This window comes from Rhamphochromis sp. 'chilingali' (genome assembly GCF_963969265.1).
Source record: "Rhamphochromis sp. 'chilingali' genome assembly, chromosome: 15".
In the NCBI taxonomy this organism is placed as follows: Eukaryota; Metazoa; Chordata; class Actinopteri; order Cichliformes; family Cichlidae; genus Rhamphochromis; species Rhamphochromis sp. 'chilingali'.
Genome location: NC_137942.1, coordinates 13449006 through 13513757, shown reverse-complemented (window position 1 = coordinate 13513757; position 64752 = coordinate 13449006). Strand labels below are relative to the sequence as shown.

The 64752-nt window shown below is 39.5% G+C and overlaps 2 protein-coding genes across 3 annotated transcripts; both read right to left on the bottom strand.

Moving 5' to 3' along the window:
* Positions 1-37395: 37395 nt before the first annotated feature.
* LOC308411868 (transmembrane protein 235) lies at positions 37396-43843 on the bottom strand. Of its 2 annotated transcripts, XM_080905907.1 has the most exons (5): positions 43478-43843; positions 43346-43393; positions 42369-42446; positions 41770-41907; positions 37397-38787 (listed from the first exon to the last, which is right to left on the bottom strand). In XM_080905907.1, exons 1-5 carry the CDS (start codon positions 43527-43529, stop codon positions 38543-38545), a joined length of 561 nt encoding a protein of 186 aa, XP_080762033.1. In that variant the 5' UTR covers positions 43530-43843; the 3' UTR covers positions 37397-38542. The 2 variants fall into 2 exon arrangements, with proteins under 2 accessions (XP_080762032.1, XP_080762033.1); XM_080905906.1 differs by having other exon boundaries at positions 37396-38787; positions 43346-43843.
* Positions 43844-50832: 6989 nt separating this feature from the next.
* fscn2a (fascin actin-bundling protein 2a, retinal) lies at positions 50833-59899 on the bottom strand. Its single transcript, XM_080906348.1, has 5 exons — positions 58838-59899; positions 55252-55408; positions 53493-53614; positions 53245-53412; positions 50833-53140 (listed from the first exon to the last, which is right to left on the bottom strand). Exons 1-5 carry the CDS (start codon positions 59658-59660, stop codon positions 52935-52937), a joined length of 1476 nt encoding a protein of 491 aa, XP_080762474.1. The 5' UTR covers positions 59661-59899; the 3' UTR covers positions 50833-52934.
* Positions 59900-64752: the final 4853 nt, after the last annotated feature.

Here is a 64752-nt window from a genome sequence, read left to right as displayed (position 1 = left end):
CAGATGCCTGCAGGCTTTCAGGCTGCCAGCTGGACTGAAGACTTGAGTTCTCCTTGGCAGGTCATAGCACAATTACCTCTATCCCTGTAAATGGCACGTCAAAAAGCCACAAGCATTAAAAATTAAGTTCTGCATTCAATTAAAAACTATGTGAACCTTTCACCTTTGGCACAACAATGGTCTTACAGGAAGCCAGTGTTGGCAGGTCTGGTAGTCAAATTGAATTATTGGGTTATTAAATCAATACACTCATAACAGTTAATGTAAAAATGCGTAACAGATGTTTACGTTATCCTGATTCCAAGCCATGCAGAAAACATATATAGTTAATAGCAGATATTTACCATGTTTGCACAACTTCGCCCCACTGAACAAATAGCCTATTTGCACAGCCCTATACAGCAGTTTTGCTGTGTGTGTTTCCTATGTATTGTGCTCGAGGCAGGTATAGTGTGTCTTCCAGATCATTTTGGACACACACAGCTCTTCCTCTGTTTGTTATTGGATGTAGAACAGAATTTAGATTAGAAACATCTCCTGATCGCCATTAATTACACAAGAAAATTGTAGCTGATTGATGGTCAGTCTCATCCTTGTCTTCCAACTCATTGTCAAATTCTGAACGGACAGTCTGAAGTCACTGAAAATTTGTTTTATTTTATGTGTTGTTCAGAGAGATAAGCTAAACGTGAGCTAAAGTGATGAATGACGTTGAAATGGCAATAAAATTCATAATTATTATTTTGGAAACCATTAAAAAGTGGGCCGGTGTTCTGACAAAACACCCTACCTATCAAGCTAACCTACTTATTGTTACTGCGCATGCGCACAACTCAAAAAGGCCATGGTTTCGGTGTTAATAGTACATATTATTTGATCCTACCCCGATGAAAAAAGGTTAGTATTATATGTTTTACTTCTTTATTATAGTTGACAATTGTTTTTGTTAAGCTGTTGTCAATTTGTTAACTTTTCAAGCTAACGTGTGTTTTGTTTTATGTGCAAAAATACTCCAATTTGGAGTCTCAATTGAAGTCATATTTCAAGTCTTGATTTAGTACTTCTAAACTTCTGTAAACTGGCATTCAGCGTAAACCTTGTCAATTAATTTTAGTCCTCCTGCAGTTAGTGGACACCACGCTCTGTTGTTATGTCGAAGACAGTAATATTGCTCTACATACTTGTGTATACATACTGAGCGATAACGTTGTTTAACCTTGACATTGGTCGTTTTATTTACTGTATGTGCGTTGCGTCTTACCTAATGTGTAAAAACAATGTGTGCTGGAGGCATGTTTTGATAGTGTGATTTGGCCATCAGAACGTCCTACCTATAGATATGTACGATGGAGGCATAAACCACGTAAGGTAGTACATTCTGATAAGGTAACACGGATTGATAGACATGACTATAAATTTACGCCATGGTAGGATGTTTTGACAAAGTAGGGCGTTTTGTCCGGCACGCCCAAATATCACACAATGGGTAACAGTTCTATGTAAGTGTAAAGTTCTATTGTATTAAATACAGTCCTGTGAAAAAGTATTCACGTCTTATTTTTTGCTCATCTGTTACACTCATGTTTCAGATTATGCTCCCTAAACGTAATAACTGGTTGTGCCACCCTTGGCAGCAAGAACTGTTCCGGTTTATAGCGGTTAACATTAAAAAAACAAAAAAAAAAAAAGTTTTTTGAAAGCAGCTAATTATATGTTAAAAATTAGCTGGAAGTTCTACTATTTACTCTGAATCTGCACACATGGGCAATATTTTTATAAAAACAGAACAAAAACAACCAACACTAATGCTCAGTCAGGTGGAATCAGCAGGATTTTCCTGTAACAGATGTTATCAGGGGAATGGTGATGACCCTGCATGACCCCACACAGTGCTGGGAAACAGTGCTGGACCAGCTAATTTTAAATGCAGCAGCAAAGCTTCGATTTATAAATATATCATCATCAGAATTATTATTCAGTATTTAAACAAGTGTGTGCTGCTTTCCATCACCGAGGCATGGTGCATGAGTCGAACAGATAGCGTAAAATAGCACACTGTAACTAAAAGGAACCTCACGAATTGAACAATGGTAAACCATGAACATACTGTGGACCACATGCGTGTGTTTTTTTCCATTGAAAGCTCTTAGCTAAGCGTTGTAGTTTGTGATGCTAAGACATCAGTTCAGAGCAGCAGACACCAATCACTGGCCAATAATAAATCCTATAAGAGCAAAGGAGAAATGTGCTTGAAAGTAACATACACGGGACATGCTGGCAGTGATGTGTTCATCATCCTGGGTGGATATAAAAGAAAATAACCCAATGATGTGAGGTAAAAGTGCTAACCACCTTCCTGCACTGTTAATTACTGTCTGTGTACCGTAGCTCCAAACTTAGTGAATGAAAATAAATGTTATGTCTGTAACTTCTGTTCCCTGAAGAAGGCGACTGGGGCACAATAGATATATAGCATGCGATGTCATACTCCTGTGTGTACTGGTTAAAGAGACCTTTATCCAGGTCATTGACATTTGTGAAACCTCAGTTACACATATCTACCCCGATTAACACAGTCACCTGTCAGATTGTTAACTGAAAAGCAGCACAAGGTATTTATAGGACACCATCTAATGCAGAATTGAGTAACTGCCTTAGTAGTAACTGTGGTGTGTATGTGTGTGTGTGTACTTGTACAAGACCATGACCATGTGTCAAACTGTTAGCATTTTGAAGTTATGCAGATATTTAACAGTTTTGTCTAACACGCCCTCCCCCACACTTCTTCAGAACAACAAACAGGCCAACAGTTATTGTCTCCGACGCGGGGGCCACTCACACTGCTTTTTTCTCAGTATTTTTTTTTCTCAGTATTTTTTCCCTCACTACTGCTGCTGCCTCATCTAGTACGTCAGTGTTTACTACTGAGAGGAAATGGGGTGGTCTGAGCAGGAACTGTAACCACTTTGACTTACACCTGATGGTTGTACACAGAAGCTGTCTGCTATATTTCACATCACCTAATTCAAGTCACCAGATCGGGCCTCTCCACTGTGCCTTTTCTTTTCTTTCTTTTTTTCTCGTCTTTTTTAAGACCCAAACTCTTCCACGGCATGCATTTTTAATTTCTCTTTGATATTTGGGCTGATTGGGACCTGATGAATGTAAAAATAAAGAATTATCAGATTTTATTTTATTTTTTACCTAATTTTTGTTTCTAAGAAAAATGAGAGCAACATATGAGGATATTCGTTTAAAAATTCAGTAGAACAGTAGCAGTATAATGTCCTCGTAAGTGGATATCAGGCCCTTGTAGAGCAAAATTTAGTATTTTGGTCTAAATAACCCAAAATGTGATGTCCACATATGTGGACACCAGGTCCTAGGAGGTTTAAGATTGAAATTTAATGATAAATAAATTCCAGTGCCGCACAATTTATTGACTAGTGGTTTGTGCTCCCGTTTGGTTAAGTCAGTTATTGTAATTTATTTGTATCTTACTTTGAACTAAATTGTGTCTAAGTCTTGAATTAGACACAAATTAGTTCACCTACAGTCTATGCCTGCAACTTTTAAACTATCACGCAGCACTCCAATTCAAATGATGCCACTGACATTATATTATGGCAGTCTATGGCTTGCCATTATCCTAGAAAGCTATGGTTTTGGGTATCCTGTTGTTATATCAAGTTCATGGTACTTAAAGGCTGGATAGTTCTGCTGTTCTCTACCAGATTGGGCCTCTTTGATATCTGTTTGTTCTTTCCTGAGGACTTTTGCAAATGCAAGCTAGACAATCTTATCTGAACCAGCCAGGTGATCTCTCCAACTATAATGGAAAGCTGATTTTGATTTCCATCTGCCTACTGCTGATCACTACAGAGCACCCGGATAAAAAACAAACAACACCCAACTCCATATCTCCTCTCTGGCAGTGCTTCTACTTGTATTTTTCATCAAAAACTGCTGCCAGCTTGTTGAGTATATGCCTATCCATATGTGTGTGTGTAAGCTTTATTGAAATTAAGCTTTTTATTTTTGGGGGCACTCTCACAGCTGTGTTTCTGTCAAAAAACAAGCATGTTCCATTAAAAGGAACAATGGATATCCTGTGTCATGGAGGACATTAGTTAGAACTGATTCATTCCCTGCTTTAGCCTGTGGTTAGCTTTTAAACGGCACTGAAATGTAGTAAGCCTAAGAGAACACACAAAAACAAAATAAAAAAATACACCCCCGCCCCAGAAAACAACAACAACAAAGAAAGGATTTTGTGCAAATGCATCCTGAGTGAGCCTGAGTGTGGTTTATTTTCAGACTGCTGCTTTATAGGGTGTGGATTATGAATTTTGCTTTCAATCCCCTGTCATGTGTTTAATGGCAGGTCCTAACTTGTATATTTTCTTCAAAACTCTGTGCAACTCTGGAGTTCTCTGAAGAAGCATTGACGCTACAAATCAAAACTCTCTTTTGTGTTTTGAGTCACAAAAATTTCTGTAGCACCATAGGTCATCGTACTATGAGACAGGATTACAAGTGAGCCAAAAGTCACATCAGAGACATCTGCACATGAAACCCCATTTCATAGAAGAGAAAAGGGAAAAAATACAGTGGTGTTAGATTTCTAATTCTATTGGAAGATCCAACAGAAGAGGGGGGCAGGGTGTTGACAGAACCCCATTCACTCTACTTGTACAGTCATGGACATATAGACTTGAGACAGACCTTTCATATCAGAGAACAACACACTGCTCAGAAAATTCTCCAGAAACGGCTCTTAGCAGTTCCATGAAAATGGCAGTAGCAAAAACAAGCCTAGAAGAATTAATCGCTGTGCTGTTTGAGGCTTTTCCACAGGCCTCCCAAAGCCCACACACAAACTTCAAAGGAAGCTTTTTTTGTTTACTGGCTCTCCCCACGCAACCTTGGACGTCACGGCAATAACAGTCACTATTAACAATCTCACTGACCTGTTAATTTTTCAGGCCATGTTTTAGGTTCTACAGTTTTGGTTACGGGAAAAATCAACGGTAAATGTGCTCAGAGTCTTTTGAGTTTCATAGTTGCTGTTGGTGACTTTAATTCAGTGTGTTTGACATTGAGGGGCCAAGAAGAATCAGCTTTTAGTTAAGTTTTACGAGTAAATTGTGCATCTAAGCTTCTTTGAACATTTAAGTCTGACGTGAGTTTTGCGCAGTACAGTGACAGGGGTTAATTAAACCTTGTGCTAGAAGCGCTTTGTAAAACAACCTCCCTTTGGCAAGACAGGAAATGTGTACAAGATTATGTTAGATCTTCTTTAACTTTAAATGTTGGTCAAAGGGTAGTTTTTTTTCTTTTATTCTGTTAACCCGAAGAACAAAAAGTGAAAGGAATGGTTACACTTGATCAGCAATGTAGAATTTAGCATCTGTTGCAACATGCAACGGCTCACTTTGATATAAACACAAACACTAGGAAAAGTCTCGGCAGGTGTCAGGTTCAGTTTTCAGGGGAAATGCTTCAGAAAGTGTTTTTGTGCTGTCAACTATATAGAAAAAAATGAAAAATGAATGATTATGAATGACCCAGATTTGGCTGTGATTAATTAAACAGTGACAGCAAATAGCCACAATGTCACCACCTGTAAAGTAATCTGTTATTTTTTTTCTTTTTTGTGCCAGTTGACTTTGAAATTGCACAAAACTCTGGCAAAGGAAAGCGATTTCTACAAGTGTGGAGAGACTGGGTGTGTCCACTCACTCTTACCATTGGCCTCCATTTACTTACAGTGGGGCAAAAAAGTATTTAGTCAGCCACCGATTGTGCAAGTTCCCCCACTTAAAATGATGACAGAGGTCAGTAATTTGCACCAGAGGTACACTTCAACTGTGAGAGACAGAATGTGAAAAAAAAAATCCATGAATTCACATGGTAGGATTTGTAAAGAATTTATTCGTAAATGAGGGTGGAAGATACGTATTTGGTCACCTCAAACAAGGAAAATCTCTGGCTCTCACAGACCTGTAACGTCTTCTGTAAGAAGCTTTTCTGTCCCCCACTCGTTACCTGTATGAATGGCACCTGTTTGAACTCATCATCTGTATAAAAGACACCTGTCCACAGCCTCAAACAGTCAGACTCCAAACTCCGCCGTGGCCAAGACCAAAGAGCTTTCGAAGGACACCAGGAAAAGTATTGTAGACCTGCACCAGACTGGGAAGAGTGAATCTACAATAGGCAAGCAGCTTGGTGTGAAAAAATCAACTGTGGGAGCAATCATCAGAAAATGGAAGACATACAAGACCACTGATAATCTCCCTCGATCTGGGGCTCCACGCAAGATCTCATCCCGTGGGGTCAAAATGATCATGAGAACGGTGAGCAAAGATCCCAGAACCACACGGGGGGACCTGGTGAATGACCTGCAGAGAGCTGGGACCAAAGTAACAAAGGTCACCATCAGTAACACACTACAACGGCAGGGAATCAAATCCCGCAGTGCCAGACGTGTTCCGCTGCTGAAGCCAGTGCATGTCCAGGCCCGTCTGAAGTTTGCCAGAGAGCACATGGATGATACAGCAGAGGATTGGGAGAATGTCATGTGGTCAGATGAAACCAAAGTAGAACTTTTTGGTATAAACTCAACTCGTCGTGTTTGGAGGAAGAAGAATACTGAGTTGCATCCCAAGAACACCATACCTACTGTGAAGCATGGGGGTGGAAACATCATGCTATGGGGCTGTTTTTCTGCCAAGGGGACAGGACGACTGATCCGTGTTAAGGACAGAATGAATGGGGCCATGTATCGTGAGATTTTGAGCCAAAACCTCCTTCCATCAGTGAGAACTTTGAAGATGAAACGAGGCTGGGTCTTCCAACATGACAATGATCCAAAACACACCGCCCGGGCAACAAAGAAGCATTTGAAAGTCCTGGAGTGGCCTAGCCAGTCTCCAGACCTCAACCCCATAGAAAATCTGTGGCGGGAGTTGAAAGTCCGTGTTGCTCGGCGACAGCCCCAAAACATCACTGCTCTCGAGAAGATCTGCATGGAGGAATGGGCCAAAATACCAGCTACTGTGTGTGCAAACCTGGTAAAGACCTATAGTAAACGTTTGACCTCTGTTATTGCCAACAAAGGTTATGTTACAAAGTATTGAGTTGTATTTTTGTTATTGACCAAATACTTATTTTCCACCCTGATTTACGAATAAATTCTTTACAAATCCTACCATGTGAATTCATGGATTTTTTTTTTCACATTCTGTCTCTCACAGTTGAAGTGTACCTCTGGTGCAAATTACTGACCTCTGTCATCATTTTAAGTGGGGGAACTTGCACAATCGGTGGCTGACTAAATACTTTTTTGCCCCACTGTAAGCAGCCACGACTGCAGAAGTCGATGACACATATGTAACAAGCCTTTTGATGCAACTCTCACTTAAAAAAAAATAATGATATGATTTTTGTTTTGTTTTTTTAAGGCCCAGTCTTGAGGTGTGGCATGTGAAGGTCTGCCTCTCACCCAAACCATGAAGCACATGAGACTGTTCTGGCAGATGCTTTGAGCTCTTTATGCAAACCTTCCACATCATGCCTGAGAAAATAGCCCACAATTCAGGCATGTGACGGTTTCCTTTTCCTTACTGTATCGTTTATCATCTTCCTTCCTTTATCCCTAACCGTTTGCACAGATGGCTGCCCCTCCCTGACGTTTCTTCCTGTATAAAGGGAGTTTTTCCTTCCCACCGCCGCTTACTTCTCTGACTGCACTGCGCCAAGTGTGTGTTGAAGGTGTCAGGTTTGGTGGAGGGGGGGCTATGGTGTGAGGATGTTTTTCAGGAGCTGGACTCTGCCCCTTAGTTCCAGTGAAAGAAACTCTTAATGTTTCAGCATACCAAGATATTTTGGACAATTTCATGCTCCCAACTTCGTGAGAACAGTTTGGGGATGGGCCCTTCCTGTTCCGACATGACGGCATGCCAGTACACAAAGCAAGGTCCATTAAGATAAGGATGAATGGATTTGGCATGGGAGAATGGGCTGACCTGAATCCAATAGAGCCCCTTTGTGATGAACTGGAGCGGAGACTTTGAGCCAGGCTTTCTCGTTTAAATTGGTATCCGACCTCACAAATCGTCCAAAATTCCCACAAACAAACTCCCTAACCTTGTGGAAAGCCTTCTCCCAAGAGTTGAAGCTGTTATAGCTGTAAAGGGTGGGTTGACTTCATATTAAACCCTATGGATTAAGAATGGGATGTCACTCGAGTTCATATGTTTGTGAAGACAGACAAGGGAATATTTTTAAGAAATATAATGTATCAAGTCAGCTTATTGGTTCCTTAACTTACTTAAGGTTTGTTTTTTTTAAAGTGCCAAACCCACAATACTATTAGAGACATGTTTTAGCATCACCAAGGTACTGAAATAAGATATGTGAAAAAGTGCTGACTCATTTCTGTCCATATCCTTCCAAGCCCTTACGAACTCATGCAATCAACACTACTGCTGTGAGCAGAGGTGATAGTTTCACTACTTAGGTCTTTGGGTGGACATTGGGGCTTATGAATCAGGTGCAGTTGTGCTATTAAAATCTATTCACATGGGACCAAAAAGTGGTTTTGGAAAAAAAGAAAGAGAAAGTCAGCTAAGAAGCTAACAGTTGCTAGATATAATGCCACAGTAGTCTGCCAACAGGCTTTGCTGTTGTTTGAGTTAGGTGAACAGATGGGCAGCCATGGCACCACAGATTACTTCGCCACTGGCCTAACCCTGACCTTGTGGCTGAGGTGGAAAACAGGCAATTTGCAGCTTCACTGAGCTATTCAAATGAAATTTGTGAGTGAGGATGAGCAAGCTTTTGCAAAACTATTTTGGAGCCACATCGATTGTAAGCTCTCAGGAATTTACTGTGTTCTTAATGGCAAAGCAGGCTTCCCAAAAACTGGGCCTGTAATTTAATTACTAAGACCTGAGTTGCTACATATCCTAGTAAGCGATGCCGTGTGTATTCACAAAGCAAAGACGGCGTCTAGATGCGGATGCTCCTCCTCCGACTCGTCTTGCAAAACAGCAGCATTCATAGTTAAACTGAAGTGACTCACGGGTTTGGAAACGGCAGGGTCCTGCAAAAGTACAAAATGTTGCTAAGTAACAAACTGAGATGCGCTTCAGTGATATGTTTCAAATATTTAAACTTTGCTAAATGGTCTTTCCACATCTGTGATGGTAAGTAACTTTTGAAAAAATGAGCTAATGGGTCAGAAGAGGACAGGAAACATCCAGGCTGGCTCATTTTTGCTGGGCTGACTCATGTGTTTAATACATGAGAGGTGGAAAGCTGGAGTCACCCCTCCCCTATATCTCACTTGATCGTTTCTTTTTTTCCAACCATCATTTTCAGCGCACGGATCATCTGCAGTTACGACACGACTTTCTAATTAAATAATTACTGTTATTGTATTTCTGATCTTTGTTGATTGTTCCAGTTGAACTGCAGCACAAGTAGGTCACAAAGATAAAGAACAAAATCGCTTTTTTGCCTTTCAGCAGCTTGGGAATCAACGTAGAGTATGCTAAGTAAGTAAACATACAAGAATGCCTTATCGAGGTTCTTAATAGATCTGTGGGTATATCTGGCCCAAGTGATTTTCTACCACAGTGTGAGAAAAGTCTAAAGCAGAGCGCTGAGATATCTCATAAAAGCGTTGAGTGAACAAGGCTGATTATTAGTCTGTTCCTGCAGGTTGAGTCACAAAGTACACACAGTGACTGATCACTCTTCCCATCATTTACACACACACACACACACACACACACACACACACACACACACACACACACACACACACACACACACACACACACACACACACCCATAGGCACACATCCTGGCAGAAAAATGTTTAATCTCAAAAGGATTCTTCAAATTAGTTTGTCTCTATGCACAAATGCAACTTCGTGGTTCTCTAGCGACCGCGGTCTCTTATCATTTCTAAGAAAGGCCTTTTGGCTACAAGAACCATCTATTTCTAAATGCAACTCCAGAAGGGCAGGAAATAATGTAATAACTGTAACACTGGCCAGAAAAAGGAAAAAAAAAAAGAAAAGACATTGCTTCACACAGTCGCAGTAGTTATCCCGTCAGAAAGACGCCATGACGTGCAGCACACACTTTCAAAATACATGTAACCAGAAATACACTTGCTCAATTTACATACGAGGAAGTATAGGTGTCTTTATTATGTATGAAAAATGTGTGAGCGGCTGATTGTACAGTTAAAACGTTAAAAAAGGATGCTCGTGACGTTGAGAGCTCAACAGCTGTTGGCATACTGTACTGAGAAATGCAGCTGCAGCAGGGCCTGTTGTCTTTTTTTAAAATTTCTGGGAACTTCGTTATCACTAAACGTGCGTTTGAACGCGCGTGTGTGGCCGCGAGGTTTACTTGGCATTTTTGAAACTTTTCGACACCCAACAGAGGAAGTGGATCTGTTTTCCAGTTGATGTGGTGAAAGAAGGCAAAAATATTCCACAATGGTCACCCGCTGCCTTGTGTGGCTGTAATACACTGGAAACGGACAAATTGTGTTATGATGAACTTACAGTGCATCATTTCCACTCTGATGAAATGGAGTGATTTTGGCAATGTGAATGGTGTGGTTCTCAGATGATTTCTTGTGAAGTAATGTGTGTTTCTCAGTGTTGTTCTAGAGAATTGTGATTCTTTGAATGATGGCATCTATATAACTATAATCTCACAGCATTACACCATAGTTCATGAGGGTATAATGGCCGTTATCACACTCCAACTTGTTGGAGCTCATTTTATATTAAATATAGGAATGAATCAGAAAGGACTAGAAACCTGTGAAAACTTTCTTTCTTCCTTGAATGGTCAGTCCTTATCAGAACAGTCTAATTCACTTCATGTGAATGAGAAAATGACTGGAACAGATGAATAGGAGGAGAAAAGGGAGGGAAGATGAAGGGGGGGGGGGGGGGGGGTTGCTCTCTTAGTAACAATTCAAGGAATTGATTGCGGCCTCTGAGAAGTATGACTCACCCTGTTGCGTATCAGGAAACCCTTCAGATGTTGGTCATAAGCTGTGTGCCTTAAGCAAATGTGACCACACTTTATGCAAAGCGATCACACTCCTTTTAACCCCTCTCTCGTTCTCTTTAAAAAGAAGAAAAAAACTCTTTCACATTCTCAAAACTCACACAGGCCAGGTGCGTGGGTAGGGCAGCCCCCACTTTCTGCCCCCGCGCAGTCTCCCCCGCTGCAGTTTTACTCTAAAACCTCAAGCAGGTTATCGACACGTTTGTGATTGGAAGTGGCAACACAGAAACAGAAGCAAAACTTCACATGCCACATCAGATGAGTTAACTTCCCCACTTCCCATAACAGGGGCAAACAGAGCAGTCGGGCCGAGTTACCGGCTGCACATTAGTTGAAACAACAGCAAAGAAAAAAGACAGATTTGTCTATGTAAATCCCACCAGAAAACTTTTACAGCATTTACATGTTTTTTTTTCCTTTTCTGAAAATTAGGCAAATGTTATTCCTAACACATGTGGCTATTTCTAATAAAACAGCAGTGTTGAAAGGCTGTGAAACCCTTGCTTTGCTCCCACTCTCTCATGGTATGTGACATCAGGCCAAGAGCCCTCCCCCGCTCGCTTTTTTTGTTTTTTACCCACAGCAGTGATAGGAAGTGATACTGCTGGGACCCCCGTGCTTCAGCTGCGGTGATGATAACACATGAAGCCCACTCCCAGATGATTTGTTTCCTCTAAACTCTGTGTCTTTTATCACAAATGTGCGAGTGTCGTGTTTAGTCAGATAAAGTTAAATGTGATATCCAGTCAGAGTGAATGATTCCATTGCTTTGGTTTCTGGGTGGGCAAACTGAATATATGAGTCCGGTGGTGTTTAATGAACACAGGAACTGAGCTTAAAAGAAGCCCCCTCAGATACAGTTTGACTAATTTTGGATTTTTTTGTTATAAATACAGAGTCTTTCCATGACTAACTACATCACTAAATATAGAAAAGCATATGTACTGACAACACATTGGTAACCTTTTTGGAAGCACTACATTTTGCTTCATTTCTCATCACCTTATTTGTAATCTTTTCTTGTGATCGTGTCTAATCTGATGTTCTGTATTACACAGTTAAGGATTCTGTCACGCATAAACAATGAAGAGACATCAATGCATGTGTTGTGAACCCTAAAAGGAAAATGATCTGCATTGGAACAAAACCCATGCTTGACTGGATTTAGAATTTCTTTTTAAATCTCTTTTGTTGTTGTTGCTTTTAATTAAAGAAAGACAGCACTTGCTCTTTTCTCATGCGCGTTTCTTCTTCATCCGGTGTGTGTGTGTGTTTGCGTGCCTGTTTGGTAAAGGGAGGCACAGAAGAGTGAAACGCCACAAAGGAGACGCCAAGAGAGATACAGCAAGATAAACTGCCGTGCACTGCAAATTGTGGGAGGTGAGAGTGAAACATTTGAGGCTTTGGACATCAAAGGTGTAAACCTCATAGCTTTATGCTAATCTGACTCAGGTGAGCTTTGTCAAAGAAGCCCTGTCCCTGCTTCCTGGAAGAGCCGATCACAAAAAACTAAAACTTTTTTTTCTTCTTTTACACATCAGATAACCAGAAAGTACAAGCTTCCCATAAACAGGTTTGCAATGTCACAAAACGACTTACCTTTCATGAAAAGAAACAAGGCACAGATTTAAAAAAAATAGTTGTAGAGAAAGGTTTCTTTTTGCTGGAAATAGACTAATTAATTTGTTGTATTTGAATAGCCTAAAATTACTTTAGGCCACATTTTATGTTCCTTGTGTGGCCTTCCTGGAAATCAAATGGATGGCCTTATTTGGAAGCCAAATGACACAGGTGCCATTCAAATGTCCATTTATTACAGTAACTCAGATATGACACAGGGAAATGCCTCATTATACTCCACTGCACATGATACGAGCGTACTTGCATTCACTAGTTCCTGTCATCAGTTTGTCCGTCACTGACTTATCTCTCACTCGATCATCCTTTTCAAAAAATAAAATTTGATATTTTATTATTATGTTTTTTCCGTACATCAGATTAATTCGTCGCCCACATTAGAATATGAATCGTGGATGCATCATGTAGGTGGGAATGGTGCTATCCAATGCTACGTAACGCACAGGGGTCAGCGAGTTCTCGCTTTTATCTGCATAAACACATTCCAGTCGTACATTTCTAAACGTCTAGAGAGCGCATCCATGCACATCTGCAAAAGCACAGCAGCAAGACATCTGCACCCCTGTGCGCAAATTTGTCTCTTTTGATTTATGAATGTGAGGGGAGGCCAGATTAAATTTATAGTGTGCACATGTCTGTAGCTTGTTTGGAAATTTACCTCTGAATGTTCTTGATTGAGAACAGATCCAAGTTGCCTGTTTTAGAGTAATGAATTATGGAGAAGCGCCAGAAAATTCCCTCACAAGATGACGACTGGACTCGTGTTGTAAGAAAACCTGCACAGCATGAGCATTCTTTAAAAAGAATTAAATTTGCTGAATGTCTTGAAAATTAGAGAACTGAAAAACTTAGGGAAGGAGAAGGATATATGATGAATGATGATAAAACAGCTGAAGCATCTTTGGCTGTTTGCATATCATAGCAAGTTTCCATTAGCCTGAAGTGTGACGTCACATGGTGATAACACAGAATATATAAAAGCAGCTGCCAGTGCATTACAAAGCTATCATGAGGATTTTATTTTGCATTAAGTGATGTGTTGACTATTTGCCTTTTAATTTATTACAAGCACTAGTATGTCATTCTCTGGCAGCACGGTTGGATTTAGATAAATACATATCTTTTTTTCAGAAGGATTTCATCTAATTAAGGACAGCTAGCCCAGCCCAGCTCAGAAGTTATTTGGCCAGTATTCGTGATATAAAAGCTCATGCACGCAAACATTACATGTGTGCACTGGCTTTCACTTCATTATCATAAATCTCATCTTCTGTGGAACATAGAGTGTAGTGGCCAGTACTGTTTACTTGAGATTGTCTGTTATGAGGAACCTCTTATTACTGAGAAGTCGTAGTTGTTATCAGTTCCTTTGAAGTTTATTTGCTCGAGCTCAAAGTATTACTTCATGGTAAATGATAAGGCAGCAAAACAGGGTGGCTATGAGTTTTCTGATAAGGAAGTAAATGATCAGTATGCTAGTGTCTAAAAGAGAGACAAAAAAGTACATTTCACTTATCGGCAGACGAGTGAAAGCTTTATAGCGCATCTCAAAGTTCCATAAAAGGTACACTTTCTTCTTTTTCCACGTAAGCCTCACAGAAGTGTGAGGTATACAGATCATCAGGAAACAGATGTCACATGTGTAGACCTACCAAAAAGATCAACTGGCAAACTGTCACTTCAGTCTGTTAGGACAGCTTGTAGTCAAATTACTGCATAGAAATAAAAGTAAAATAGATGAATAGATGTGGAGAATAGAAGCACAAGGTAGACAAACTGCGACTGCGAGAGAAAACAGACAAAGAAGACAAAGCACATCAAGAGATTATTCTCAGCCAAACCCTCTAGGGCTTTTTTTGTTTTTTCTAATGCAGGATATGGATCTGCTGTTTCGCTCTTTACAGGAAAGAATGGCTACACCGTTGCCATAGCAACCAGGTGACATGGCATGCGGATTATCTGCTGAGCAAATAGGCCCAAAGTGGTCAGGCAGCCTGACAGGGTATAGAGACTGCAGCTCCCTAAACATGACCAAAACAGATGAGCGATGACAATTCTTTACTTGGCTGGTTGAAAGTGTCTTTCACCCAGAAAGCGTTATCTGGTTTTTAAGTGATGGCATGACGAATCCTGCTTTCGGGTGCAAACTACCCTGCATTTATTAGAGATGTTTTAATGAATTGTATCTTGCTCTGTTTAATCTCAACAAGCCCCTAAAAACAGTCAGTGATCACTGTCGGCCTCTTTCAGTTTTTATTACCGCTATTCATTTTAAAGCTCAGCTTTTAAAACCTTATGATGTAACTACAACCCAGCCCGCGCAGCAGTATATTAATGAGTAACCTCGTATTGTGGATGGATTATCTCAGTTGTTCTCTTGATTGAAGTTTGGCCAGTTTACAGCATCCTACCATGCGACTGCATTTGCCCCTAACTATTGAGAATCCTCACGTTAACTTTTATCGAGTGGAAAAAAGTTAGCGTTCGCCCTCCAGCTTCACTGTTTATATTATGCTAACATAGCTGTGTCGCTAGCAATCATGTAGCACATCATTATATACCAGCTAGCCCAACTTCAGTAACCCTACAAACGTCACTGCTGTTTACTTTCCTGTCTTCATTTATGTCGGAAGTGATAGCAGAGCTGTACGTCTTAATTAGTTTTAGACACAGAACATGTTTCAGAACATGGTATATTATATTTAGATGGAAACTAGCGAGCTAACTCCCTGCTAACTTCTAACTCCGTTAAATTTAATAAATTCTGTTTTCATGGATGCGTGGATGTTAAACTTAATTGTTACACCTTGTAGAGCAGAACGCTGATCATTTTATTACAGATGAAAGAATTTAGACAGTTTTACAACTCTAATTAATGCTGCAGTTTGACTTTGGGACCTGCAGCGGAGTTTGGGCCTAGAGATGGCCTAGAGATGACTTAAAGACCAGATTGAGTAATTTAAGAATTTTCAGTGAAATAAGCAAAATTATAAATGTCTCTCTATATATTGTGGGGATGAACAGAAAAGTATTTGACCAGCATAATATAATCTGCAGTATGATCATTGCTTTAACATTGTAACAGATAGCTTTAAGATGGCCTTAAGATGTCTATGCATACAAGTTATTATATTAATTTTGTATTCCAGGTGCAGTTATAACTATTTTATACATATTGCATATCTGTGCTTATTTGAGTTGATGTTCAGGTTCTTTAAAGGTCGTAAGCCTCACTGACGTGACTGTTCAGGTGATACATGCTGAGGGAAAACTAGAACATAGAAGGAATTGCAATACATGCTTACGAAACACTTATATCAGGTCATTTTATATTAAGGTTTTAGTAGAGGTTCTTGGTTAAAACATTTATTTAGTAGAAGACATACACATAGTCTCAGTGAGCCTCTGTCCTGGTGAAAGGTCAGAAGTGCAACAGGTGAATTGAGAAAGAGCATTTGAGGACGAGACACAGACAGTAGGAGGTGAAGAGGTGACACAAAGAGCATGTGAGGTCAACACGTACACACACATTAGTTAAGATTTATTTAGAGGGGAGATCAGTTATGTCTAGACAAGAAAGAGGAACAATTCATTTTAAGATAAGAACGGAAAGTACAAGCCATGAAAATAGAAGATGATTTTCTGGGTGAAAAGTCATGATGATGTTGATCTGATCTATGTATAAAATGTATCGGTGACGCATGAAGGGGCGTCAGTAAACAAACCCTGATGTTATAAAATAATTGTTTGTGCCTTAGTAAGTCGAAGATCAATTGCTGTTTTCAGTGATCTTCCCACGTGTGAATTAAAATCTTCGTTTGACTTCACCCGGCCGGACCAGTGTGGTTATTTTTCGATCACCTCTTGTACCCTTCCTCAATTCATGAATCTTAACATTATTTTTATACTAACGCAAACTCTTGCACACCAGCCGTTACGCACACAGATACATTTGGAAGTGAAGAGTAGTTTTGCATCCGGCAGTGAAAGTAAAGATCTGTGCCAGAGTTAGCTTGCAGAGAGTAATATGTGGGTCAGCAGGCAGTATTATTCATTTGAGAAATTATTCAAGTTTTGTTTTTTTGCACTCAAAAGACCAATATTGCAACAGGCTGTGAAAATTTAGTTTTACTTGTTTGAGATGACAGCTTCCTCTTCCCGCAAAATAAGTCAGGCTGGTTTTTTATTTTGTAAAAACAAACCTCTATTGACTTTCATGCAGACTAAGAATGTAGCTGCAGAAACTTGCTGGCTGAGGTCAGTGACAATAGGTAAATTCCACAGCGGATGATGAGAGGATTTTATTTTATTTATTCCTGCTCACCTTTTGGCAACAAAAGAGAAAGTGTGATACCAAAGTGTTGGATAGTTGCCTGAAAACTCATCCAGAATTTTCCACTACTTTTCAGTATGTACAGGGTGGGCCATTTATATGGATAACATGGGAATGGTTGGTGATATTAAAGTCCTGTTTGTGGCACATTAGTATATGTGAGGGGGCAAACTCCTCAAGATGGTGGTGGTGGTGACCATGGTGGCCATTTAGAAGTCGGCCATCTTGGATACAACTTTTGTTTTTCAATAGGAAGAGGGTCATGTGACACATCAAACTTATTGGTAATGTCACAAGAAAAACAATGGTGTGCTTGGTTTCAACGTAACTTTGAGTTATTCACAAGTTTCTCTTTGTTCACAGCCATTGACATGTCGAAGAGGTTAACACGTGAGGAGCGGATCGAAATTGTGTTGATATCTGGTGAACGCAATAACCGGGTCATTGCAGCAGATTTCAATGCAAGACACCCTACGAGACCACCCATCTCCCATGCTACAGTTAGCAAACTGCTTGCTAAGTTTCGTGAAACTGATTCAGTGTTGGATTTGCCAAAATGTGGATGCAAGAAAACTGTCACTAATGAAGAAACATCAGTGGCTGTCCTAGCTTCATTCAGCAAGAGCCGCATGTCACTGGAGAGTGGCATTAGTCGAACATCCCTCCGGCGGATATTAGCTACTCACAAATGCCACCCTTACAAACTCCAGCTACTGCAGCATCTCAACGAGAATGACCCAGACAGAATTTGCAGAATGGGCAAAACAAAAATTGGAACAGGACCCTCAGTTCACGCAGAAGATTTTGTTCAGTGATGAGGCAAACTTTTATGTGAATGGTGAAGTTAACATACAAAACCACCGCCACTGGTCTGACGCTAACCCACATTGGATGGATCCCTCCAAGACTGTTGGAACAACAAAAGTGATGGTTTGGTGTGGTATATGTTTGATGTGTCACATGTCCCTCTTCCTATTGAAAACACAAAAGTTGTATCCAAGATGGCCGACTTCTAAATGGCCACCATGGTCACCACCCATCTTGAGGAGTTTGCCCTCTCACATATACTAATGTGCCACAAACAGGACTTTAATATCACCAACCATTACCATTTTATTACGGTGTATCCATATAAATGGCCCACCCTGTAGTTAAAAAAAACAAAACTGTCTCATTAGTGCCACATACTATTCTTTAGTACAAGGTTATTAAAATTACTGTGTGGGGATGCAGTTGATAGAAAGCTCTGCTGTTGCAAAGTGACTGGGCAAGAGTCCATTTGCTCTGCCTAGAGAAATCCAAGATCCTCTGGTCTGAGGTAATGCCATCGAGTGTGCAGCTACCAGGCTGCACGAGTGGATCAGGTAACAGCCAGACAAGCAAGCAGGAGACAGTTCCATTTTTAATCAACTCACAGGAGGGTGTTAAATACTTTTTCTACTCTAAATGCTATATATAGAATCATTCATACCATTCATACCACTCAGTTTTTATTTAAAAACTGTAGATTTGGTTATACAAAAGGAGAAAAAGGGACAATGCAGCAACATTTTACATCTTTAAGTGTAAGACCACAGTCTGCTGTGGTAGTCTTTAAGTGTTTTCAGTTCTGGTCATCCTCTGTAGTGTGTTAGCTTTTATATCATGCTAATTATTCAAAATAACTGTTATTTATTTGTTGTATTTAACAATTTCTTTTTTACATTAATCATTTTTTTTTATCAACTAGCTGTTGTAATAAAATAAAATACATCTGGGTTAAATTAAATGGAGGTAACCACTATACAAGCTGTTTAAATAGCTACTTTATAACAATTTTGCATAGCTAAAAGTACAGGAGCATCTTTACCACAATGTAAGCTTAACCCCCCGTCCTGCAAAATTCCTACGTAAATAATATTGGGTATATACATAATGTATGACACTGTTATTAAGTTAAACATTGGACACTGTTTGCGGTCAACAGGGGCTGATGTAGCAGAAATAAACAATGCTCTTTTCTGAAAACTTCCTCAGAAACTCCTTTGATCGGGAACTGATATTAAACGGACATTTTATCAACCACATTTCTGCTTATTTCAAGATCAACAAGCCTGCACAGTTTCAGCTGTACTTTACATATTTTATTCTGAATTTCTGCTTTACAAGACCAACTAACATGGAATTTTGTCTGTGACACAATATTAAAGATTAGCTCAACTGCTTCCTCTTTCCCAGTAACCAGACAAGAACAGGTCTGGTGTTTCAGTATAAGCGCATGACAAGTTACCACCGTGTCAAAAATGAATTTAACAGAAAGCCAGCTGATTAATCATTAACTTTAAACAAATATCTGTGGGATCACTGCGATCTGAGAGTGAGTGGAATTTCTCCGAACTCTGACCTTTACCTATTGGACTTTTAGAGAGTTGTTAGACAGACTGCACCACACTCTGAAATAATTGCCGATAGCTATATCATTCAAATGCTCAAAAGAACAGACAGAACAAAGCCCTCCAAAAAAAAAACAAGCAAATTATACGGCTCAGGTCAGATTTATGTGAAGAGAGAGGGAGAGTGGAAAAGAGAATGTAATATCAGTAGAGAGAAATAAAGAGCACACATGAAGTAAGAGCTGGTGGAAAAATGATTGCTTTAACACCTGGCTACTGCCCTTGAACAAAAACTGTGATCACATCCAAATTCCAGGTTGTGGTGTTACATTTAAAGATGAATGGCAGAGACAGAGGAAACGAGGAGAGCGAAAGGTTTCCATAGAACTCTGGTGTGTATGGAGGGCTATAGGGTTGGCAGCACACTAGCAGTGAGCTCATGTTGGTCCATCCGATTTTGGCTAGCCTTTTGCTTCATCTTTGAAAACAGTACAGCAAGCTTGAGCGAGAGCTGTAATGGCTTTTTTGTGGAATTACAGTGGGACCGTCTGGTCAAAGGAACAGGCAGATTGAAAGGCATGTTTTTCAGAATGTTATTGCTGAAGCATTTCTATGGGAACAAACACACATCTCAGCTGAGCCACAGTGAACTCAGCAGACAGAGAAGTGGACAGATGTTATACATGAGTGGACAGAAATAAGTTCTTGGAAACACTGCACCATTGTTTGTTTATTTATCATAAAGTAAGTGACTCAGAGCAGTTTGCAGAGGGAGACGCTGTTCTCTCTGCACACAGCAAAGAGACCATAATGTGAGCCTTTGTTCAGCCACAACACGAAGAGATTAAAAATGGGTCAAAAAGACATTCCATGAAACACTAAACAAAGGATTTTATTTTCTCTTACAAGACACAGGAATTAACATCATCCAAATGAAAACCCCCAGTACAATTTTTTCCCCTCCAAAGAAGCCCGGGTAAAATAGACCAGGATTAACCCCAACCTTGAAGCCAACAGTTTCCAATTCAAAACAGACCCATTTCCCTGTAATTCTCCAAAAAAAAGCAGGAAGAGAAAATTTATGTAGGGTCATTTGAGTGCACTAAACATTTATTGCACTTGTTACTGCCATTACACTGCTGGATCAGGTGAACCTGAACTCATCGGTCTAGTACGGTGATGTTTTTTTTCTGAATGTGCATGCAAAATGCAAGGAAGTTGTTCATGCAAAGGAGTCGGGTTAAAAATGACAAGAAGTGTTTGCATAGATTTCAGTGGAGGAAGCTTTTTCCAAAGTGCTGATACCAGACTCTGCACAGAAGTTTTACTGTAATGGAGTAGAATAGCAGGAAACACTGCCAGGGCACACACCCTGCTGGGCCTTACTGGAAGCATGGTGCTATTTGAATAACATGACAAGCGTGACAGCGTATGCCAGCATGGAGTAATTGTGTCATTGGTATGCATGCAAACAATAGTTCGTAACAGATTCCCTTTCAGCTTGTACAGCCCATGCTAGAACAGTACATTGTAGTACATTGCAACACGTGGAAAGTTTGACTTAAGGCTTTCAGTATGAAAAGAAGGCGGTCATGTGTGAATGTGGTACATCCACCCACCAAGCATGAAGGAGCTTATTGATATGTGACAAAATTACAAACTTCGCATAAAGCATCGCAAAGAAAGAAAAGTGCAAAAACACTTAATTTTTATAATGCAACTTCACAAAATTATAAGAAATGTAATAAAATCATTGACGTAAAGCAATAAATAAATAAAGTCTGTATTGCTGCTGAATTTGAGTATACTGAAGGTCTGTTTGACTCTGCTTTTGTGTGGGTAGTGTTTGTACACTGTAACAAGCACAGAGAATGGGGAAATGCTGACACCTAGTGTATAAAAGGATGCTCTTCTACGACCCGGCTCAGTGTGACTGCTGCAGACAGTTTATGGGACCATCTGGATGATTAACTACTCGCCTACAGGCTTAGTGCATGCATAATGAGTTTGTGATAAAGCTTGAGCAAACTTGTGCTCATCACATTGAAGCAACAAGAGCACATCTATTACTACTATTGGGCTTTTTTGCTTCTGTGTTTATGAGCAATCAGTTTTTTTAAACACATTTATTTTTTCATTATTGGTATTATTGTTATTGTCTAATGTGCCCCCTCCGTTCTGAAGGGGACACAGCTACACATTTGTTAATTATTAGTTTGTTGGCCAAGCATTATGATACTCCCATTCCTTAGTTATGGCGCAGTAGGCTCAGGCTGCTGTTTGGCTTCCCATGATGCACTGAGCACTTCTTCTCCACCCCCTCTGTGCTTATCCACCACTATGTCATGTTATTAAACTGCACCTCGTCTTTCCTATATTGTATGATTTGTCCTGGTTTCCTAGTGCTAAACTTTTTCATCTCCTCTTTTCTTTTAATCCATCAAATGGTCGGAGCAAATTGATGCCCCTCACAGAACTTGGTTCACCCAGCAGTTTCTTCCGGTTTAACAGGAGTTTTTCCTTCCCACTGTTGCTGAGTGCTTGCTTGGTGTTTCTTTTCATGTTGTATTTTCTTTACTTTACAATGTAAAATACCTCGAGGTAACTGCTGTTGGGAATTGCTGCTATAAAAGTAAAATAAAAAAGGCGACAAACCAGCAGAAAAGTATTTTCCATTCATCAGTTCAGCTCAGTTCTCTGAATTTAAACCTGTTTCCGCTCATTGTTTTGGTTCCGCAACCTTTGACTTTGCTGCTTTAATTCAGTTTCACCCTGGTTTAACTGTACTACAAATACAGCAGAGAGACGTGGAACAGCACAAACAAAGTGGAGACTTTAAGCAATGATGACCTTAACACTCCAAGGTGGACCTCATGGACAGGATGTGCAAGATGCGCTGTTTGTCAGTTTCACAGTATATATGCACCTGTTTTATTATTATTATTATTATTATTATCATTATTATTATTATTATGATTATTATTATTATTATTATTATTTATTTTTACCTTGCTGTATTTCCAGAGAGAATAACTGTTGTGTTTACAGAAATTAGAGCTGCTAAATTATTTCATTGATATTAATATTATTAACTCATTCACTGCCATTGACGTCTATAGCCGTCAATTGCAGTGAATGAGTCAATGGGTTTAACTCATTCACTGCCAATGGCTGGCAGTGAATGAGTTAATATGTGGTGATTAGTGCATTTGACAAAGGATAGATTTTCTTATGATTGACTTGTATTTTTGCTAAAACTCTTTTCTGTTTTTTCAGTCTGGCCAAAAGCTATAATCTTCTATTCAGATTTGCTTTTATCTCTAACCTTTTGATTGCCTTGCACAGTTTTCTCTGTCACACAGTGGGATTTAATTACAGCATCTACTGGAGTGATTGCTGCTTATTCCAGTGTATATGTGGGTGTGGGTGTGTGTGTCTGTTTGTGTGTTTGCTTATTTCATTTATTTATTTAGTTAGTTACTTGCACAGACCAAAGCATTGTACATTTATATAAGCAGTGAAAGAAAATGTGGTCAGGAATCAGGTGGTGTCTAGAATCAAATTAAAGACCGCATGCATCATAGTTGATTGGGTTACCATGTCTCTGGCAGGCATGGCGCCATTACAGTGGCTGCAGCTACCCTGCATGATTTTCTAGTCAGCCATGAACATGCTGCCTGGCTCTTGCTGACAATTTACTTTTTGCCCATTTTGCATTATATGTTGGCTTCATTTAACCTTATTAGCCTCCATTGGACTGTTGTTGTTGGCAGTGTGGAACGGCAGCTCCATTGAAGGAAGCTGCACTCTGGAGATAAGACTGTACTCGGCTTTGACAGGAACGATTTGTCTTTGTCCACTGAAGTAAATACTGCACGTTGGGAAATGCTGGGGAGATAGTGGTAAAGGCTGAAGAAAAATAAAGTCATTTGTGCCATGTTCTCCTTATTCCCTCTAAACTCTATTTTTCTCGGGTTGAGGCTGATGGTACTGAGCCGCTTTTTAACCGGGCAGATGCCATCTTACAACTCACTGCAATCATTGTATTCATTGTAGAAATCATACTTTTAGAGTCTTCATCAGACAACTGCCAGTCTTATTGTGTGGATGCCTTAATAGGCATCCACACTATTGAGATCCTGTTTCTCTTTCTTCTTTATTATTATTCCGGGTGTTTCCGTACACTTTTTGCCGTGGATCTACTTCCACAATTTTTGTGCTATTTTCACCGTTCAAACTCTAAACTGTTCTGCTCTTTCTGCTAATGCCGGCTATGACTTTTGGTGTTTATTACTATTATACTTTTTAAAATATTACACTTTTTTCCTTTAATTTGTCCCATTGAAATGAATGGGAAACTTCCACAATTCTGCTAAAACTTTCTTGTCTTTGAAACTTAACTACTGCCTCATACTTTCACCTAGAAACTCCATTCAAACTTTAAAATGTTCTCAAATGATTTGGCTATTCCTGTATGATTCAGCTTTTTCAGATCTTCTACCGTTTTAATCTTATCCCTCTTTGAGTTTTCAGTTGCAAAATTGTGATTTTTCAGAAAATACATGCGTTGCTATGGTTGCTATGCAATTAACTCAGAGGGGACAGTGAAACTGTTTGAATTTTCTCTTCATGTCCAAACAACTTCTTGCTACTCGCTCAATTTCCACTCAAGCCCCACAAATTATACATCAAAACGTAGGTATTTTTGCTGGCTTTCAGAAAATGTCACTATCATTGTTGTGGGACTCATAGATATTTTGCAAATCTCAGAGTAACACAAAGTCAGAAAACTCTCCATATAAACTCAATGGAGAGTTTGTTCAAAATCACCGCTGGATTTCTCTAATGAGAGGCATTTTCAAATTGTCATATCTCCTTAACGAAGCGAAGTTAAGACATGAGGCTTGTTCCCGTATATGTTCAGACACTCCTGACGCTCACAATTCAAGAATTTCTTTCTCACCTATTACCATTCTGAAATGAGTTGGACTTGTTTGAGGGTAGGAAATTTGTCCCTCGCTCAGATTTCATCAGATTTCAATCTCTGGAAATGAACCACTTTTTTCTCTCGTCATATCTTTTTGATGGATTTCCACAGAGCCCTGAAAATTTCCATGACTGTTCACCAAAGCCTGCTGTTTCTTACGGTGAAAGAATGATTTTGATGCTCCATATAGATTTAGAGTTACCAAAGGTTGTTTGAGCGCAAGTCAAGGCAGTTTTTGCTTCGCCTCTACTCAGTTACAGTGTATTACAAGTCATATATCTTTAATAATTTATGTTTTATCTCTGAATTATGAAGACCTGAAGATTCCCCCATCTCTTCTGAATAAAACGATGCCTGAATGACCGTTCTAGCCTCTACGGTTAGGAAATTATGGCCATTTGTTCGAGGGGAATCCTGAATGTCAGAAATACACTGAAGAAAACTCACACCTCTCTCTGTGCCTGCATGTGTAAGGGCTGACTACAGCAGGTGCAGCTAATTTAACTGACCTACATATACCAAGCCCAGACTCTCAACAGCTCCTGTTCCCTTTACTGTCTGTGTATGTGTGTCTGTGTATCAATATTTCTCCTATGTTTAGGTATTACTCCTCAATCATAGTATTTCTGCTAAAGCAAAGTACTTCTACTACATCTTAGTACTTCTGCTAAATCATAGTATTTCTGCCAATTCATAGTATTTTTGCAAAATCATGGTATTTGTGCAAAATCATGGTTTTGGGGCCAAACATTTCTGTTATTTTATAATATATGTGCTGAATATATTATATGTGCCAAATCATAGTATTTATCCCAAATTATAGTATTTATGCCAAATTACAGTATTTCTGCTAAACCAGAGTATTCCTGCCAAATCATAGTATTTGTACTGAAACATGGTACTTCTGCCCAATCATAGTATTTATACTAAATCATAGTACTTGTGCCAAATCATAGTATTTATACCCAATCATAGTATTTCTGCTAAATCATAGCATTTGTGCCAAATCATGGTATTTGTGCAAAAACATAGTATGTCTGCAAAACCATAGTATATCTGTTATGTTATAGTATTACTACTAAGGCATAGTATTTCTGCCAAATCATAGTGTGTGTGCCAAATCGCAGTATTTATACCAAATCACAGTATTTGTGGTAAAACATAGTATTTCTGCCATATTGTGGTATTTGTGCAAGAACATTGAACTGTTATGTTATAGTATTACTACTAAGTCATAGTATTTCTGCATTGTTATAGTATTTGTACTAAAACGTAGTATCTCTGCCAAGTCATAGAATTACTGCAATTTCATAGTTTTTTTTAGGAAATCTGTTATGTTATAGTATTACTACTAAGTCATAGTATTTCTGCCAAATCATAGTATTTGTGCCAAAGCATCGTATTTGTATGGAGTCATAGTATTTCTTCTAAATCATAGTATTTCAATCAAATCTCAGTAGTTGTTGTTAAAACGCAGTATTATTGCCAAATCATAGTATTTGTACCCAATCATAGTATTTCTGCTAAATCATAGCATTTGTGCCAAATCATGGTATTTGTGCAAAAACATAGTATGTCTGCAAAACCATAGTATATCGCTTATGTTATAGTATTACTACTAAGGCATAGTATTTCTGCCAAATCATAGTATTTGTACTAAATCATAGTACTTGTGCCAAATCATAGTATTTGTTGAACATCATAGTATTGGAACCAAAACATAGTATTTGTCCCAAAGCATCGTATTTGTATTGAGTAATAGTATTTCTTCTAAATCATAGTATTTCAATCAAATCTCAGTAGTTGTGTTAAAATGCAGTATTATTGCCAAATCATAGTATTTGTACCCAATCATAGTATTTTTGCCAAATCGTGGTATTTGTGCCCAATTAATAATTCTGTTATGTTATAGTATTACTACTAAGTCGTAGAATATCTGTTATGTTATAGTGTATCTGCGGAATATAGTATGTGTGCCAAATCGTAGTATTTACACCAAATCACAGTATTTTTGCTAAAACATAGTATTTCTGCCATATTGTGGTATTTGTGCAAGAACATTGAACTGTTATGTTATAGTATTACTACTAAGTCATAGTATTTCTGCGTTGTTATAGTATTTGTGCTAAAACGTAGTATCTCTGCCAAGTCATAGAATTAATGCAATTTCATAGTTTTTTTTAGGAAATCTGTTATGTTATAGTATTACTACTAAGTCATAGTATTTCTGCCAAATCATAGTATTTGTACTAAATCATAGTACTTGTGCCAAATCATAGTATTTGTTGCACATCATAGTATTGGAACCAAAACATAGTATTTGTCCCAAAGTATCGTATTTGTATGGAGTAATAGTATTTCTTCTAAATCATAGTATTTCAATTAAATCTCAGTAGTTGTGTTAAAATGCAGTATTATTGCCAAATCATAGTATTTGTACCCAATCATAGTATTTTTGCCAAATCGTGGTATTTGTGCCCAAATAATAATTCTGTTATGTTATAGTATTACTACTAAGTTGTAGAATATCTGTTATGTTATAGTGTATCTGCGGAATATAGTATGTGTGCCAAATCATAGTATTTATACCAAATCACAGTATTTGTGCTAAAACATAGTATTTCTGCCATATTGTGGTATTTGTGCAAGAACATTGAACTGTTATGTTATAGTATTACTACTAAGTCATAGTATTTCTGCGTTGTTATAGTATTTGTGCTAAAACGTAGTATCTCTGCCAAGTCATAGAATTACTGCAATTTAATAGTTTTTTTTAGGAAATCTGTTATGTTATAGTATTACTACTCAGTCATAGTATTTCTGCCAAATCATAGTATTTGTGTGAATTTGTATACTGTAATATCACTGTATTATGTAGTGGCTAAGTAGGGGCTGTTTACTAAGTGCATCAGTGTAAATAGGTCATCTCTTGTGTTGGAGTGCCCTCTTGTGGCGCCTTTTGGGTAGTGCCTTAGTAAACGGGAACCCTGTAAAAAGTGGCATCAGACTGATTTGTAGTGGAGGAATTTGTTACCAGTTTTCTTAATCTTTAATCTGTATGCATGTTGTAATGCATACCCTGTTCTTAATCATAGAAACCACACCATATCACCTCTCCACATCCTCCTACTGTATGCCATACCTCCCTGTACCATCCATCTGACCGCAATAAACTCCACCTTGTGGTAATCTAATCCCTGGATGTCAGCCTCTCCTTCTGACCGAGGATAGTTATAGTATTTGAGCCAAATCATAGTATTTGTGCTAAAACATAGTATTTCTTCCAAATCATAGTATTTGTGCCAAAGTATAGTATTTCTTCCAAATCATAGTATAACTGCATAATAAAGGTTCTTGAGCCACATCAGTGTTTGTGCCAAATCTTAGTATTTCTTCTAAATCCTAGTAATTCTGCTCAATGATAGAATTTCTGCTATGCTTTAGTACTTTTTTCCTAGATTGTAGTACTTCTGCTAAGTCAAAGTATTTTATGTAAATCATAGTATTTCTACCAAGTCCCAATGTTTCTGCTAAATCATAAATAATGTTTTAGTACAAATTGTATGATTTGGTGGAACTTTCTGTGTTCCAGCACAAATGCTATGATTTGGCAGGAAAAAAATATTATTTAGCATAAATACTAAGTTTTAGCAGAAATGCTATGTTTAAACTTTAAAAAATTCTGCTATTTCTGCTGATGTGTGTTATGACTTTTGACCATTGAAATGAATGGAACACATTATCAATGTGGTCACTGATTTTGCATGATGGGCTGAGCTGTGTTTTACCTCAGTGAGATAAGCATCCGTTCTCAGACTGGGAGGCCTGGGTTCAAATCCAGCTTATGGCAACATTTCTTTCACTTAACAGTTAAACTTTTTTTAAACTCTTTTCAACACAAATTTCATTTTTTTCACCCCTTTTCAGCAAAATTTTCAGTTTTTTTAACCCCTTTTCAGCACAAATCCAAACTTTTTCAGCTCTTTTTCAGCAAAAACCTCTTTTCAGCAGAATTCTGCTCAGTCACCTCTTTTCAGCAGAAATTCTGCTGATTGAACTCTTTTCAGCAGAATTTTCACCCCCTTTTTTTTGCCCAAATTCTGCTAGCACAATTGTCAATCTCTCCACCTTTTCTTTGTGAGAAAGTGTTTGGCTCAGTGAGCTAAATAGCTGCCCTTTGACCAGGAGGGCCAGGTTTGAATCCTGCTCAGGGCCTCTTTTTTTTTTTTTTTTTTTTTTTGTTTCAACTTTTTCAGCTTTTTTCAGCAGATATCTTCAGCCGTTAAGGCATCCACACTGCATTTTCGCAGGAAATGCAAATTTTTCTAGTTACATGAGATTCAGGTCTCTGATGGTGGACCGTGACTTGATGTACCGTTTAAGCCTGATTCCTTTAGAGCTTTTCAACCATCTTTTATACAGCCTTTGATGACTTGTCAACGCATTTGAAGAAAACAATGCTATTAAATCAATTATATACGCTGTCCACTGTTATCATGTCATTTAACATGATGTGAACTGAGGGCTGTACACTATATGACAAATATGGAATAGGTTCAGAGCTGTTATTTAAATGAATCACAGCATGATGCTTGCTTAAATATTTCAGTCATCTCTTATTAACTTTGTACATTAACACTGTAATTAAGGTTAATCTTTCACTATAATATTTTGTCTTACATTCGTCTTCTTCTAGATCCACTAAACATACGGTCATGTGAAAAAGATGATTTTCATCAAGTGTGAGCACCTTTATGAAAGCAGAGGTTTACTGGTGCATTAAGATGTGTGTTAATACACTGCCACAGTCTTCCCAGGAGTGGATGTCCCAGCAAATGTTTATACTCTACAGGCCTCAGTTAGCATGTCAAATGTTAGCATTCATGACAGTACAAATAGAGGAACAGGGATTATTTGGAAGAATTGTCAGGAGAAAGCCTCTACTTTAGAAAAACCATAGCAGCACATCTTAGATTTGCATCTACAAGTTGCATCTGAACAAACAACAAAAGGAGATGTTGCGAAATAAGGCAAAGCACCACATGTGGTGAAAGGCAAAAGTTAGGCCTACCCAAAAGCCAAGTCTGCTTTATTGCAATCAGGATCAGCATTTACAGAAATGCAGTGGTCCAGTCAAGGCCCTCAATCCAAGTGAAATGCTGGGGTGGGGCTTTAAGAGAGCTGTGCATAAACAAATCCTCATAAGCCTCTGAAGCAACATCATAAAGAAGAGTGGGCCAAATTCCTCCACCGTGATGTGAGACACTGATAAAGTTGTGCAGAAAGCAATAACTTTAATTTCTTGCTATTAAAAGTGGGTCTACAAGTGAAGCATGGGGTACGCTTAGTTTTGTTCGTGACTTAAATGTGTATGTTGCATGTAGTAAATACACAAAGATAAAGTACATTTGTTTGATTTTACTGTTGATAGTAATTACAGTTACAGAGATACACCCCCAGGTTTAATAGAATGGGTGTTACATGAAATAAAATAGATCCTCACATCACAGAGCTTGTATATAAGAATTTTATTTCAAGCGCAGTAAACTGATATACCCATACTGGCCATTATAATGCAGTGAGCAGTTTAAATGTAGTGACAAAATACTGGAACAAGGAATCTTTGGGGAAAGGCTACAATTTTAAAGTCTGCCTCGTGTTGTGTAATTTTTATTGCTGGAGTTTTTAGTGCATTAAATTGAAAAAAGTCTCAGTCTTTATGACTATAGTTTGCATCAACTTGAGTCCCCAAACCAGTTTTTCAGTAGTAGCAATTCATCTTTTTCTTCATTTTTACTCTCTTTGTGCCAATGTGCCTTTATCCTAATCCCTCAAGTTTTATCACTTACCTGAGTAGAAGACGTTTTCTTTTTTTCCTAGGGAACAAATGAAAATGAGATCCATGTTTTTTTCAGTTTCTAAAATTATCCTATTACTTTTGGCGCTGACTGAACAAGGGACAGGTCTAATTAACTTTTCAAGTGGTTCCCTGGTAAGAGAAAACATTCCTCCAGGGATTGAGTCCCTCCTCAGTTTATGAGTCCACTCAATCCTGTGACATCTGCTACATACACCCACCCTCAGTGGCAGCATTAGAATGAAGCAATGCAATGTGGTTAAGGTGTCCAAGGAAGTTACGGATTTAAATTGCGGCCGCAGCAGATGGAGAAGAAAGATGAGGTGAATCAAAATGTGAAGAAAGAAGTGTTGGAGAATTAATCAGCCAGACCCTTTGCTGACCTGCAAACAGAATGCATAAAAAATATGAGGAAATGAGCAGAATCTGCAGCATGATTGATTTCAGCCTGGTTTCCCGGCCACATTATCAGGTACACCTGTGCAGCTCAGTGCATTTAGAACGTAAACATCGGAAAGACGACCTGTGAAGTTCAAACTGAGCATCACAATGGAGAAAAAGGGGGATTTAAGTGGCTTTGGATGCGCATGGTTGTTGATGGCAACAGAGTTTTTCAAAAAAGGTTTGATTTACTCGGATTTTCCTCTAAGATTTACAGAGAATAGTCTGAGAAAGAGAAAACGAGCAGCAGCGTTCTCGGTGAAAATGTCTTGTTGATGTCAGAAGACAGAAGAGAAAGGCCAGGCTTTTTTGAGCTGAGTGGAAGGCAAGAGGAACTCAAATAACCACTTGTTACAATCAAGGTATGCAAAGCATTACTGAATGCACAACATATCAAACTAGTAAGCAGCTATAGCAGCACCACCAGACCATATCAGCTTTCAACTAAGAACAGGAAACTGAGGGAAGTCATTAAAACTAGACAATAGCAAATTGGAAAAAACGCTGCCTGGTCAGATGAGTCTTGATTTGTGCTTTGTACCAATTTCTTTAATCAGAATTAGAATCAAAATACTTTATTAATCCCCAAGGAAATGATATTTAAACACCACAGCCTACCTGAGTATTGTTGCTCACCATGTCCATCCCTCTTTTTTGCCACACCGTACCCATCTTCTGATGTGCTCCCAGCAGGATAACAGATCAAAAATCATGTTTCACTCTTATAAAAGCACCTCCACAGTCATGAGATCTTAAAACAACAGAGCACCTGGGATGTGGTGAAATGGGAGCTTCATATCATATATATGCGAGCTGGTGTACCTAACAAAGTGGCTGGTTTGTGTTGTATTATATAGCATAGCATACAACTAGTGCATTCCTAAGATTTGAAGGCTGGGCAGTGCCTCTCACTTGTCTCCTCTTCAGGGGTCTGCTATTTTCCCTTACAATGCACCAAATCAGACTCCACAGTTTGGTGTCTGTGCTGGGGGCCTTTCACTTAACAGCTTGAGGCTGTATATCAAAGAGAGGTCTTTGTTTGGGCACATAAAACATTTTTCTTCCCCTTGTAATTACAGGGGACCCCTGAATGTGATCGATTGTGGTGGCTCAATATCTTTACTCCATGTGAAATGAAAAATAAATAAATAAATAAACACGGTCGTAGCTGCATAATGCCCTTCTTTTCCATCGCAACGGTCGTTTTTAATAGTATGTTATTTTATATTCTTTTTTCTTTGTTTAATGTGTTGACACTTAACAACAGCTGGCAAACCATGGAGGAACATTTACTAATAAAAACACTCTCCTCCAGTCTTGCACGTGTCACAAAAATGGCTTGATACATTTTAAATCTTCCACAGCTGGTTAATTGGACCTTTTTTCACTGTGCGGTTCTCGAATTTGCTTCGTTTCAAGGGCACTCCAGCAGTATGACAATACCCAGTGAGTAAGACTGTTGCTGTGCTTGACTCGTGATGTATTCGCTTTTCTGTAACATTAGAGTGGGTGGAAGATTCATTATAATGATAGACTACAGAAAGAAAGCAATGACTAGAGGCACAACACACTAGTTTCATACAGCATGGGAAATCGATGGATGAAACAGTTTAATTTATGTCTCACAGCTCCTGTCCCCTGTGTGCAACATGGTCTCCTATCTTTCTTTGAATTACTCTTTCTTTAAAATACAGAACTGTTATGGTTGGATTACATTATGTCTGAGTTCCATCCATCCTTTTGCTTCCACTTATCCTTTTCAGGGTCACGGGGGGCGCTGGAGCCTATCCCAGCTCTCATAGGGTGAGAGGCGGGGTACACCCTGGACAGGTTGCCAGTCTGTTGCAGGGCTAACACACAGGGACAGACAACCATTTGTGTTCGCATTTACTCCTATGGGCAACTGCACTCCCCACTAACTGCATGTCCTCCGGTGGGAGGAAGCCGGAGTACCTGGAGGGAACCCAAGCAAACACTGGGAGAACATGCAAACTCCACACAGAAAGACCCTGACCTGATGGTGGAATTGAACTCAGGACCTTCTTGTCACGGGTTGCTCTGAGGATCCACTCGCAGGACTCCGGAGTTGTGTTTTAACAGAGACGGTTTATTCACAAAATCTTCACCGAGTGTATTTACAGACAGTGCGAGGACAGTGCTATATACAAGATGTGAGAGGCGGGGTTCCAGGGCTCCAGGGAAAACAAGGGAATCACACACGCGCTCACGCCAACCTCTCTCCGCTAGTGACCAGTCACCTCTTACACACTCCACACGGGGAAACACGGGGACGGGTCCGGGGAATCTAGAACAGAGAGACAAATGTTAACTTTCTGAGACGGAAGAGTGGGAAACTAGGGCTCGACGTGTACTGACTAGGGTCTCACAACAATCCAGCGTTGAACAGCTGATCTCCTCCTTCTGATATACCAGCTGGTCTGATGAGGTCCAGGTGTGCATGATCCGGGAGGGCGTGGACCGAGGGCGTGAACCCGCCATGAGTTCCGCCCCGGCAAAACAGGGAAGGGGGAGAGAGATGCTGATCAGTGCCTTGCCGATCCCGCAGGCCGTGACACTTCTTGCTCCTTGCTGTGCAGCAACAGTGCTAACCACCGTGCCTGAGTTATCGTGCTATATTTGGGAAATATGTACTATATTATGGAAACTTCACTGTTCACAGCAACAGTAAATAAGGTGTCTTAGTAAGGTGCTGGGCTATCACCTGCTCCCCGATCTGTCTGTGTTTTGTTGACTAACACCTCAGTAGAAAACCTTCCATAGGTGTCAATTTAGGCTGAGATTTGGTGACTGTTTGTGAGGGTTGTAGCACATGATTCACATAATTTCATAAACCTCAAATCATTCAGTGATCTCTCGTGCCCTATAGACAGGTATTGTTAGACAAACCACTCTTATCTGTATAGAAGAGCCTCATTGTGAAATAAAGCTGATTATTCAGAACAATTTTGTGCAGATAGGCAGTGACCCTTACTTCTAATTGGATATGTGGACTGAAACCATCCCAGTAAAATACTTCCTGCATAAATAAGCCCCTGGATCCCCTGAGTAGTGGGTTCAGATGTTTATAATTTCTAAATAGTTGGAACTACGTCATATTAGCCAGAAACGTTTGCCAAACTGTGCAGGCATAAACAAAAACACAAGCCTGATTAAACTTGGAAACATGGCCAGAACAGAACTTCAATGACAAGACAAATGTTTACAAAGACACGGCAAATCAATCTCACACAAGGACTTCTTGAATGGGATCAATTTACTGATTGATAATATATTTGAAAGTTTTAGAAAACAGCCTCGCTTTTGATCAAAGAAAGCGTTTCTGTTAGAAAAAAAATGGATTCTTAAAACTCAATGCCTAAAGGTTGTCTAAGACAAAATTATTGCACTCTGTCTAGGACAAGGCCGCAACCTGAAGAGTAATGGATTCGCACCAGCTTTGGCGTTCTTCTGCCAGTGCGGATTGAATTATTATGTTCCATAAAAGTTTAATGGAATTTCAGCAGCCCTAATATATAAAAGAGGGTTGCAAGACTGAGCCACTGTGCTTTGGTCCCCCTTTTATAGCTTTCTGCTCTCTGTATCATCTGAAACTGGTCCAGTAGCTGCTAAACAAACAGCTGAGTGGACACGTTTCATGGTTTGGGTTTTGATTGACTCGCCGACGCACATGAGATCATGTTGCAAATCACATTTAGGCAAACGCAAGCACACATTTTAATGCTTAAGCATCTATCTCTGTCATGAGCACCCTTAGCGAAGCCTTCTGCCCTCCTTTACCCATTAGAGTGCTGAGCTGTATAATTTTGAAGTGTGTTTAATGCAGGTCCATATCCTGGGGTTGAAAATTCCACTTACAAAACTATTAGCCAAAATTGCATTTTATGTTATGGCCATCACTTTTTTTCCTTGTGCCACAGTTTATGAAAGCAACCAGTGGAAGACCCTTATTATCAGGTACCCTATAGTTATGTTGAAGGTAGGCTGCTAAAAGCTGAGGATGTGCAGTATAATGAATAGCCTTTAGAGTTTTCTTTCAGATAGTTCAGGTTGTTTTATGCATTCGATTTTTTACTGTAAACACATTTTCTCTTTGAACAAAAATGAAGCTTTTTAACCTGTATGGTTTATATTTCTTTGCAATGTATCAATACTGGGAACGTGTCTATAAAAAAATTAGCAGAGCAGCAGAAGGTCCTTAAGGTCCTCACCAGGATCAATATCTGTTTCAGGAGCACCAGAGCCCTGCAAAACAAGCTTCAGCAGGGCACTGGTGTGAATGTCTCTGACCGGTCAATCAAAAACTGACTTCACGAGGTTGGCCTGAGCGCCTGACATCACCTTGTGGGCCCTATACGCTGCCCAGTATCCCGGAGTCTATTTGGGCTTGCAGCAGAGGTTACCAGAATTTGCAGGTCCATCACTGGTACCCTATTCTTTTCACAGATGAGAGCAGGTTCGTCCTGAGCACATGTGACAGACGTGAATGGGTCCGAAGAAGCTGTGGAGAACATTGTGATCTTCTCCATGATACGTAACTTCAATAAGGAAGATCTGTAGTCACACATCTGTCTGTTTCCCAGGTGTTGGCGGCTAATCTAAGCTTTACATCCCTTCCACTTTCCCACGTTTCGAGCTGATTGTGACATCACTGGTCTAGTCCAATCAGCTTTCTGGTGGCCTCCTTCGGGCCAATCAGCCTTCATGCCGTGTACTTTAAATCTCACTGTGCATCTGTAATTCTTCCTTGCAGATGCCTTGATGAAACCAATCTTCTCCACATCACCCCCTCTCCCGTCACTCAGGCTCAATTCAAGTCTCCATCTTTATCTCCACCAGCATCTAGACTCTGTTGGTGGGAATGTCACAACTCCCATTCTGCTGTGACGGGCTCTGGGACTTTAACCGCAAACTGAATTCTGTAAACCATGTTCAATTCCTTCTAACAATCTCTTCTTATTGAACTGCCTGTAGCATTGTTCAGTGTGACCAGTTTGGTGGTGGATCAGTGATGGTCTGGCGAGGCACCTTGACCTCTATTAGGTACCAGAATGAAATCCTTAAACGTATTATCAGGCCCTGCGTTGGTGCAGTGGGTCCTTAGTTCTTCCTGGCCTCATGCGGCAGTTCCTTAAGGATGAAGGAATTGATACCCTTGACCGGCCTCCACGCTCACCTGAACTAAATCCAATATAACAACTTTGGACATTATGCTTCAGTCCATCCGACGCTGCCAGGTGGTACCTCAAACAGTGCAGGAGCTCAGTGATGCCCTGGTCCAGATTTTGGAGGAGACCACCCCTCTCCCAGGGCACCATCCGTTGTCTCATTAGGACTCATTGTCCGGCACATGGGGGCCACACAAACTACTGAGTACCATTTTGAGTTGCGAGCTTGGTGCATCTATTTTTTCTACTTTTTTTTTTTGGGATGTCTTTGCATTTAGCCCTGTGTAGGTTGAGAATAATCATTTTACATCAAAGTCAGTGGTATCCTTTTGTTGCTAACACAGTACTCGTGGCTCCAGATGATACATATCAGTATTGATATCCAGAATGATTTTTTTTTGTCTAGTGAGATCTGATGTGTTTGCATAATCGTCCTTTATTTCTTTTTTGAGCAGTGTATTATTTCTGCTGTTCCAGCAATTATCAAAGTAAATGTTAGTAAAGTACTAACTATCCTGAGTCTGTGTTATATAATCATAACCAATTACACAGAGATTTGACTCTGCAAGGATGCTTTGCATATGAATGAATGCATCTTTTATGGACAGCAGCGTTGCAGCATATTGTTCAGGCATCTCTGAATTCCTCTGAGGCCATCTCTATATCCAGTAGTTTTTTTTCCCCTCTCCCCACACTCTTCCTTTTCTGTCTGGGGGCTTCATTTATATTCACAGACTCTACCAAAAGAAACCAGATGCCCACATTCTAGTAACTTCAAGACAAAAAAAAAAAGAAAAAAAAAAAAGAAAGAAAGACGTAAAATGCTTGAGAAGATTTTGAACTTTTTTGGAGAGTGTGTCCTCAGCAAAGATGGACAGCATTAATTATATTTAAACTATAGTGGTGAACGATTTGGCATATATAGATGTTTATTGTGCTTTTTTTGAAGGTACACTAACAGGAAAGTCAAGATTTTAAAGCTCACCTATAATCATGTCGCCTTTATGCCACCTGACATGCCAACAATAGTTTTGATTACACTGTATTTCTTTCCTTTGAAATAACCCATTGCAAAAGAGTCTAACAAAGCAGAGTCCAGCAAGCAGTCTTGCTGGTTCTGGTTGAGCATGAGCACTCTTTAGAAACAGGCCACATTTCATTCAGGATGGAAGTTTTTTTCCAAGATCAGCTTGGCTCCACCAACTCCTGACAGATGACATACTCAGGCTGAGGGGTGCCCTTCATCCCTGCTCCAGATGAAGCCATAAGGAGCCTCTACTGTGTTACTTACAGTTTTCTTTGGCCCTACTGGTGTTCAGTTGTGATTTACTCCGCACAAGAAAGTGATCAAATTTCCTCACAACAACAGTTGCGGCTTTAAATAATCAAACTGTCACAAATCGTCACACATTTGTGAAATTTTATTCAAATCACAGGTAATATTCTCCTTTTTAATTCTGTTTGAAAGTTATATGAAACATCAATCTGGCTTTTCTGCCACAGCTGCTCAGTTATGAAAACATAAGGTCTGTTATGAATGCTTTTTAAAAAAAAAAAAAAAAAAAAAAAAAAAAAAAGGAAGACGACGACATCATAAAGTCTTACAGCAAATGCTTAATGTTGTGTTTTTCACAGTGTTCACTTTATTTGAATTACAGAGAAAAGTCTTTCCAGAACAGACAGAATCTCACAATATTGAGTCATTGGCGACAGTAAAGCAGGCAGCGACACATGCACATATTCTTTACTGCTGAAAATAACTTGCAGTTGCCCCAGGAGTGCATTTATCTTTAACCTCATTTCCATGATTAATGTAAGGACTGGTGGGTTAGCTACAGAAGTGTTTCACACAGACGCACAAACTAACATTTAGATGTTGCTGTAGTCAAACTCTCAGCACCAAATGACTTGACGTCTGCATCATTTCTTTGGAGGTTTTAAAAAGCTGTGCAATGCAAATTTCCCCTGGCATTTGGAGAAACGGTGTAGCAGTAATTCTTTTATAAAGTATTAGAAAGGATAGAAACTACAGTCTGATACCGTCTAGTCTCCCGGGTGGCTTTTTAATGCCTGGTGGTTTACTTTTGCAGAATCAGCAGCGTTTCCACTTGAATGAAGTACTTAACATTACTGATGCACACATGCTTAAATACACTAAACCATATTCGAGTCCTCTCAAGTCTTATCGAGCATGCATCAAACCAATTAAACCATAAAATATAACTGGTCCTTTGCTTAAAGCTTTAACTTACCAAATTATACAGCACCGAGCCTGAAACATGTGAACACATTTAAAAAAAATAAATAAGAAAATAAAACTGCCAATCTTTACAGTAACTACTCGGAAGAGTAAGCTTAGTTTTCATGTCTGGGTTTGATTTACTCTACAACATCACGGTCTACAAGGACAGTATGTCACAGCTAGCCTCTGAAAACAATGATAAAGCAGATGTTCAAGAGCTTCTGTATCTACAGTTGCAGTTTTGTAAAGCCAGCTTGCAGAATGGTTTATCTTCTTGGCCCCTGGCCTGTGTGACCAACTGTTTTAGTCAAATAAATAAAATCAAGTCGATAAAAATTGAAGATTTCTGTAGTTTCACTCAGAAACCAGAATGTGCGACTCTACAACATGGCAATGGCTACACCAGAGTCATAATGTCCCTTCATTTGTGTTATTCTGGCAGCCAGCATGAGCAGCAGGCCTGTTGCCACCTCCAGGCTGTAGGAGAGCCAGGCTGTGGCTAATGACCAGCCAAACGACACGTTCACATAGACGAGATTCTCTGGGGGCACAGTTCGCTGGAACTCCTCCATGGCCTGATTGGAGTATTTGATGTAGACGCTAACCCCAGACAAGGTGAAAAGACCTGATGAAGCACAGACAGACAGCTCATCAACTCAAAGGCCTTATTAGACTTTAACACATTCCCTTTTTAGCTGCAACAGAGAAACAGATCTATCAGTGGGAAAGAAAATTACAAAGCGCTTGAGCACTATGATCACCTTTATGCATCACACTTAATCGGCTTTTACAGTTAGGTCATTACAGTAATGACACATTGATGAGCAAATAATACTTCCCCCAACGCATGCTTTGCTCAGTAGACTGTTTAAGATAATATAGACATAAACGCGCTCACGTGTACCAATTTAAAGCGCCGGCCAATTCAAATCAGTCTCAGGAAACGTGCCCACAAAGGCGGCTCCAAATTTAGTCTGGCCTTAAGTGTGCTTCTAATATTTTTTGATTTCTTGTGTTCCCAAACGGACAGATGAAATGTCCCACATAACAATTGCCACAGAGGCGAGCCGACAAGAATAACATCATTAAACGTCAACCTCAAAACATTGAGCCATTAAATAAGCAATTCAGGTCGACCTTTAGTCAGACTCATAGGGAGGAAAAACCAGTCTGAGCAGTCGTCAATTGCAATTAAATCTAGTTAATTACCGATGATTTAAATGCAGAAGAAAAAACCCCAAAACAAATAAAGAGTCACAGCTGTGGTCTTCCTTTGCATGTACTGTGGTTAATTTGCACATCAGCAAAAAGAAAGTGTGTGCATTTCCCAAGTACAGTACATTATCTGTGCAACACTTTATGTGAGACTCATGCTGTTACACCGCTGATGCCACGCTAGGAATTTAGTAAACATCTGTTGAGCTTACTTGACAAAGCAATACTAATTAAAATACCACCATGTGAATGAAGTGAATGTATTTTTTTTTTTTTTTTTTTTTTTTTTTTTTAAACCTTGAGCTGAACAGCTAAAGAAGGACATTATTACATATTTCCCGAGATAGAAATGTCAGCTTTGCTATAGCTCATATTTATAGCAGGTTGCCCCCCGCCGAAAAATCCAAAGAGATTCATCAGTGCTGCAGTATGTGGTGCGAGTGGGATTACGAAGACCTTCACCAAAATATCAAACTTAAAATACGTAGTTACTGCGAATGCACCGCATAAGGGGAGAAAGCACAATAACACAGACATCCATTATGCCCGCTTTCTTTTCTTTTATATGATCAGTGGTTTTGAAAGTGGCAGAGCTTAGTGCTTGCGGGTCTCCTGGAGTACACACGTGGACAGGACATTCGATAGAAAGCATTAAATTATCTCTGTTTCTATGTGACACTGGAGGTTGAGCATGTCAGCAGAGATGGCACACTGTATAATAAGTCCTATGTCTGTCACAGATTTGCGCATTTACCCTCAATTTCAACCAAATAGAGATTCAATCTCATTCCACTTGAGTTCAGACCTAATCAAATGGATTCTTTGATGGATATTTATGGCAGCTGCTCAACAGCTGAACCCTTCACTAGAGGGGGAAAAAAAACCCAAAAAAACAAAAAAAAAAAAACCCAAAAAACCCCATTTGTGTTACAGTATTGATGACAAAAGCAGGCCCTTCCACTGCCATTTAAAGGAGGAGGGGAAAAAAAAAAAAAAAAAAAAAGCAGAGCACGTGTGATTTGTGCGTGATTATGACACATTTGCACTTACATTTTTAGGAGAGCGTTTCTGATTTGACTCTTAATAAGAGCAACTTTCTGCGTAATAGAATTTATCGCAACCAATTCCTGCAAAAAAGGACAGATGGAAAATGACATCAGAAAGTGCCCACTGGTAATTCCAGGAGGAAGTCTGACTGCATCTTTCAATCAATGACAAGCTCTTCAGTAAATTTGAGCCACTTCATTGTGATCAACAATCAGCCTCCATGCTGCAATCAATTACGTCAGTCTCCATGCTGAGAATGTTTGGTGGTATGGTTTCTAAAATTATGTTCATGCTCACCAGGAACCAGCTTGCAATTCTGATTAATTTAATGCAAATGTGACAGGGAAACACTGAAGCTGTTTTCACACATCACCCCCCCCCCCCACCTTTACAAACTGTGTTAGGAGAATCAAGTCGGTACGCCGCCCAAAGTTATAATTAATGCTCTTGCAACTGGGAGTTGTAGAGATGTGCTGTCTGGATAGAGCGGACAAGAAACAGGACTCACTAGCTATCAATCCACCAAACAATTACTCGTACTATTCTCGGGTGGGTTCAATTCGACATGCCAGACTTCACTGTCAGGGATGTCGAGTTAAAGAGCATTTAGCACCCGATTAAGTTGGGTTGGACATACTAGTTTTATTCCCACCAAACACTTCAACATGGTAGAGCTCAGTGAATATGTTCTTTTAGCACGTGGCGCCTCAAATGATGCCGTCATACCACCTCTCACTGTGCCATTATGTCTGCATCTGAATGGAGATAGTCACGCTGTTTATCGTTTATTCACAAAATCTAAGGAACAGACCGAAAGGAGAGAGAAGTGCTGCTCACAGCAGTCCAAAAGTGCTCTGTGCCTCGGATCCTTATTTTCACCATTAAATCCCCATCTTCACCACTCTAATAACAGTCTGTGTGAAAAGATCATTACCTAACTCAACTCAATTAAGCTGAATGGGATTTTTAATGTCCGCACAGAGATATTTAATACGTTGCTGCCGATTCGTCTTCTTCAAGATAAAATATTTACATAACTATAATCACCGTTTTCTCATTGGCCATCGGCCAGCTCAAGCACACAGTTTATGTCTATAAAGGCTGAAATTAGATACTACTGGAGCCTCTACTCACAACCAAATCCGATGTGAGAGAGAACAGCTGAAAACGTGCTTCTCAGGGTCTCTTAGATGCACGCGCAACGTACCTGTAAGACCACGATGTGTCGCCCACGTGCGTTTTCACGTTTGCTGTGCGTCTTGCACACCGACATAAACAAGCAAGAGCACACGGTGTGAATCCGGGCTCAGAAAAAGAAAACAAAGGGAATTCTGTGGGGACTTACTGCAGAGGAGAAAGTAGGATGCTGACGCAGCCAGCAACTTTGGACTGGAGGCCAATGAGCTGACAAGTCCAAAGATCCAGCCAAACACCAGGAGGACGAGGCTGAGAGGCAACAAAATGACCACTACTTTGTGCAAGCCTGCAAACACACACATTTGAAAAAAAATATAAATATATATATATTTTTTTTTAAATCAGCGATTTTCCAATTGACTTCCATCATCCAGGGTCCTGCTGATTTTTTGTTCCCATTGTCAGTACTGAAATCAACTAGCAGAGACACCATTGAGTTCTTCTCCCACAGTGGACAGTTTATTACTGCATTTTATTTGTCAACGTTGCAAGCAGGAAGTGTTCCTGAAAACCCTAACAAAACTGATTTTATCTAGTAAGCGCAGTTACAAAAGCACACTTGGAGGGAAAAAACCCCCAATCTCGTCATGTTAATTTGCAGGATGTGATTAATTGCATAGCATATCTTGCAAATGCAGATGTTTTGGGCTTCCAATCAGACCTCTAATCCTTACTGCCAAGAACATACTCCCGTGTGGCTACCATTACCATTTTAAAATGCATCACTTGATCAAGGAACCCACTCACCGACAAGGTGCCTTTCTGCCTCTGTCAGGTTGGACATATTTGCTGTGAAAGAGGGGGTGACTGAACTCCAGTTTGCTCCTGAAAATGTCAAATGAAAAGGTTACACATGACAGGACCAGTGGCAGAGCCCTGGGGACTTTGCAAAATTGCTCTTAGATGTGAAAAAATGTGGTATTAAGTGTGGGAATAGTAGACAATATTAGAAAATAAATAATAGTTTCCCTTTTTGCTAGGGAATCTCCAGGTGAGCACTGCCTGATTAGTTTCATGTTGGATCATTACTTGGCATTTATTGCATGAACTGTGGGTGCCGCCCGAAACAAATAGAACACATTTGGGACCTCAAGCTGGAAGCACATTATATTGCAGCTGTGCCAAAACCATCCTTCACAAGCTCTCCTTGGTCTCCTGTGTGTTCTCCTGCAGGTGGCTGCAGAAACTGGTATGTGTGGGGTAAAAGTTGCTACTGTTAAAAGCCATTTTCCTACCCAAACTGTATTCCACAATTAGAACATTTCAGGCTTCATTTCACTGCATGAGAATTGAATTTCTGTGGATTCAAGGTAATGTTGCAAGAATTTGAGTAGTCCGTCATTTAGAATATCCCCATGCTTCTCATTTCCAATATAAAGGCACTGGGATATCAGCTTCTCCGTGCATCAAGTTCACCTAAGATTAGACCAATGAGGATTAAATGAGGGACTGCTGTTGATCCATCAGAAACTAAAGACAATGTTAAACCTCTGCAGCACTGCATGTAACCAACTAGAGTGAAATCAAGGGATTTATTAGTGTGCCAATTTGAAATCTGCACAAATCAGAATGAACTTTTATAATTTTTTGAGGAGGCTTCTCAAAATTACCTCTGTGAGACGCAGGTCAAAAGTTATGCGAATATGATGGCTGATTTTTAACAAGTCGCACAGCTGTAAAGACCCCAATAACAGCTCATTAAAGATGAAGTTAAACTGACATACCTTCAATAATTCTCCACAGTCCAGAATGGGAACTCAGGTCATCTGAACCTGTGTAGTTGGGTTTGTTCACATCAATTATGTACCAATAATCAGTCCCAATCGCTACGGCGAGGAAGCAAAAACTGAGCAAACCTGTAAGTCCAGCCGATAGAACCACCGGTCCGTACTTCATCGTGCAGCCCATATAAAGCACAGTTTCTCGTCAACGGGAAGATTTTTCCTTTCTTTATTGTTGTAAAATGGGATCTTCAACGACACGCCAATATTTCAGATGCGTAAAAGCGCTCCAGCTAAATCCTTCTCCGCAAAGTGCCAGCTCCCCATCCACAAATATAGTTCTAGAGCAAAATAAACAAATTAATAAAAGAAATCCGGCTCGGCAATGTCAAACAAAAAATGCAAAGCGAGACAAATTAGACGAAAAAATATTTTTTGTCAGTGCCATCGCATAACACATCGCATAACAGGTAGGGATCCCGGGCGTGTGCATGGTGGCTGTAAGTGCTCCACGATCAATTTAAATTGTCAAATGCGGGAATATAACAACGCACTTCCGGTGACGATCTCCAAAATAAAACTACATCCGTGGAACGTCGATCGGTAACATTTTGCAATTATATTTTGATTAATATAGATACATGTAATATAATAAAGACAGGACAAAAATATTAATAGAAATCAACGATTTAATAAACAAATAAAGGCTGTTTGAATAGCTGGAGCAACAATAGATGTGTCGAAAAAAAACCACGTGACACACACGTGAGTTTAAGTAGGAAAAAAGGTCTAGAAGGTAGGTGATTAAGCTTTTTTTCAGTGAGACAAAGAAAATGAATTAATGTAACGTCTTCACAACTTAATGACATGATACAAATTAAGCACAGCTGTAAAACAAAATTATGTAAACATGCTATTCACCACTTCAAAGTTTGAATTCACTGCAGCTAGAGGGTTTGGACAAGCATTTCACCCCATTCGTCCTTGTAAAACTGCTCTGGAGCTGTCAGCTTGCACTGGGGATGGTGAATAAAAGGCAATTTTCAAGTCCTGCCACTGTTCTTAATTGGAGTGAGGTTTGGACTCCGACTTGGCCACTGCAGGATGTTTTGAGGCAATCCCCGTGTAGCTTTATTGCTTTATGTTGGGCTATCTCACCGGGAAATTCTCTTGTTGTCTGCTGGATTTCCCCCGTTTTCCACCAGAAAACAAAAGAAAATCAGACTTCTTTGCTCTTGCTTTTCGTGCTCATTGCACACCCACGGCTGCAATCTCATGTCATCCAAATAGTGGTGTAACATATACACTTTCTAATGACCCGGTCGAGTGTAATTGCACACTTCAGGGTAATAGTGTTTCATGGTTAATAAGTGATCCAAGAAAACTGCTTCTTTAAAAAAAAAAAAAAAAATCTACTCTCTAATTAAGAAGACTGAAATGTGAAGTCTGTTCTTATGGCTTAAGGGAGGCTGTGGACGGCATTTTTTTTAAAAGGCACTTTTCTAACAAGGACTTTCATCCTATTAATTCTAAGATTATTAGTCACATTGAATACTCCCTTGTCTTTAGTTAGAACAGCTAAGGAAAGGTAGAAGTACTCATATGGCATGTTTTTCTCAATTTTGGAAATTGGTTTAAAATCTTTAGTTTTTGCATTTACACCCAGGCAGTTAAGGGAAAGATAGATTTGTGTGGGCTGGGAAATAAATCTTAATCAGTGCAGTTTTCAAAGACATCGAACCTTGTCCGGCCTCTTTGTAGTTTAACCCTTTACAGCCGATCGGAGCGGGCACGCTCTGTTTTGCGTAACTATTTTTAAATCCCGGTAGCTCTGCAACCAAGTAAGCTAGCGCAATAATTTTTTTTTGCATATGAAACTGGAGGAGTTGTACTTACATCTTATGCCATCAGCTTGTCCTAGGTCACAGTTTCCTTCCACATATAGCTTTGCAAAAACTGCATAAAAATCACTTGCAGCAACAAAAACATGATATTCCAGAAACACGCTTCGCCGATCCATCAGCTGTTTGTAACACTTCCTACGTCCATCAGCGCGAACTATCACATGACCGCATGACCTGCCCGAAACCGGAAGTGACGTCATTTTGCGGAAATGTAGTTTTTTTACGATCGGGGCCTTATGAGCTTGTGTTTTACTTGTTATGTGTTTTAAAAAGTTATGTTTGACTTTATGACTTTCTGTGTCGTTTCTGGGATGCTTAAGACTCATATTGCACTGCTGGAAATAGTTTATTTTGATGCATATGCTGTTATTTTGCAAATTTGCACTATAATATTTATTTTCGTTTTTCCTGCAGTATATAAAAATTGGTGTATTTCAAAAATAAAACTATGAAGACACTCAAAATAAATTTCCTGTGGTGGGAAACTAGTTTGTGTAACTTTTTTGTATTTACAGTTTTGAGGGATAAGCCTCTTAAATTTCTCTAACTAGAAATATATATTAAAAAAACAAAAACGATTTTCAATTTTTTTGTAGTTTATTGCACTTTTTTGCAATTTATGTAATTACTATGCACCTAATGCAGACATATTATTAAAGTTTGGGCTATAATGGTTGTATTGATGTATAGCAACTTGAAATGCTCCCAAAAATGGCTCCACAGCATGTAAAAATATAATATAAGCTCTGGCGAACTTGGTTCTATGGTAGGTCTTAAAGGGTTAACTGGTTTTCAGCTGTGTCTCCTTGAATGCACCAACTCCAACACGTAGGGGAGTCAGAAGGGTACATCTCAATAAAAAAACACTATGCAGTGAAACAGAATTAATTTTAGTTATGCGTTTAGCCCAGAGCACACAGACAAATTTCTGCGTGAGCCACAAATAAAAATCAATGTCAGCGTCTTTATTAAAAAACTAATACATCAATTGTGTTTAAGGCAGCTGAGCTCTCTGCGACACGCCAAATCTATCTTTAATAGATTTTTCACTCATCACGATTATTATTGAGTGGGTGGACTTTAATTAGAGAAATATTGTCATTTCTGTTATAGGATGGGTTTTTGTTGGAGAACACTCCTAATGAGCTAATTTGTCTTAAATATAAATATATTTTTTAAAAGTGAAATTCCATTTAATTGACATTCCAACTAGTTTGTGTTTAACCTGATTTATTGACTTTTGTTCCCTTCTTCTTTTAACTATTGTTTTTATTTGCTGCACCACTTTTTTGCACAATGTCTGAGTCTTTACTGGGTGGAATAAAAAAAAAAAAGGTTGTCCATACTTGTAGCCTAGCCTTACTCCAGAACTGATCAATAAGTCAACTTTGATCCCTGGCATCTCTTAAAACTTCCAAGTCCAGGCACGCTGCACGCACTGTTCAAGCAGGGCTGCTCTGCACATGCTTTGTACTGGGTTGAAGATATTTTGCTAAAGTACTTTACAAATGCATTTCCAAACAAACAGAACACAGAGACCTCATGTGCACCTGTAAACCTAAGATAACTTTTTTAGTTCTTTTCCTGAGAATAATGCAAATGCCATCCTGGGTGAAAAGCGGGAATGAAATGTCATGATGTGTCAGAGTTCCTGAGACTCAGTAATTATGCAATCATTTGAAGGAGTCTTGAGCAGCGGTTGACACAGTCAACACAGGTTGGCCTCTTATTCTGGAGACTTGTCAGTTATTTGCTCAAAACCTCTGCAAGCACTTATTTCGAGAAGCTATTAAGAGTTTTAATTTGAAAAAAAAAATAAACTTTTGTTTTAAAATGAACAAACATCCACCGACAGAATATTCTAGGTGAAACTCTTCATGCTTCATTTAACCCTTGTGTGGTGTTCGTATTTTTGTTACACAGCCAGTGTTCATGGGTCTGGTGGACCCGCTAGAGTTTTGGCTTTCCAAATTAACACTATCAAACAATTTTATGTTAAATTACTCAACAGATGTTTACTTCATCCCAATTACAAGACATATGAACAGCAAACATGGTTAATTTTTTCCCTTTACCTTTGTTAGATCACATTTATGAATTAATGTGCTTCTCGTTTTTCTTTTATATAAAATGTTATAAATAAATCAGTTATAATCAAGTGGAGTGAGTGGAAAGACACAACACATTTACACGTGAAAAAATAATTAATTGTTTAATTTTTCTTTTGAAAAAAACTGAACACGGGTCTCACAGACCCGAACACCATACAAGGGTTAAGTAGTACAACACCACTACTAAATGACTGAAGTATTTTCATCCAGAAGAACAAAAATTGCTCTGTGTTGAGTGCAGAGTAAGAGCAAATCATGTTTTCACTTTTATAACAACCATTTCAAATATTCTTTATGCTCTTTTCCTGATGTACTCCATTCCATTTCACAACTGTGGACAACTGTGTTTCATTTTCAACTTGCAGAAATTGTTCCTAGCTTTTATTTTGGTATGCATGCCTTGCTATATAAGCTTTGATACAACCCAACAGAAAATCACAGATGCCCAGTCGAATGATTTTGGGCTGCTGTCGTGCATATTTTAAGCCTGCTATTGCTAATCTGTCTTTACAGATTCATAAAAACAGCGTTTGTGAAATTGACTAAACCACATGTAATCGACTGTAAAGACTTCGAGGGCAGTGTAATGTAGCAACAGAGCTTCAAAAGGTAAGCAGAAAAATTAATTTAATTAAAAATTCAAATTAATAAGAGAAGCACCTCTTTCTCCTGTCCAGTTTCTTCTCTCTTCACAAATAAACCAATATGCCCTCTGCCTCTTTCTCTTTCTCTGCCTTAGATCTTGTCTGTCTCTCTTGTTGTTCTGAGAACTGACCCTGCCAGGTCTTTTGTGCTTACCACTCTCAATTTAAGGTTGTTGTCACTCTTATCCTTCTCAGTTCTTCAAGTTGTTTTCAGTTTCTGGTATCCTAATAATCCAATAATCTGACGCTCAGCTTTTTCTGTTTCAGGCTAAATAGCATTGATTCTGGTTTTAATGACATTTTTATTTATTTAAATGAATATCCAATAGTTTATGTGTTTGTTTCTTGTCTTTGCCTTAAATTTGCTCGGTCTAGTTTTTGTAGGGTCTGTGTTAAAACTGTCTTTTATTTAGCTTGCCTCTGTCAGCCTTTCAGCTTAAGGTCACAGGGCTCCTTTCCACCTTTTCCTCTTTGAAGCTTTTCCATTGATTGGAGTTGGGCTTACTGGCTCTAAGATGCTTATAGAATGTCTTTGTTTTATGGCTTTATAGCAAAAGTGAAATCGGTCCATTCATAATGACGGATAAACTGTGTTTTGCTTCATGGTGGATTATTATGACAAGCAACTGTTATCTCGTAACTTTGCACTGCAAGCAACAATGTTATAGAAAGTGAAACTGGTCCATTAAGAATACATTTGTACACTGTACACATTCGTACAGCCCGATCCGATGGGGAGGTGTGGGAAGCCAGATCGGGCGCCCCCCTTTCGGCTCTCCTCTCTGCTCTCTCCTATCTTATCTTACTTACTTGTCTTACTTCTCTCTATCACCTTTTCTGTCCCTTTGAAGAAATGAGGCTCCATAAATGTTAAAGAGGTAAGTATTTCTCAGTTGCAGTGAATAGATAGAATAAACTGTAGAAAACTAAACAGCAGAAAGAAGAAGAGAAATAACAATTTTAACATAAACCAGTGACACACTCCAGGGCCTGATCAACCCTGGGAGGGCCTCCTTGGATGAGGGTGTCCAGTGACAAATGGCCGAAACACACAATGAATCCAAGGTCCACTACTGACGATGTGTCCCAAATTTCAGTATAATAATTTTTATCAGATCTCTAATCCCTAAACCTAGCCAAGGAAAAATGGCAGATTAGTTTTGGTAAAAGAACAAAAGTTGAGGCACACAACGATAACGATATGTGCCGCTGGTAATGTTTCTGGGCTGCTTTTCCTCATAACAGCCATCCCTCAAGATTTTCTCCATTTAAAGCCATGCATTGTCAGGGATTGTAACATCTAGTCCTTTTACTGAATCTGTGTGTCTGAATTTGTAACCCTCACATTTAAACCCTCAACACCGGTCATCTCTGACCTCTTCCCCTCCAAGATGACATCCAATTCAAAGAAACAAAAAGACATTCAGCTGCACAGCGTGTCTGCCCTAAAGCCACTGTGTGTATTTGCGTGTTGTGTGTGTTCTACTGGAAAGCTGCTGCCAATCCAAGGAATTAGCTGAACTTTCTTTAAACTTCATTTGCATAAAGGCTTAGAGAGTCTCGACCATCTGCTTAAAACGACCACTTTGTTTTCTTGTCTAAGGTGTATACTTTTGAGATACTCTAGCAGATCTAATTAAAAAAAGAAGCAAGCCAAGCGCGTGGTAATCTAGCACAAATAAGTTTACCGTAGTGTTGCCGTTTCTTTCCTCCAGAACACCGACACGCATCTAGAACAAACACAATTGTTGTGAAAGCCTTTCTTTTAGTTTCAGTGTTACTTAAAATTTTCCTTGCAAATGCTTTCAGAGATCTTTGGCACTTTCACTGAAATGTCAGACACAGTGCACAGTTAATATGCTTTGTAGAGATGCAGCTGTATGTGTGTTTGCCTTTGTGTGTTTCTCGGTGCCGTTTCTGTCTGTGCAATTTTCTTCCTCGAGTCAGACCAGGAGAGAACTGAAATTCTCAGGAAAAAATTATTTTGCTGTGGACCATAAATATTTGAAATCGCTAAGAGATGACAGAAGGATGGCAACTAGTAACCTGAAAATGTGGCTGTGGCGAAAACACGCCTTTTTCTTGAGAATGATCTGTAAATGCCAGCTGAGCCCACTCTAAAACCCGTGTTTCTTAAAATGATTAATGAAGGTCATGTCAGAGTGCTGTTTTACTACCAGGTGTTTGTGCTTGTTGCAGCAGGATATGGTATTTTCACTGATTATTGCTGCATAGAAAGGACTAAGTGAGGTACACAGTGCCATCCAGTGTGGTGAATGGGAAAATCCTCTTCTTATTAGAAAAATGACTTATTACGGCAGGATCAAGGAGATATTGCACGTAAATTAAGTATAGCAATTAGCAAACTTAATACAACTGTATTTAAACTGTAACACTTTTCATTTGAAAGTAATATTTGCTGAAATATTATTTAGCCCTAACAATCAGACACAGGCAGCTGGCATCACTGCAACATCTGGGCTTCCAGATGTAACAAATATTGACAGTGCCAGCGGCACTGGTTATCCCTCTACTTCATGCTACTGGAAGCAGATCTGAAATCATCACTGATGGTAAATGTTAAACTGAAGTCATTTCACGTTTTAATCACAGCTCACCACACTTCTTTGTTGGAGTTCCCCGCACAATGAATTAGTAGTCATAAAAGTCAGATGGCATAATGTTGGCTTCTGATACATTACAATGATGTGGCAGATTTTTACCATTAGGATTAGGACTCAGGAGCTCTACGCCAACCGATGATCAGCTCACAAAAATTTCACACACGTCCTCTAAGCCTGACCCACAGCCGTAAATCTCAAAGACAACAGTGATATTATAAGTTTTTATTGTCAACATTTGTCAAAAATCATCATCATAAAGCAAAGATCGTAAAACGATGTCTATATATACATATATTAGATACATTCTAAAATATGGCCAGAGGTTCTCTATAGAGCTGTTACAGGATGTATAGGTAACCAAACTTTTTTATAACTAAAACTAATCCAGATTGCACACAACACAAAACCACTCGTTTAGACATTCTGCTGAAACTATGGTAGATTTTATTACCTTCTGGGAAATATCCAACAAAAATCTACAGAATTAATTGTTTACATTTTTTGGTTGTCCTCTTTAGTGCACAACAACATCTGTTCTAATTAACTCTGGGCAGCTTGTACCCTTAGCGATTTGTTGTAATCATTTTAGTGAGTCCTGTGAGAGATTTTAGTCATAATATGAAGAGTTTCCCAAAAAAAGAAAAGGATTTTGCAGCTAAGGGTCAACTTCAAGCCAATTATTAGTGCTTCATAAGCAGCACCGGGTAGGTAGGTTTTAGGAAGATTCTACTGATTTATTAAACGTACTAACTTGCTGTTGTATCCAAAGTTAATTAAGAAGATCAATCGGTTTCAGTGGGGTGTTGCTGGCCTTTCTATACACAATGACTGGACGCAAAGGTGGAACAACATGTTTTCCAACAACTATAAAGATTTATGAAGGAGTTTGCAGGAGCTGGGTCTAACCAGCAACCACTAGGCAAGCAAAGTGCATGCACCTTTACTCTAGATGATTAAATATTCTCATCTAAGTTTGAGCAAATGGATGGAAAACAAGCATCCTGGAAATCAATCTTTGCAGTGTTTTTCAAAAACATCTGTTGTCAAAATCCATTATATTTTCTTATGTGACTACCAGCCTCTCAACATGAAAACAGGACATAACTGGATATACAGTGCAGTGTAGATTAAGGCCCCTAGGCAGATCACCAGAGAAGCACTTCTGAGTTTACATCAGATACATTAGAAAGATCCATCCGATACTTTAAATCTCCTCCGACTTCTTTCTCACTATTCCCTGATGTGAATAAATCATAAATAATTTTTCTGCCGACATTCTTTATTCCTAAAGATGTCTGAACTTCTTCTTTGTGTAGCACATATTGTATATGTCTCAATGTTTGCAGTGAGCCTGGTTTTGGTGTTCTTTGCATTTCCATTTTCAGCCTGTCCACTTATTTTAAGGTCTATCATTTTTTAAAAATAAAGTCAATAAATGTTTCATTAAGACAAATGAAAGCGATAGTGGTACCAACTATGTGCTGTTTTTAAAGTCAGTGGTGCATCACCTTTCATTAGAATGATTCAATCAATGAACTATTCTTGTTGAATGTGTTAAAGTCAGAGCCTAACTCGAAATCATTTAAAAGCTCTACGCAAATGCCGAGAGGTTTTACAAGTCAGGCTTTCATAAACATGGACAATGCTAGCTGTATAGCACTGTACATAAACCAAACCAAATGTGTTTCTATACATAGGTAAATGTTTTTTTTTAATTAAGCCTAAGGATCCAGGGATAATGACACTGACTTGTCACTATCTGTGTTTTTTTTTTTTAACTTTTGGAGATGTAACCTATTAAACTTCAGCTTCAACAGAAGATGATTTTTGTTGCTATCTATTAACAAACTCTCTGGGTAGGTTAAGCAGAAAATCTGTCAAAGTAACAGCAAACAGTGAGAGGTGCTTACATTCTTGGCAGTAACACCCTGTGTTGTGACCGGTTGGTATGGCTGTCCTCAAAGATATAAGGTTGCATATTGAACAAAGCCTGACTGAAAGAACCGTGATAACATCTCTTGTCTCCCCATTTGTGAAATTACAAAAAATGACACATTTTTCACACAGTATGTGTCGTTTGATGTTGGCATTTTTGAAAGACAAAACATCAAAGAAACATATCTTTCTAAAGTGTTCACTTCTTCCCAATTTCAAAAGAAAAAAATCAAGCCAAAAAAAAAAAAAGGAAAACAAAACAAAGCAAAAAAGGCAGGAAAATATTTTCCAGTCAGTCTGCTTCATATGACCTGGTAAAAGCACATCCTGCCCTTGCATTATAGGCCATCACTGAAGACCCACATTGAAGGGAATCAGTACTCCCAGAGAGAAGATGCATCGACAGATTTGCCATCACACATAAGTGTGCCTCCCTGGTCTCCACGAAGGTACTTGTCATTGGAGCCCTTGATGGCGACACGTCCATGCTCCAGGAACTCAAGGAAAAAATTCTCTGACTTTTCTCCATCTGAGCACACCAGGCCACTGCTAGAGACATACCAGAACTTTCCATTCACACCTACAGAAGAATACACATCCATTAATAATACAATTAATAGCTATTACATGGCAACAAAATGCAAGTGTACTCATTAAAATGTAATATGTTGTGGACACACTGACTTTTTATATTGTAGGCGCCGTCGTTGAAAATCAGTGTGAAGATGTCGTAGACTGATCGATTCGCATCTAGAGTGTTGGAGTTCTTGTGGTGACACACAAAGCCATTTTCTCCACGAAGGATCAGCATAGGGCGGTTGATGAGTTTCATCAGGAGCAACTCATCATCAGCTGAAACGAAGGATAAATACGTGGTGGGAATTTCAAACAGACACAGCTGACTCTCCAGCATCTTGCTTAAAGGCACGTACCCACTGTATCGCTGACTGCGGAGAGCTGCCCGTTCTTCTTTGTACACACGTACTTTCCATTGCTTGCTTTGAGCGCTACTCTTTGTCCCCTCCATTCAATATCAAACATTGTGTTGACCTCACTGGGTAAAGACATAGACAGGCAGAAGGAGAATCAGACGTGAGATATAGACTTACCAGGATTTCGACATTGATTACCTATGAAATGCCTTTTGAAAACCACAAGAAGTTCTGAAATGACACACTGGAGTGTTTTCCACAACTAGAGGCAAATCTTCCTTGGAGCAGTTAAGTTTCACCGTTAACTGTGATTTTCATGTGCTTAGATTTAAGGACAAAAACCACTTGGTCAGGATTTATAAAAGGCAACAGTTTGGATTGATAATACCAATAATAACAACTGCACTAACAACCAAACCAGTGGGAGGATAACCTGTGTCTACAACTAAGTTACAATTGTGAACAAACCCAATCTAATTAAAATAACAACTCATCAGGAATGGTAACATTTTAGAGTTAAATTCAATTCTTAAACACACAAAGTGCACACTTGAGAACTCTTGAATTTAGTAACTCGAAGAACACACTTTAGTTGTGACTTGCACAACAACTGTGTTTCTGTATCCTTTTTTCCTCCACTCAACCCCAGCCAGTTACAGCAGATGGCTGCCCCTCCCTGAGCCTGCTGGAAGTTTCTTCCAGCAGAACCACTTTCTTGTTAAAAGAGTTTTTCCTTCCCACATTCCTTCGTCTTGACGAAACTATTGTACTGATTTGTCTCTATATAAATAAAATTGAATTGAATCAATAGCATATTTTGGATGATACCTACATATCAACGCTTCATTTCATCAGTAATTCAGAAGTTTTTTGATCGAATACCCGTCTTCAGGCCTTTTTCACTTGGGTTTAGTTATTTTGTTGTTGTTTTCACCAAACACTTTTCTAATCTTCAGATCATGGACTTGTTATCCTGACATTCTCTTGTAAAATTTTGAATTTATTGTTCACACATTGATTGCATGACACGGAAGCAGGAAAACAGCCCCAGGCTATGATGTTTTGCTGTTTGGGTGTAGTGTTGTTTTTTTGTCTTCCCAATTATTGGGGATTTGTGACAAAACTTTTTACTTTTGTCTCCCCCCACAGGACATTGTCCCAAGTGTTATAGTATGTCTTTTTGGACTGAATAATCAGGGTTTTTTTTTTCACTCTGTCCAGAATATTCTTTGTGTGATTTTTAGCAGAGTACTAGTAACAGAGTACTGCAAGTCCTGAATTTTCTCTATATGTGGACAGTTTGTTTTATTCTGGACTGAAAAACATTTTCAGTCCAGTATATGTTTGTAGCATTGTATGTTGTAACATTTTCTAGTTTTGTGTATCTCTCTAATGCTTCTTTTAAGGTGCTATAAAACTGATTTTGCCATACTTCACACCATACTACTCAAAAAGAACAGATTGTCATTAATCAGACTTCATATGTTCTAAAATTACTGAGAGGCGTATATATCAAGTCACATGTTCCATCTTATGTATAGACTAGTTTGTTAAACTTGAAGCGATAGCACCTCACAGTGGCCTGTGAGGCTATGATTTAATTGGATGAAACAGTGTAGTTAGCATGCTAATTTCAGTAGATATGTCTGCAGCACACAGTGCAAAGACGTGTCTAGCGTAACATGGATACTGTTTATTGTTTCTTCACGTTAGTATACAGGTTATACATAGCTCCTGCACAGCTTTAATAGCTACTTACACCTCTGTGGCAGTGGATTGGATCTCTCCATGAGTCACTAATGTCCAGTAGGATCCGCCATTGGTTCTGAACATAGACTTTTTGCTTTCCTTATCTATCTCCATCTGAAAGGTCTCCATGTCTGTCTCCACGTCCTGATTGGCTGAAATACTCACTCCTAGTAATAAAGGGAGGAAGAGATAACATTGATAAGTGTGTCTTGGTTAAATGGATTTTTTATTATCATTTTTTTTATTGGTTTATATGGTTTACTGGTCGGAATGCCCTTTGCTTTTTATTGAGTGATAGATACTCAAGCTATAGCATTGCCAAACAGATTGTTTGTGCATAACGGTAATCCACAATCGTTTTAGTTGCTCCAAAGGTTTTAGCAACAAAAGTGTTTCTGTTGCTGTTGACTCCAGTGCATGCTACCATCTGCTTCAAGACTCCAGCTTGCTCTAGTCTGTTATATATCAGCTCTGCTAACCAAGGTATGTGTGATAACAGGACAAGTTGAATAATATGTGCTAAAATGAATATTACATTTGCATTTACCCTATTCTAAATGTTACACTCACAACAAGTCTCAAGTATGAATCTTATGTGCCTTGTAGTCTTTTTGATGCCTGGTTGGTTTTGAGTAATAGGTACACTGCAGAATTATTTTTTTTAATTAATTTTTTTCCCTGTCCCGTTTGGATCTTTAGCCATCAGAATTGTTGTCTGCAGGCCAAGAAACATGCCAAGCGGATTCCCTTTACCAATTGGATCATCATGGCCTTGCCATATTGGTCCATTTGATTGACCTTTATTATAATTATGTATTTATTTGATTTGATTTTCGGTTGTTACAGAGGGGACAGACATGACTGGGGGATAGGACAGGGAGAAAGAATGAAAGAAAGAGAGACAAAGAAAAATAGAGGGGAGAAGAGATGGTGAGAAAGGGGGGAAGAAAAAAAAAAGAAAAACAAACAAAACACCTGGATCACCTGTATGGAGATAAGAAAACACAGAAGGGAAAACAAACAAAAAAGAGCAACATAATAAATACAACACCATCACAATAAACTAGCTAACAGTAGATAACAGTACATACTAAGTATTACATGTTATTGTGCAGTATGCAAGATTGACAGCGCACAATGTGCTTTGAGGTAGCAGCCAAGAAAGATGTAGAGCCCCAAACGAGAGGTCACCCAGTAGCCACGGAGCAGAGGCCAGAGGGGGTTGCAGTGATGTGCCTGCAGGCTCTGCCGGCAGCCAGCTGTGCCAGAGAGGACCGGGCCTCAGGCCCAAAGGCCTGAGGGCACCCCACCCTCCGGAAGGGGCCCAGCTGGGCCACAGGTGCCAGGCCCCGCCAATCGGCCACCAGGAGTGAGTCGGCACATACATGAGCACCCAGCCCCAGACACCAAGAACCACCAACACACCAACGTCTGAGGGCATCAGCCACTGGCAGGGAGTGTGGTGAGGGGAGATAGGCCTCCATACCTCGGAGAGCCTGAGATGTTCCCAGAGAGGTAGAGTCTAAGACCCAAGCTGACATATAGACACAGACGAACAGGCGCACGCAGACGCAAACGTGCATGCCCACCCCCATATACATAAATAAATACTCAGCACTCACCCGACATGGAGACAGACACAAATAGACACTGTACACACATTCACACTCCCCAAACATACTCTATATCCCAGGTCCGGGTACCCCTGCCACTGCAGAATTTTTAAGATTTGCATTTGTTGAATTTCTAAGGTAAGTTGCATGCTTTTGCCTTTCTTCCCTACCAGTGAACCATATAATCCATCTATCAGTCTTTCAGACCCTAAGGTCTCAATACGGTTTGACTAAGAAATCAGTTTCCCGGCACTGCAGCTATTCAGCCAATATCCAGCATTTGCTTTCTTAAACAAATTTCATGACCTCATCTCACGTGACCTGTTTTTCTCCTGTTCTCTAACCACAGGCGCCTCACTTGCAGTGAGTCTATTGTTTCAGCCCCTAATCCGCATGTCACATAAACTCTGGTGGTAACACAGACAGGTATAACTGAACTGTGTCTGCTGTAGTTCAAATTAGATGCCACAGAAATATCCTTTAACCTCTCTCTTAATCCCGTTACAACCCTAATCCCCCTCAGTCACCCCTCCACCCTTCCTGTTCATTCGCTTGCTGTAATTCCCTGAGTGGTGAAATGCAAATCTGCACGGCAGGGTCCAGTAAGCAGCTTTCAGAGCCTTGTTCCTTAAAGAAACGTGGAGCTGCCACAAGGCAAACCAGTACTGGCGAAAATTAGTCTTAACCTTCTGTTATGTAGATGAACTGTCAGATTGCTGAAAGATTTCCCTCATAGTAATCTCTTTTAATGCAGAATATTATTCTTGCATAATGTCTGCAGCCCAACATTAGTCTGAGAATCCCCTTCCCACTTTTCACTATAGAGGTAATTTAACAACAGAGTTGTCCTACAGTGATAGTTGTTTGAATTATTGTTTTAATTGACTCTTAAAGCTTGAGAAAAACTTGGAAGAAGAAAAAACTATCTTCTCCTTGTCCTGCTTCATCTGCATAATATTACTGGGCAGAGCAGATCACATCAACCAACCTGAAAGAAGATCATGTGCTTGAGCTGTCTGCTAAGGCCTGGCTATAGCTGCTAACACCTCACTGTCACAGTAGTTAACTATAGATCCACATAATGTGGAGAAAGGTAAAAGGTAAAGACCGTGTAGCTGTAAGGCTTAAAGTCCATTGATGGTAATTGACACCACTGGGGCACAGATCTCTCCTGGAGTCATTTGCACACTACTTAATCTTCAATGGACACAGTGGAAATGACAAAGCCCATTACTGCAACTGCCTTCACAGTTGCCATCAACCATTCCAACATCCAGGCAAAAGTGGCAGAGCTTTATATTCCTAACTGATAAAAGATAACTCATTGCTTTTTTTCTGGTTACTACAATATAGCTATAAAGATGTATTTTTGTAAACCTAGACCATGTGAAGTTCATTATCATAGACAGAGGCAATGTTCTACTCAGAAGACAAGTCATGACCTCAATTCTGCTGGTTTGAACTGTTTTGCTTTGGCTGAACTCTCAGATAACCCCAATAGCTACACCTAGAAAACAATCAACGTAGCCATTATAGCTCAGTTCTTGAATTACTTTGCAAAGTCCCTGCTGATTTAAAGAGAGGCATAATGCTGCAAAGAGACTACTTATCAGAAATCAAATGTACTTGGATAAAAATATTATTGCATATAATCAGAAATAGAACTTGTTCTTTCCTTTGGCGTGTAGTTATTCTAGCTGTTTATCTCACATGTTTATGCTCTTTTTGGTGTCTGCTTGTTACAATTAATGCATGAATGTTTACCTAAAGATTTTATGTCTTTGCAAATGCTTAAATCGAATTGTTTACCCTCTCAGACTGTCGCTCATTAAAGCTATCCCCTCTTTAATGATTTTGAATCTGATACTCAGTTAAGAATAGTATACTGTAAGTATAGCCTTCCGTTCATCATTTAAAAAAGCAGAGCTGTAATGACACGAAGAACATACTTATTTGTATTACACTGCATTGGATCCAAATTACCTTGCTTGACTGAAACAAATCTTTTATTTGCAGCTTGAAAAACTACTTGTGGATGACTCTCTTCCAGATCGAACAGCTCGTCTTTTCCAGGCTTGGAGCATCGGCCTGACCGCAACGTTCCTGTGGGTCCCACCGGGGCCAGGTATTTCCCGTCACAGTCCTTAAAGGCCAGCTTGCCAGATTTTAGCTCTAGAGTGAAGCTAGTTGCATTGGTATTCTCCTTCACAAGTTTGCCGTCGTTGCTGAGGAAACGGCTGTCACAGGTCTTCAGGCTGTACTTGCCATCGAGGTATACCAAGGTGACGAGGGAGTCCACTCCCCAGGGAATGTTGCTGTCCACAGATATCTCTCCATCTGAAGCAGAGAGATGAGCATAGCGCTTACGTGCCACACTGAGAAGGCTGGCCTGTGGATGTAAAGCCAAATGGACGGCCCACAGCTCTTGTTCCCCAATGATTTGGGCAAAGCAGGACAAATAGTCTGCCGAGCCTCCAAAGTAACGTTGAAAAGGTTCTGATTGCAGAGCCCAGCGTCCGTCAGCTTGGGGCACGATAAGAAAACGGCATTCAGGATCACGCATCTCTGCCCCACATATGATCTTACCATCTTTATCAGAGGCCAGATAGCGTCCCAGGTGGCTGCGGAGGAAGACTACTTGCCCATCTTGCTCATCCTGCTCTAAGGTCCAGATCTGTTTCTTCTTCATGCTAGTAGCCGAGGCGTTTACCTTGAATCCAAAAGCCTCAGCCGTCAGGTAGCGGTTCTCATAGTTGATGAGGCCAAACTGCAGCTTCAAAGCTTTGTTAATTCCGTTTGTAGACATGCTTGGACAGGACGCACGTTACAGATTGCGTGTGGAGAAGGTTAGGACAGACAGAGTAATGAGAAATGAAGAAACTCAGGCATGAGACTGAGCAGTAACAAGTAAAATACTTGATTTCTCTCCTCTTCTGTCTCTCAAGCTGTGAAGTAGCTCCACTTATCTCCCTTGATGGAAGTCCTTGCTTCTCTTGTCACTTTCTCTGTTTCCCCAGAGGGCTTGCTCAGGCACTTGCTCTTGGTTCCCTAATGAGTTAGGATTAAAATCAGCAGGACACAGCTCCTCAATCCAACAAGCTGCTGACGTCACAAACCAGTGCACCAACCACAAGCCACCCCTCCTCCCTATTCTTCTCCAGCATGTTGTCTGCGCAGCTTCGTTCCCCCTCTCTTCTGTATCTCCTGTTCTGCCATCTCCTCCTTCTTTTCCTTCTTGTCTTGCTTCCCTGTAACTCACATTGACACACTCATTTGTCAGCCTGACTCCTATTGGTTCTTACCTCTCCTTGTTTAGGTCCATATACTAGTAGCCACGCTATCCAGTCCCAGGATTATCCTAGCGTTGATCTGCTGGCGAACCTCAGTCTAATTGCAAAATGTCCAGAGAGTAAAGGTGCTTTTGGATGTTCCCCACTTTTTCCTTCTCCTTTGAGTCCCCTTACAAATATATTTTTTTCAATGATTAAGCAGGTTTTAAAAGTGCAACTTTTGCATTGACAGTTTTAAAAACACTACTTATCTATGAGGAGCATTCTCCTCATGAAGCGTCTCTTTTCCATTGCAATGGGCCAGCATTTATGTATATGGCTAATTTAGAATCCCAATGCCTAGAGAACTATAATGAAAGTAAAGTTGTAAATGTTATCTTTATAGCAACAGTTTGCTACACACAGGTCCCTAGAGACTTTCTTGGAACCTTTGTTTCCTTCACAAATTCAAATATCTGAGTCAAAGTCTGTAAGCTCACCCAAGAGGGATTTGAATAGCACACATTTGAATGCACATTTGCCTTTTTCTTCACTCTCATATTGGCTGTGTTTTAACCTTCTTCTTTTTGATCCTGCTGAACCCTTCGCTGTTATCCCGCCAGACAATTAATAATAGAGGACGCAGCTCAATATACTGGCACGCACTGTGACCTTTGTAACAGTGCGTGCTAATATCTACTTTAGTAAGAGCATTACCGCCCTCTTTTACCCTCTTTTAAGGATGTTGTGGGTAATACCAAAAAGAACTGTAATATTGCAAATCCACAAAACTATGTGATTAGGATTGTTTTGCAAAGCTAAATTCTGAGGGTATTATTTCGACTTAATAACCTTTAATGGTAATTGCTCTCATCTATTATTAAGAGTGATTAGCATGGTGATCCCAGACCACCTTAGGGAGTTACCAGTATAATGTTAATCTAGGACAAAGGTTGGCAATAGCCCAAACCTAGACAGAAACTGCACCTAGAGAGCAAACAAATATGCTACGGTGATTCCAGTAATAATTTTTTATTGCTGGAGCTAAATTCTCGGCAATTAAATCAGTGTCACACAGGGTTACAGTAATTGAATCACTGAGAAGATGAGTGGTAGGAATGATCCTGAGTGCAACACTATGAAAACATTCTCAGAAACAGAGTGTAAAAAATGTACACATTATCCATATGTAAATCATACTGTCTTTCCCCTCTCTGCCTTTTTACTCTCCCTTCCAGTGTAGGCATTTTGGAAAAATATATAAACTATGTAGAATTTGTGAAAGGTTGTATTTAAAACATTTAGGTTTACAGTCATGTGAAAATGATTGATTTACAGGGCTCTATGCTGTCCTGTCAAAACATGCTGAGAATCAAACATCTTGGTTAACTGATCATCAACAATTGTAATCATCTCTATAAAAGCAAAGGTTTTGGTAGTTCGCTCCTTTGGACGGTTCGGTGTGTGTTAACACAATGACACAATCTTCCCAGGAGCGGATGTCTCAGCAAATACATGCCAGGAGAAATCCTCTTCCCTCGGTAAAAAACATGGCAGCATGGCTTAGGTTTTCCAAATTGCGCCTGAGCTAACCACAAAGCCTCTGAACAAAGTGCCGTGGACAGATGTGACCAAAGTAAGGATATTTGGTTATAATGCACAGCACAAACGGCGTATACCAACTGTCAAGCGGTGGTGGAGCGGGTGATGATTTGGGTTTGTTTTACAGCCAGACAAACAAGGCACCTTGCAGTCATTGAGTCTGCCATGAACTCATCTGGTAGACTCTAATGTGAGACCACTTGTCCAACAGTTAAAGCTTGGCCAAAACTGGGTCATGCCACAAGACGATGACCCAAACACAGCAGGAAATTGATAACAGAATGACTGAAAAACAAAACAATCAAGGTATTGCATTGACCTCAGTCAAAGTCCAGGCCTCAACCTGCCTTAAATGCTGCAGTGGGACCTTAAAAGACTTGTGAAAAAAAAAACAGTGTCCACAAACTTTAATAAACTGAAGCAGTATTGTAAAGAAGAGTGGGACAGAATGTCTTCACAATGACGTGAGAGACTGGCAGAGTCATACAGAGGCTGCATTTCAGTTTTTGGGGTGCACACTTGCACATTGCCAATGGTATGCTAAGACCAGACAGTCTACAGCTAACCATGTTAGAGTCGTGTCAAATGCATGGATTCTGAGCCACTCCATGCTCACTGCATGCTCACATGGTCATTGTCAAAAGGTATGTACACCCAAAAATAAAGCCTTTCCTATTATTTGTCTTGGATTGTGATCAGGATCACAATTTCCAAATAAACTAGTGATTGAGACTGTAAACTTATCAGGAAATTGCTTTCCCGTAGACAACTGGACTTAATTTTTACCTCCTGGTGGCTGTTAGAAGCAAGGCTATGCTTTCACTGAATGTTACGCCTATTTGTTGAAAGGACAATATTCCCTGTGGAACCACAAAGGAGCAATTATTACTGATTGATAATTAATTATTTTAATTATTTGATGAGTTTTCTGGAAAAGTCCTATCTCTACACACACACACACACACACACACACACACACACACACACACACACACACACACACACAGAACAACAACCAAACAGTTGTCTGTATTGAGAATTTCATTCTTCAGACTTGACAAAATATTGACTGCTCTGCTCTCAGTTGCCTTGAACTGTGCAGTCACACATTCACACTCAGTCTATCCCCATATTCACACACATGTATTCACTGTACATAATTTTCCATGTGTTTTTGCCCTCTGGTCACTGGGTGGCAGCATAACCTCACCCGGCACATAGTTGTTTACTTTTTAACAATAGATTACATATTAATAGCATCAGAGGAGATGCAATTGCAGAGTTTATTTTAAAGGAGAGACGCAGACAAAGCACAAATTTCTCATGTCAAAATCCGTTTACTGGTCGTGGAGTAAAGATGCTAGAAAGTGAAAACAGCTGTTTAATTCAGTGACTCTACAGCTTTACATTTAGGAAAATCCCCACAGTCATGTCGCTTGAGTAAACGTCTTTTAAATTAATGGGGTTTTTTTGTTTGTTCCTTTGTTTTTAATTTACATTGTACATGTCATTGTTTTTTTTTCCTTTTTGTTAAGTTAACAGACACCACAATGTAGCCTCTTGTGTGTATTTCATTGATGTTTAATATTTATGAAACAATAAATGATTCAAATGAAAATAGGCTAAAATTTTTCAAACTTCATAAAAGGCCGGCGAGGGTCAAAAGCACACCGGTTTGTTGATATTGATTTTATTTATTTATATCAACCTGCATTGTCCCATTTGTGTGATGATATGATATCAAATGTAAATGAATGCAGTAACACAACAAACTCAGTCTGGCTATTAGGAAAAAATATTTTAACACTAAACCTTTGATTTTAGATAATCTGAAAAATATGGTTGAAAAATATGCTTAAAAATAGGTATATTATCTTCACACGCTGGCTAGAGAAGTTCAATTGATCGATGCCCAGTAGATGGCAGTGTTGGCTAGATGTTTCCCATGCCTTCCAAATTTGGATTCTAGTGCTCACTTGGTTATACTGTGAAATAGAAATGAGTCGCTTGGCTGGTTGAACACAAAGCAGAAGCTGAATTAATTCATGGCAAAGTGCCTCAAATTGATTTTAGGTATAAGAAGTGATGAACTGAGGTTTTTAAGCTGTCCGCTCCTGTTTCCGCTTGCACACAAGAATCCAGAAAAGCAGTGTGCTATGAAGCAATGCTGTCAGTGATGTGCCGTGAGTCTCTGATGATAGGAATAATGTTTAACTAATGAGGACTGTCTGTCTCCTGCCCTTCAGATGCCCCTACCCCCTGGCAAGTCGTGGTTGCCTGGTATTCAAGGAAACTTATGAGCCATAACTGTACATCATTTAAATTGTGGTGGTGTGGTGGACATCCCCAATAAGAGACAAAAATGTCTCTTTTAGTTGTCTTTGACTTCTCCTTTAACCATAACATGTGTTCGAATTTGCAATTAAACGTTAGTGAGAAAGAAATATTAATCAAACAAGGGGGTGAATGAAAGCAGCTGGCTAGTGCAAACATCCACAAATATACATATATGCAGCTCACACACATCAAATGAGGAGTTGAGGTCTGGCCCTGGGGCATGAACATGGATTAATGTGGCCAGCATGATTATTTAATTTATAACTGTCCTGGACCTTTTCAGATAAGACCATTTTTCAGGTTGCCATCCATTAGCACCTTAAGACTGCATCTATTAGCCTGCCAAGCACTCAGAGCTCCATTTAAAGGGCCAGAACCCTGCCTGTTTAGCTTGCACTGTAAAGCGCTATGAGTCGAGCTTTCCTTGTGGCAAATTTAGACATGTCACATCCCAAAATACTAAAGTGCAAAATGTTTCAAATTATCTGAAAAACTACACTTTGGATGTTAAGACAGGATATAACTTTAAAGTTAAATGTCACGAGGAAGGTTCTTTCACCAATTCATCTGAATCAGCTGGTGATCGTCAAATCTATCACTGGTAATTTCCTTTACAGTGTAGTCGTTGAAGTGGCTGAGAGTTCATAAAATCATAACCGTATAACTTGTAGCCCCACTTTTTATGTCCTA

Coding starts and splice junctions, on each gene's coding strand:
- LOC308411868 (XM_080905906.1), bottom strand. CDS start 43,529: ATGGGCTGCACGATGAAGTACGGACCGGTGGTTCTATCGGCTGGACTT. Junction 41,908..42,368: donor GGCAGAAAGGCACCTTGTCG/GTGAGTGGGTTC, acceptor GTGTGTTTGCAG/GCTTGCACAAAGTAGTGGTC. Junction 38,788..41,769: donor ATCCTACTTTCTCCTCTGCA/GTAAGTCCCCAC, acceptor GTGCTTCATCAG/GTCTTTTCACCTTGTCTGGG.
- fscn2a (XM_080906348.1), bottom strand. CDS start 59,660: ATGTCTACAAACGGAATTAACAAAGCTTTGAAGCTGCAGTTTGGCCTC. Junction 53,413..53,492: donor CGCAGTCAGCGATACAGTGG/GTACGTGCCTTT, acceptor CCTTCGTTTCAG/CTGATGATGAGTTGCTCCTG. Junction 53,141..53,244: donor CGGCGCCTACAATATAAAAA/GTCAGTGTGTCC, acceptor ATTCTTCTGTAG/GTGTGAATGGAAAGTTCTGG.